Source organism: Pristiophorus japonicus, chromosome 16 (genome assembly GCF_044704955.1).
Source record: "Pristiophorus japonicus isolate sPriJap1 chromosome 16, sPriJap1.hap1, whole genome shotgun sequence".
NCBI lineage: Eukaryota > Metazoa > Chordata > Chondrichthyes > Pristiophoridae > Pristiophorus > Pristiophorus japonicus.
In genome coordinates, this window is record NC_091992.1 from 108,954,916 (window position 1) to 109,027,004 (window position 72,089).

The window sequence follows — 72,089 nt, forward strand, 5'->3', positions numbered from 1 at the left end:
GTGATCAGCATGTGGGATTAACCCAGATATATTAGTGGAAACAAAATTCCTGGAATTATTTAACAATTGGACTCTATAATGTGGGGGGGGGGGAGGGTACATTAGGATCTCCATTATATTATATATTATATTACAGTAGGGTCTCTCTAGAGGGGTGATTTAAGGGTTAAATGGCCTTCTATAATAAGTAGAAATAGAAGAAATTATAAAGTTTTTAATATAGATGAGGGAGAAAGGATTTAGAGGGATTATGTTGGTGAGGGTTTCGAGGAAGAAGGGTGGGAGGAGCCTGGGAGAACACACCTTCAATAAGGGAGGTGCTGGAGCTGCTTGAACCAATCTCAGCCTCCCACCGGGACACAAGTTGCTGCGGGTTATAAAAGTTCCTGTGAATGTGCAGCAGCATTGTGCAAAGTGCAGCAGCAGTGGTTTTGAAGAGGACGGATCCGAGGTGACAGGCCCAGTTGTATTGTGGCCTGAGCCTTCACTCCAATCCCCAGCACCCTTGTGTCTTTCGCCTTGTGTTGTGTCTGTGTGTGCGTGCCTGGAGGATGGAGGCGTCGTTGGCCTGTAAACGTGCCCTGGTGACGGGCGCTGGCAAAGGTAAGGAGCCCTTTGGCTGCGATGCTGCTCAGTTTGGGGGGAGTTCAGCAGCTGATCAGGAATCCGAGTCAAGTTCAAACTATTCAGGGCTCTGCATCAGGTCCAGCGTTGTTACCGTAACGCTTCTAACGACACGACATTTCTCTCACTATAGACAGGGACTGGACGAGCTCCCTCACCTAATACCTCACCTGTGTCCCAGTACTGCAGCACTTCTTCATACACTGTTCCTGAGGCCAGTGGATTCTGTCTCAGTAATGCATTACCAAAAATAAACATTGGTTAAACTTGGGACTTTGGATTCACACAGTTCAAAATCGAGTTTCTAATACCAATGTACATGTCATTATAGCCCAAGGAATTATACTAGTGGGAGATGTACGTCTCTGATCGCAAGTTAGTTATTATAGGTCATTTGACCCTTAAATCATCCATCTGGAGAGATCCTACTGTGCCCCTCCCCCACTACAGAGTCCAATTGTTAAATAATTCCAAGATTTTTGCCTCCACTATTCAATCTGGAAGTTACTTCTTTGTGCTGATTACTCTGAAGGATTTCTCTCAGCCCTAAAACCACTGTGTACTGTTTTGTATCTGTTTGCCCTAGTTTCATGCCTGCAGTTTAGTTCAAAGTATTTTTTAAAAAATCCATACTACTGTTTAATCTTGTACACTGCAAGAACATCACCTCTCCGATGTCTCTTCTAGGGTGAAAATCAAGTTTCTCCCTTTTCCCCCTCCATTCTGGTGGGAAAGGATTTGTGTCTAATTTCACCAATCTTGTTTGAGGGAGCAGGGGAGAAAAGAGAGAGATTGAGTCTCTGGCTATGTACTGTATAAGGATGTGTCAATCTGTCTTGTTATGGGGGCATTTATTAAATTTCTACTATCCAGTGGAATGCTTGCAGAGTTAGTTGGGAGCATATTGGTCAATCAGGGACCAATGTCCTTCAGTATAGACTAATTTCTGGGGATGTGATAAAAAGCACCAGATGAAACCAGTGATGGTTTGTCTGTAGATGTGCTAGGTGACTCTTTTCCTTCTGTTGCTGAAATTGGGTTGAACTGGAAAAATTCAGGTTTTTGAAAAAAAAGTACATCTGATCTGTGGTCGCCTAATGGTTCCTGGGGGTTCAGTGAACAAAATATTTATTTATCATTTCAGGCATTGGTAGGGACACTGCTAAGGCCCTACTGGAATGTGGTGCAGAAGTTATTGCACTAACCAGGACGCAGTCTGACTTGGACAGCCTTGTTCAGGAGGTATGTAGAAATCAACAGTACAGAGCTCGCACTGTCCTTCCAATGTGAACAGTTCTTCAGTCCTGATGAACAAAATTAATTCTTTACGTTAGTTTATAAAATGTCTCACGTTTTCAGTACTCTGAGCAGCATTGAAGTTAACCGAAAGCAAAACACTGCGGACGCTGGAAATCTGAAATAAAAACACAAAATGCTGAAAATATTCAGCATGTCTGGCAGCATCTGTGGAGAGATTATTGAAGTTATTGTGTCTGTAAGCACTCTAGTAATGACTCCACGAGATAAGGTATTGTACTTGAACTGTTGTGACCTTAGTCCATTTATTGCAGCTCCTGAGTGAGGGTACAGTATGGTGAGCCCTCTTTTATACTTGGTTACCTGTAATGTACAGGTGACCTCTAGGTCTCCACCAGTTGCACCCTCTGGTGGTACAGGCATAGTGTATACAGTGTGACGATACATCCAGTGGTCTTATGTAACTGTACATTGAGTGTACAGGGTATATACTTATATATATATATATATGTATACACAACAGAAGTAAATCAAGCAGTTTTGCACTTGTCTATTAAAATATATTTTAGCCACCTCCGAGATGTTTTTCAGGAACACATGGCCATAACAAGCTTGCCTATACTCCGAATGAGGACTATTGTGGGGATTTTTTTGTCTTCTAGTGCCCCAAAATGTTGACCGTCTGTGTGGACATCAGTAACTGGGAAGCCACAGAAAATGCACTGAAAGATATAGGTCCTATCGACCTTTTGGTGAACAGTGCTGCCGTGGCCATTTTGGAGCCATTCCTAGATGTCACGCCGGAAGCATTTGATAAGTATGTAAAGCTGACCCACCATTAAATTGCTTGGTGACCTGTATAGAGGCGAGACCATTATCCAGCTTTTCCTTGCAGTTAAATAAGAAGCTGGTGTTTATTTTAAAATCATCTTTGGAATAAATTTTCAAATTTTCCACAATGGTGGCTCGCTAAACGTTTCAGAGAAATGATCTATTTTGACTTGTATTTCCATAGCTACGTTTTCTTGAATTAAAACCTGATGTTTTACAGCTGTGGGAGCAGTCTATCTGAGACATGTTCTTGTCGGTGGTGAGTTTGAACCTAATCAAGGAAACAAAAGCTGGGAAAGCAACATGCTCTTTTTAATGAGCAAAGCTGCAAATTATCTACGGTTGCTTGGGTTTTAATTGTAAAATAAATGCTCTTAGGCATATTTCTAAAACGATGATCTGCAGAATTTTGAACTTTACCAACTGGTGGCAGAATATCCACAATTTCTCTAACTTTTAATTTGTGTATCTAGGAAGATAGAGGAGGGTTACTTCGGGTAAGGGGGGAAAGTAGGGTTTGGGGCCAAGTGAGCCACTGAAGGCTGTGAGAACAGGGCTGGAGTGTATAAGCAGCTATTGATGCAACAAGCCTGACTAGCGGAGATGGGAGGAACGTGGGTAAAGAGGCATTTTTTGCTTGAGCATTCTGCGCTTTTTAATTTCTGTGTTGGAGTGGGAAGGCAGGAGGACTAGTGAAGGCAACAGCAGAAAAGGGGGGGTGGGGATCAGAACTGCATCACCCCAAAATAGGGGAGTTCCAAGAGATGGAGTGGATGGAGCAATTAACATGGCGGCCAGAAATAGGAATGGGTGTCCTTCGCATTACTACCCCACTCGACAGCTAGATGGTGTAGGTGTGGTGGTGGGTCAGCTGGAAGGAACCAACTCTGGCCAGGCGTTCAATAAAAGGGCCAACAAGACTTCGGAGATTCTTCCAGAGGTGGCAGGAGTGTGTGGGCAAAGGTGGGTCCAGAGACTGCAATGGTGGCTTGCAGCCTGAAAAGGTCATTGGTTTGTTAGAGTGCCTACTACCTAGCACTGGCTGGGTGCCCAATTTGAATCCTGCTTCTTGCTAACTAAATGTGGGAATACTGATCCAGCTCTGGGGACAACTGAATTGGGGAATCTGCAGTGCTAAATAGCCTGTAGGAGGAGAATAAAATGATCGGTCAATTCACTTTTTAATAATATTGAAATATTCTATTATATTTATCCTTTTTTGTATCTGATTTTCAGACTGTTTGATGTCAATGTGAAAGCTCTGTTGCATGTATCACAGGTAAGAACATTGCTGTATCCTGGCTGGATTCATGTTTTGTTACCTAGTTCTACTGACAAGAGAATTTTATAATTTTCATAGGGTTAACATTTAAAGAACATGATCTTGGGCTGGGGACAGAGAGAGAGGGGCACTGGTTTGTGATAGATTGGGGCTGATGCAAGAGATTTAGAGGGACTATGACGTACTGTTGCAGAAGATGTGCTTTGCGTATGAATAGGACCTGCATATAACACTTCCATTGACATTTCCAATGTGCACAACTTACACACTGGATAAGCAGAGTTTTGAATGTTGGTTGAGCCCAAATTACCGCTGAAGCTGTCAACTTGTGCTGTACCACTACAGCCAATGGGTAACCTGTACCACTGCTATCGTGCAAACCATACAGTGTTGCTTATGGAAAGTCAGGGCCAAGCAAAATCTCCCTCTGTGCATTAGTGATCGGATAGATGTGGGAATCTGCAACTTGTGAAGCTGAATCTAGTGGTAGCGTGCAGCTGCAGGTTAACGCACCCAGAATGGTGACGTCCAAATAAGGAATGTATGGCATACATAGAAAATGTAATCGGTTACTAAAGAAAACTTCCTGGTAATTGCAACAAATTGGGGCTGATTTTCGAGGTGCCCTAGTGGTGGAGAACCTCGGTACACACTGGGGAATTGCAAACATGATCGGCCATGATCGAATGGACAATAAAAATCTGTGCTGAGTACCTGCAATTTCCTGATTAAGGGTTCCCCCTCTCCCCACATCGGTGAAAGGTCCTCAATCACCCCTTTTAAGTAGTGAATGCTGAGTTATTTTATTTTAACACCACCATTTCATTCTCGTCCTCACAAGAAGTTATTGTTACAAGATGCTAAGGACTTGAGATGGATTTCTTATCACCGGCACAGGCACTAACCGGTGTGTGGTATCAAGGATGAATGGCCATTCCTCATGTGTGAACCTGGATAGTGAGTGTCAGGAGGACATTTCTCTGCAGGGCCTGATCCTGTCCGCGTCTGATGCACTTTCCAGCAGGAGTTCCCAGATCCCAGCCCGGAGTGAGCGGCCAAACTAATTTCTTGTCCCCTTCACCGAGGTCACGTCTCTCCAGCTGACATCCACCAAGACCACCTTGACTGTATGAGCCAGTGCTGCATCAAATGCTGCATGTTCTAGTAGGGTATTGTGGACTTTTTTCACCAGTAACTTATTTGCAAGCTGAATTCATCAATCCGAATTGGAGCTCGATTCAGATATGAGAAGTGAACCTTCTCTGACCAGGCTGTCGATCTGCTCCAAGACCCCTCCGTGCTGTTTGAGGTCCAGTGCCTTGCGGCGTACAGGCTGGCTGGGAAGAGGGAGGGCCTTGTTTTGCCTGGTTCCTCTGCTAATAACTCACAACTAAAATCAGGAGGCTCGCTATGTGAGAATTGCAAGTACAATGCCACAGTGCAGCATATTTGTGTAGTGCTTCTGCACCCCACGACTCTTCATACTGATGTTGGTATTTCTACAGCACTTTTGCAGATCACTACTTGTAACAGTCAACAACTACTTCAAAGAAGTAACCGAGGTAATCCCTAATATGAAAATGGATCTACCTGTACAATGGATGAGATGGCATTTTGATACTGGCTTGTTAGTAATTCAGTGTTTCGTTTAGATAATTGCAAAGAGGATGAAATGTCGTGGAAAAGGTGGTTCTATCGTGAATCTTTCCAGCCAGGCGTCCCGATGTGCTCTGAAAGACCATGCTGTGTACTGTGAGTTTCATTCCTCAGCCTTTCATTGCATGCAAAACTGATGTCCAAACCCAGGTTCACGATATTGTGTTATTTTGGAATTGGTAGCATGATGAGTGAGACCAACTGAGTACCTCAATCTATACTCGCCCTGTGTGCAAATCACATTTCCAGGATTTTGATCTTTTTTTTAAGTGGGAATGCCTCATGGTAGGCACAGATGATGCCATTATTAGCATAGAAACATGAAGCGCCCTGGGGTATTTGTACAATATAAATACACATTGTACAAACCTGTGGGGGAGGGCATTCTAAAAACATTTGATACTAAAGTGAATAAAATAAACAATACAGTCATTGTTGTGGTGCTGTGCTGCCTTGAGAGTTTGTCTTTAGGTGCGGAATAGTCTGCAATAGATTAAGCCTTCAATGAGGAAAGGGAAGACCAATGGAAAGAAAAACATTGGCAATGAGATCCAAACCCTGGTTCAGAAATACACGATAAACCTGCAGTGGAAATAGTGCTTTAAATTTAGTTGTGTTTAAAATTAACTCTAATCTTAATTCGGCTTCACTGTACAGTAGTACATGGTTTAAAAATAATGGTGAGGTTTATGCTCTCCTCTAATATTGTTTAACCCCAGGAATTCATTATTGTACCAGAATGGCACCTCCATTACCTTAAAAAAACAACCCTTGTAGAATCTGTGGACATGTTATGTTATGTGGTTCGATCGGATTTTAAAAATTACTTCATCATTTATTTGATGGCTCATTCAGTATTAGCGCTTAATCGTGTGTCTTGTGGCTGTTGAAGACCAGGGAGTTCTCCGAGTGTCTTGGCAAATATTCTTCCCTGAACTATATACCAATGACTATATTGTAAAGTCCTGTCCCCTCAGTACAGATTCACATGAGGCATGTAGTGAAGTCAAGGTCACTCTGGACCTGCACCTTTATTTCACGGCTCTGGAATGCTGCACTTGCCTGAGACCTGTCCTTACATACCTGTCTCTTGCAAGTGCACCCCTGGTGGTAAGGTATGCTGGTGGTTACAGGTCATATCTTATTACAGTCATGTTAGGATACAGTTATATATAATAATGTAAGATACATGACATCACCCTCCCCCAAGGTCTTATTGTCTTTATAGGTTCAGTCTCTCAGGTGGTCTACGCTCTCGCGTTGAGCGTCTGAGTTGTGGTTCAGTTGTTTGCGTTGGTGTCTTTTTTTTTGGGTGTAGTTGCTGGTATCTCACCTGGGCTGTCTGTTTCGATTGGTGTGATTGTTGTTGACTCGCCTGGGCTGTCTGTTGGGGTTGCCCTTTCCTCAGGTTGTTCCCTCTGTCTGTCCACCAGGTGTGGTGCGAGTTCCACATTGTAGTCTGCCTCTGGTTCCGCAGTGTTGTTGGTAAATCTGCTTTTGACTTGGTCTACATGCCTCCGGCAGGTTTTGCCATTGTCCATTTGTACTACCAGTAGCCTGTTTCCTTCCTTGCCCGTTACTGTCCCTGCAAGCCATTTGGGACCCCTGCCATAGTTTAGTACAAACACTTTGTCCCCTATCTCATTCCATCTCCCCCTCGAATTTCTGTCATGGTACTCAGTCAGCTTACGGCGCTTTGCCTCAACGATTTCGTGCATGTCTGGGAGGATTAATGAGAGCCTTGTTTTTAAAGTCCTTTTCATCAACAGTTGCAGTCAATGAGTGCAGACGAGATCTGTATGCCAGCAGCAGTCGCGACAGGCGACCCTGCAGCGTGGGACCTTGGATTTTAAGCATGCCTTGTTTAATGATTTGCACTGCTCTCTCCGCCTGGCCATTGGAGGCCGGCTTGAACGGGGCCGTCTTGACGTGATTTATGCCGTGGTCAATTATAAAATCTTGGAATTCTGCGCTGGTGAAGCACGGACCATTGTCACTGACCAATATGTCAGGGATTCCATGCGTTGCAAACATGGTTGCGAGGCTCTCCACAGTGGTGGAGGTTGTGATCGAGTTTAAAATGGTGCATTCGATCCACTTTGAAAATGCATCTACAACTACGAGGAACATTTTGCCCATGAATGGGCCCGCATAATCTACATGCACCCGCGACCACGGTTTGGTAGGCCAGGGCCAGGGGCTCATGGGAGCCTCCCTGGGGGCATTGCTGAGTTGGGCACAAATGGTGCACCTTCGGACGCAGAGCTCCAAATCCGCGTCAATACCAGGCCACCAGACGTAGGATCTGGCTATGGCCTTCATGAGAACGATCCCCGGGTGCTTACGGTGGAGCTCCCGGACAAATGACTCTCTGCCTCGCAGAGGCATGACTACTCGGCTGCCCCACATCAGGCAGTCTGCTTGTATTGATAGCGCCTGTGAAAGGGTTTTAATTCCTCAGGGCAGGCATCACGATCCTCTGCCCAGTCACCGGTTAGGACACATCTTTTTACTAAGGATAACGTGGGGTCGCTGGCTGTCCAGGCTCTGATTTGGCGAGCCGTCATGGGCGAACCTGTGGACTTGAAGGCATTCATTGCCATGACTATCTCACAGTCCTGTTCGTCAGACTCTTCCGTGGTCGCCAGGGGTAGCCTGCTGAGCGCGTTGGCACAGTTGTCTGTGCCTGGTCTGTGCCTTATGGTATAGTCGTAGGACGCCAGCATGAGTGCCCACCGTTGAATTCGCGCCGAGGCGTTGGCGTTTATTGCCTTGCTCTCGGATAGGAGGGACGTGAGGGACTTGTGGTCAGTTTCTAACGCAAACTTGTCCCCGAAAAGGTATTGGTGCATCTTTTTGACACCGTACACGCACGCGAGCGCCTCCTTCTCTACCATTCCATACCCGCGCTCCACCCGCGAAAGTGACCTGGAGGCATAAGCTATGGGTTGTAATTTGCCCGCACTATTGACATGTTGCAAAACGCACCCGACCCCGTACGCTGACGCATCGCATGTGAGAACTAGCTTTTTACCTGGATCAAAGAAAGTCAAAATACTGTTGGAACACAGAAGGCTGCGTGCCTTATTGAAGGCGCATTCCTGGGCGTCTCCCCAAAACCAATCGCACCCCTTCCTGAGTAGCACGTGGAGAGACTCCAGCGGCGTGCTTAAGTTCTGCATAAAGTTCCCAAAGTAATTGAGTAGCCCGAGAAAGGCGTGCAGTTCTGAGAGATTCCGGGGCCTGGGTGCCAGGCGAATGGCTTCTGTTTTGGACTCTGTTGGGCAGATTCCATCAGCGGCAATCCTTCTGCCCAAAAATTCAACCTCGGGTGCGAGAAACAAGCACTTGGATTTCTTGACTCGTAGGCCTACCCGATCCAACCGCCTTAGTACTTCCTCCAAATTACGGAGATGGGAGTCGGTGTCCCTGCCCGTGATAAGTATGTCGTCTTGAAATACAACTGTTCCCGGGATGGACTTGAGCAGACTCTCCATGTTGCGCTAGAATATGGCAGCTGCCGAACTGATGCCGAATGGGCATCGATTGTACATGAAAAGGCCTCGATGTGTGTTGATGATGGTGAGTAGCTTGGATTCCTCGGTCAATTCTTGCGTCATATACGCAGATGTGAGGTCTAGTTTTGAGAAAAGTTTACCTCCAGCCAATGTGGCAAATAAGTCCTCCGTTCTGGGCAGCGGGTATTGGTCCTGTAGGGAGACTCTGTTTATGGTAGATTTGTAGTCCCCACAGATTCATACGGATCCATCAGGCTTCATGACTGGGACGATGGGACTTGCCGAGTCACTAAATTCCACAGGTGATATAATGCCTTCCCGCAGAAGCCTGTCTAGTTCGTGTTCAATCTTCTCCCTCATCACATAGGGTACAGCTCTGGCCTTGTGATGGACCGGTCTAGCATCCTGTGTGATGTAGATTTTGACTTTGGCCCCTTTGAAAGTGCCCACAGTTCGAGCAGTCAGTCGAGGAGGCGGGAGCTCGGAGCAGCGCCAGTCCGGGGTCGGCGAGAGGCCTATAAAGGCCAGCGGGAGTCGAGCAGTTCGAGCAGTCAGTCGAGGAGGCGGGAGCTCGGAGCAGCGCGAGTCCGGGGTCGGCGAGAGGCGTACCGGTGCAGCTACAGGGAGAAGGCAAAGAAACAAAGGTGACGTCACAGCCTAGGGGGTAAGTGATTGGCTGGTGATTGGTGAGTAGTTTTTCTTTTTCTTCTTATATTAGTCAGTAACTTTTAACATTGTTGTTGCCAATTTAAGTGTATCTAAGGGTTAAGTCATGGCAGGAGAGCTCGGTCGGGTGTTATGCTCCTCCTATACCATGTGGGAACTTAGGGACACTTCCGGTGTCCCTGACGACTACGTGTGTGGGAAGTGTATCCGCCTCCAGCTCCTGACGGACCGCGTTGCGGAGTTGGAGCTGAGGGTGGATTCACTCTGGAGCATCCACGATGCTGAGAATGACGTGAGTATCACGTGTAGTGAGTTGGTCTTACCGCAGGGAAAGGGTCCACAGCCAGCTAGGGAATGGAAGACCAGCAGGAAGAGTAGTGCAAGGAAGGTAGTGCAGGGGTCCCCTGTGGTCATCCCCCTGCAAAACAGATACACTGTTTTGAGTACTGTTGAGGGGGATGACTCATCAGGGGAGGGCAGCAGCAGCCAAGTTCATGGCACCGTGGCTGGCTCTGCTGCACAGGAGGGCAAGAAAAAGAGTGGGACAGCAATAGTGATAGGGGATTCAATGGTGAGGGGAATAGATAGGCGTTTCTGCGGCCGCGACCGAGACTCCAGGATGGTATGTTGCCTCCCTGGTGCAAGGGTCAAGGATGTCTCGGAGCGGGTGCAGGACATTCTAAAAAGGGAGGGAGAACAGCCAGTTGTCATGGTGCACATTGGTACCAACGACATAGGTAAAAAAAGGGATGAGGTCCTACGAAACGAATTTAAGGAGCTAGGAGCTAAATTAAAAAGTAGGACCTCAAAAGTAGTAATCTCGGGATTGCTACCAGTGCCACGTGATAGTCAGAGTAGGAATCGCAGGATAGCGCAGATGAATACGTGGCTTGAACAGTGGTGCAGCAGGGAGGGATTCAAATTCCTGGGGCATTGGGATCGGTTCTGGGGGAGGTGGGACCAGTACAAACCGGACGGTCTGCACCTGGGCAGGACCGGAACCAATGTCCTAGGGGGAGTGTTTGCTAGTGCTGTTGGGGAGGATTTAAACTAATATGGCAGGGGGATGGGAACCAATGCAGGGAGACAGAGGGAAACAAAAAGGAGGCAAAAGCAAAAGACAGAAAGGAAATGAGGAAAAGTGGAGGGCGGAGAAACCCAAGGCAAAGAACAAAAAGGGCCAATGTACAGCAAAATTCTAAAAGGACAAAGGGTGTTAAAAAAACAAGCCTGAAGGCTTTGTGTCTTAATGCAAGGAGTATCCGCAATAAGGTGGATGAATTAATTGTGCAAATAGATGTTAATAAATATGATGTGATTGGGATTACGGAGACGTGGCTCCAGGATGATCAGGGCTGGGAACTCAACATCCAGGGGTATTCAACATTCAGGAAGGATAGAATAAAAGGAAAAGGAGGTGGGGTAGCATTGTTGGTTAAAGAGGAGATTAATGCAATAGTTAGGAAAGACATTAGCTTGGATGATGTGGAATCTATATGGGTAGAGCTGCAGAACACCAAAGGGCAAAAAACGTTAGTAGGAGTTGTGTACAGACCTCCAAACAGTAATAGGGATGTTGGGGAGGGCATCAAACAGGAAATTAGGGGTGCATGCAATAAAGGTGTAGCAGTTATAATGGGTGACTTTAATATGCACATAGATTGGGCTAGCCAAACTGGAAGCAATACGGTGGAGGAGGATTTCCTGGAGTGCATAAGGGATGGTTTTCTAGACCAATATGTTGAGGAACCAACTAGGGGGGAGGCCATCTTAGACTGGGTGTTGTGTAATGAGAGAGGATTAATTAGCAATCTCATTGTGCGAGGCCCCTTGGGGAAGAGTGACCATAATATGGTGGAATTCTGCATTAGGATGGAGAATGAAACAGTAAATTCAGAGACCATGATCCAGAACTTAAAGAAGGGTAACTTTGAAGGTATGAGGCGTGAATTGGCTAGGATAGATTGGCGAATGATACTTAGGGGGTTGACTGTGGATGGGCAATGGCAGACATTTAGAGACCGCATGGATGAATTACAACAATTGTACATTCCTGTCTGGCGTAAAAATAAAAAAGGGAAGGTGGCTCAACCGTGGCTATCTAGGGAAATCAGGGATAGTATTAAAGCCAAGGAAGTGGCATACAAATTGGCCAGAAATAGCAGTGAACCTGGGGACTGGGAGAAATTTAGAACTCAGCAGAGGAGGACAAAGGGTTTGATTAGGGCAGGGAAAATGGAGTACGAGAAGAAGCTTGCAGGGAACATTAAGGTGGATTGCAAAAGTTTCTATAGATATGTAAAGAGAAAAAGGTTAGTAAAGACAAACGTAGGTCCCCTGCAGTCAGAATCAGGGGAAGTCATAACGGGGAACAAAGAAATGGCAGACCAATTGAACAAGTACTTTGGTTCGGTATTCACTAAGGAGGATACAAACAACCTTCCGGATATAAAAGGGGTCAGAGGGTCTAGTAAGGAGGGGGAACTGAGGGAAATCTTTATTAGTCGGGAAATTGTGTTGGGGAAATTGATGGGATTGAAGGCCGATAAATCCCCAGGGCCTGATGGACTGCATCCCAGAGTACTTAAGGAGGTGGCCTTGGAAATAGCGGATGCATTGACAGTCATTTTCCAACATTCAATTGACTCAGGATCAGTTCCTATGGAGTGGAGGGTAGCCAATGTAACCCCACTTTTTAAAAAATGAGGGAGAGAGAAAACAGGGAATTATAGACCGGTCAGCCTGACCTCAGTAGTGGGTAAAATGATGGAATCAATTATTAAGGATGTCATAGCAGTGCATCTGGAAAATGGTGACATGATAGGTCCAAGTCAGCATGGATTTGTGAAAGGGAAATCATGCTTGACAAATCTTCTGGAATTTTTTGAGGATGTTTCCAGTAAAGTGGACAAAGGAGAACCAGTTGATGTGGTATATTTGGACTTTCAGAAGGCTTTCGACAAGGTCCCACACAAGAGATTAATGTGCAAAGTTAAAGCACATGGGATTGGGGGTAGTGTGCTGACGTGGATTGAGAACTGGTTGTAGGACAGGAAGCAAAGAGTAGGAGTAAACGGGTACTTTTCAGAATGGCAGGCAGTGACTAGTGGGGTGCCGCAAGGTTCTGTGCTGGGGCCCCAGCTGTTTACATTGTACATTAATGATTTAGACGAGGGGATTAAATGCAGTATCTCCAAATTTGCGGATGACACTAAGTTGGATGACAGTGTGAGCTGCGAGGAGGATGCTATTAGGCTGCAGAGTGACTTGGATAGGTTAGGTGAGTGGGCAAATGCATGGCAGATGAAGTATAATGTGGATAAATGTGAGGTTATCCACTTTGGTGGTAAAAACAGAGAGACAGACTATTATCTGAATGGTGACAGATTAGGAAAAGGGAAGGTGCAACGAGACCTGGGTGTCATGGTACATCAGTCATTGAAGGTTAGCATGCAGGTACAGCAGGCGGTTAAGAAAGCAAATGGTATGTTGGCCTTCATAGCGAGGGGATTTGAATACAGGGGCAGGGAGGTGTTGCTACAGTTGTACAGGGCCTTGGTGAGGCCACACCTGGAGTATTGTGTACAGTTTTGGTCTCCTAACTTGAGGAAGGACATTCTTGCTATTGAAGGAGTGCAGCGAAGATTCACCAGACTGATTCCCGGGATGGCGGGACTGACCTATCAAGAAAGACTGGATCAACTGGGCTTGTATTCACTGGAGTTCAGAAGAATGAGAGGGGACCTCATAGAAACGTTTAAAATTCTGACGGGTTTAGACAGGTTAGATGCAGGAAGAATGTTCCCAATGTTGGGGAAGTCCAGAACCAGGGGTCACAGTCTGAGGATAAGGGGTAAGCCATTTAGGACCGAGATGAGGAGAAACTTCTTCACCCAGAGAGTGGTGGACCTGTGGAATTCTCTACCAAAGAAAGTAGTTGAGGCCAATTCACTAAATATATTCAAAAGGGAGTTAGATGAAGTCCTTACTACTCGGGGGATCAAGGGTTATGGTGAGAAAGCAGGAAGGGGGTACTGAAGTTTCATGTTCAGCCATGAACTCATTGAATGGCGGTGCAGGCTAGAAGGGCTGAATGGTCTGCTCCTGCACCTATTTTCTATGTTTCTATGTTTCACACCTGGCTGAAAGAGATGTTCAAATTGCTTTATAACTGTTGAGCAGGAGGTCCGTTCCTCTAATGACATGGCATGGACATCATCCCATTTCCAGTTTAGTTTTGCCAGCCAGCTTCTCCTCAGCAGTGCTGGGGAGTCTCCGGGGACAATCCACAGGGGAAGTCGGTTCACTGTCCCTTTGTGTGTGACAGAGAGCATGGCGTTGCCGAGGACTGGTACGATTTCTTTGGTATAGGTCCTTAGTTTGGTGTCGACCATTGTGAGTTTTGGTCTGTCTCTTTTATGTGGCCACAGTTGTTCAAATTGTTGAGCGCCCATGAGAGATTGACTCGCTCCCGTATCCAGCTCCATGTTGACAGGTATCCCGTTGAGTAGGACCCTCATCATTATAGGAGGCGTCCTGTTGTCGGAGCAGCGGCCATTGATTGTGTTGACCTGCTGTACATCGGTGTCCCGGGTACTGTCCCCACCGTCTTCTGGTCCGCTTTCCGACCCATCCGATTCGTATACCAGCTGAGCTGCCGTTTATTTGCACATGCGGGCCAAATGCCCTGTATATTCACAGTTCCTGCAAACAGCCTGCTGAAATCGACATCCCCTTGACGAGTGCCCACCCCTACACCTCCAGCACAGACCGGTTCCATTGTTCAAAGTGTTCCCAACGAATGAGCCACGTCTGGCTGATCTCTCTTGAGCTTCTCTCAGTTTGTAGTTGATTGCTCGCATTGTGGCTTGATGAGGTGTGAACGGCCGTTCCTGTGGCCCTTGATGGCTTCTGGCGCCACTGCCTGCTGTCGAGAGCCTGTTCTCCCGGTTTTGTTTGTGTGTGGGGGTAGCAGCTTCTTTAGTGCTGTGAACTTCTTGTTCCGATATTTCGTTAGTTGTCGTACCTGCATTGTAAATCAACCTCGTTTCTTCTTCCCCTACCAAGAATATCTGTGCAATCAGTGCTGCTGCCTCTAAGGTCAGGTTCTTGGTCTCTATGAGCTTTCGGAATATGCCTGCGTGGCATATTCCTTCAATGAAAATGTCTCTCAGCATTTCTCTCCTCAGTTCATCGGAGAACTCACATAAACTAGCCAACCTCCGAAGTTCCGCCACGAAGTCGGGTATGCTCTGGCCCAAACAGCGTCTGTAGTTGTAGAACCTGTGTCTGGCTATGTGTCGGCTGTTCGCTGGCTTCAGGTGGTCTCTTACCAATGTGCTCAATTCTTCAAACGACTTGCTTGCTGATTTCTCAGGTGCCAGCAGATCCTTCATTAAAGCGTATGTTTTCGAGCCACAGCTGGTCAAGAGATGGGCTCTTCTCTTGTCTGCCTTATCGTCGCCTAACCAGTCTTTGGTTACAAAGCTTTGCTGGAGCCTTTCTATAAAGTCCTCCCAATTGTCTCCCGCATTGTACTTTTCATCTGATCCGTTGTTCGCCATTCTGTGGATTCTGTAATCCCGTAACTCGTCGCCACTGTAAAGTCCTGTCCCCTCAGTACAGATTCACACGAGGCATGTAGTGAAGTCAAGGTCACTCTGGACCTGCACCTTTATTTCACAGCTCTGGAATGCTGCACTTGCCTGAGACCTGTCCTTATATACCTGTCTCTTGCAACTGCACCCCTGATGGTAAGATATGCTGGTGATTACAGGTCATATATTATTACAGTCATGTATAGCATGTTAGAATACAGTTATATATAATAATGTAAGATACATGACATATATTACAAAGTAATTCACTATGTAAGGAGCTTTGGGACATCCTGAGATGTGATGAGGGGCTATATAAAGACTAGTAATTGCTATCAATTGTGACTGCACATTCTTTTGAGGGGGAAAAAAATAAAGTTTTCATATGCTTTATCGTGTTTTGGAAATATTGCATGTGAAGTACTTGATAACTTGGCAGATGGGCTCTTGATTTGTTATCTCGTCTGAATGGTAGCAGTATTCCCTTTGTGTTGCACTGCATTGTCCGTCTAGATATTGTGCTACAATCTTGGAATGGGATTTGATTACAGAACTTTCTTACAGAGGTGAGCGTGCTACCAACTGAAATGACACTTGACATGATGGATCATTTAATCATGGAGTATGTGACCGAGTTGTGAACTGGCAGCTGCTGTCCCAATAACTACCTAGTTGAAAACATCTTTACGATCAATAAATTTGGCTTGATTGATAAGCTTTAGTGGTGTGCCTGGTTAAAATTGTCTGTGCATGAAGTTTAATTAATTTTCATGAGGCAGATGTGGGAATCTTGACATAATTTCTGCCTTTTCCCTCACCGTGCCATAGCCGAAGTCCGTGCTGCAAAGGAAGTGTGGTCAGTCAGATAAAACCAGTAGGACTGCGTATTTAGCAACATTCAGAAATCTGGTAACATCCTGAACATGTACTTTTGATACCTGATCATCTATTTGGCAACTGTTGCTTCGTCAGTCCTGATATCCAACTTTTTTTATTTTTAATTCTTGGCTCCCCCCTGAAAGTGCTGACTTCTGCTGAAATACAGTTCTACACATAGTGGCAGCTTTCGGGCATGTCGCCCTAATGGTCATTCCTTGTGTGAACCTAGATGGGGACTTTGCTAGAGCCTCATGCTCCATGGTCAAATGGCCTCCCAGCATCCAGTCTAGATTGCAATCTGGCATAGGAACCTTGGCTGGTGTTGTGTTCTCCTTTTTCTTCAGTCAATTGTGGCACCCCAATTGCTGCCCCAGTCATGACTGTTGGTCCTTCTGGGAGGTGCCTTTATCCACTTGACCCATCAGAAGAGTAAGTAGCCTCTTTAAATGCACCATTTTTGTCTTTGCTGTTTTAAAGGTGCCTCAAAGGGAGCTGTGGACATGCTGACAAAAGTGATGGCCCTTGAGCTGGGACCACACAAGGTAAGCATTGAAATATACAAACAGCTGACTGACACCATTGGCTTCCATTCCTCCTAAAGGTACATTGATGTCCACCCAACTAGAATAGTGTAACCGCATCGACCTCCAGTGTGAGCTTTATTGGTCAGCTTGATTTGGAGCCTGTCTCTCCATAGTGTAGCAATTCAGATGTTTGTTTCGCATGATGGAGAGTAGGGAGGTGTCAGCATTCAACAGAAATCCCCCAGTATTGGGGAAAATATGACGGGGAAAAAATATGTCAGTAAATGCGGGCAGCAGAGAAGTTGGGCTCCACAGGCAGTGCTGGAATAACCTGCTTACTGCAAATCTGCTTACCTCCCTCCTGTCTCCACTGGTATTCAAGCAACATTTGTAGGACATTTCATCTAGATACAGGGAAAAGAACAAATATAAGGGATGTAAAGGCTGACTGATTTACAGCAGCTGCACATTTTGTTTTCTTCCAACTACCATGTATTTCTCTCTCTATCTCTCTCCACTTGTTAAACCACCACAGAATATAAATGGTCAGCTCAATCAATAGAGAGAAACTTTGGATACTTGCCACTGCTTTCTAACAGCAAGTGTTCAGTGTTGAGTTCCAGTCTACTGCATTCGACATAGTATGACTAATAATTTGTCAATGAGTAGTATTCTATTACAGTAGATTCACTACTATGTGGAATCGGCATGTTAAAATACCGCTCTTTAAATGGCTGCATGGGTGAGGTACCGCAATGCATGGAAAGTGTCAACAGGGTAGTGTATGACAACAGGTGTTTAAATATGAAAATAAAACAAATTGCTTAATTCATTAAAAAAAAATCTTCTTGAAGTTCAATGAAAAGACTTCCATAAAACAGCAATGTACGTATTTTTATTACTTAAGAACTGCACCCACAACAAAAATGCTACACTCTCACCCCCGGGAGTACTGTTCTTTGTTTTTAAGAAAGTAGAGAGCTGGGTTTTCAGATGCTATCTTGAAATTGGGAGAACTCCAGGAAGCCAGAGTTCTTTATTCTTGATTTAAGAAGATGACTAGAGAACCTGTTTTCCCTGTATGTTGATTAATTCCTCTTCCGGATCCATTTCTGGCTAATATTGAGATTGACTGGTACAAAGAAGAATATAGGTTGATCAAATGTTCAACCAAACACAATGCTTCACGTGCCTCTGACTATGGAAATGGCAGCTGTAGAATTTAACGTCCACGGTTGAATATTGTAGGTTATCAAGTTAGTCTGATATTCTATAATAACAATGCATTACATTAAATCTCAATTCTTGGAGTTTTAAATTGAAACCTCTTGCTGTTTAATTAGGGTAGAGCCCATGGTAGGGCAAATTCAAAATGTCAGCCAGAGGTGGCACTTCAGTAACCACGATGGGATTGGGAGCTGAGCAATATGAGTGAACTGTTGGTGCTCCAAGACTGCTCAATGCTTTCTGTTAAGATGATGCTATTCAACCATGACCGTTGCTTTTGGATATGTAAGTCAGTATTCCATTTCTCCACTAGAGGGTGCTCAACAGCATTTCCTCGAATTAGGAAAGGGCATTCTTGATTTTTATTTTTTGGAATTGATTTTTTAAAATAAATGTTGTGGAGAATTACCTGTGTATAATTATTCAGATTCAATTGATTTTTTACAACTGGCTGAATTGATTGAAGAGGATGTGTAGAATAATGTGACTGAATCTTACAGATGTGGCTTGAAACTTCTCTTGCTTTGCCCCGGGACAGTCCAGCTCCTCTACCTGCACTGACTTTCAGTGCAGACAGGTTTCTGGAGTTCAAAGATTGACGATCCAGAATTATTTTGACTTTGCCTTTTGAAGCAGCTTCTAAGTTACAGGAGAACCATCCCAGTAACTTGGATTTTTTGTTGTTGTTTTATGGTGACTGACATATGAGGAAAGACTGGATCGACTCGGCTTATATTCACTGGGATTTAGAAGAATGAGAGGGGATCTCATAGAAACATATAAAATTCTGATGGGATCGGACAGGTTAGAGACAGGAAGAATGTTCCCGATGTTGGGGAAGTCCAGAACCAGGGGTCACAGTCTAACGATAAGGGGTAAGCCATTTAAGACCGAGATGAGGAGAAACTTCTTCACTCAGAGAGTTGTGAACCTGTGGAATTTTCTACCACAGAAAGTTGTTGAGGCCAGTTCGTTAGATATATTCAAAAGGGAGTTAGATGTGGCCCTTACGGCTAAAGAGATCAAAGAGTATGGAGAGAAAGCAGGAATGGGGTACTGAAGTTGTATGATCAGCCATGATCATATGGAATGGTGGTGCAGGCTCAAAGGGCCAAATGGCCTACTCTTGCACCTACTTTCTATGTTTCTATGTTTTGCTTTGGCACAGATCCGAGTGAATGCTGTGAACCCCACCGTGGTGATGACTGCAATGGGTCGGATTGGGTGGAGTGACCCAGGAAAAGCTGCAGGAATGTTGTCACGCATCCCACTGGGCAGGTTTGCAGGTGAGTGATAAGTACAGATTTGTTTGTGATTTCTCTCAATACTGGGAAAGCCCACTTTTTTTATTAATTGGCTGTGTTCACTGACCTGATGTTGTCTTGTCCATAACTGTCATAGAGAATAGCATCAGGATCTAATCTAGTGTTTAAAATATATATATTTTTATGCCCTTTTAGGTATTTATTACTGATTTTTGTGTTAGCATCTGCCCCACCTTATTTCTTCATTCGATATGAAAACCAGCAGGGCTGTATTTATATAAATAAAAACACAACACTGACTTGTGTATCTAGTACAAGGGATTGAAATTGGAATTTGTTTGCTGAAGTGAGAGCAAGCGACACAGAAGCCTAATGGCAGTTAAACCGATTTTAATCACCAATAAACACTACAGAAAACTGGCAGGGGGCATTTTAAATTGCCCCTCCCATCTGCACCAAAATAAAAAATAATCATTCAATTGTAAGAGCACCATTGCTTTTGGAGGGGTCCCTTCACCAGATCTCCTCATATCATAGGCAGTCCCTCGGAGTCGAGGATGACTTGCTTCCACACTAGAAATGAGTTCTCGGGTGATTGAAGAGTTCAGTGCAGGACCTACGGTCTCTTGTCACAGGTGGGGCAGAGGGTGGTTGAAGGAACAGGTGGATGGGGGGCCTGGGTTGCCACGAGCTCCTTCCGCTGTCGACGCTTGGCTTCAGCTTGCTCTTAGCGAGGAGACTCGAGGTGTTCAGTACCTCCCCGGATGCTTTTCCGCCACATTGGGTGGTCTTGGGTCAGGGATTCCCAGGTGTCGGTGGGGATGTTAGATTTTTTCAAGAAGGCTTTGAGGGTGTCCTTGAAGCATTTCCTCTGTCCACCTAGGGCTCACTTGCCGTGTTGGAGCTCCGAGTAGAGTGCTTGTTTTGGGAGTCTCGTGTCAGGCATGCGGACGATGTGGCCCGTCCAGCGGAGCTGATCGAGCGTGGTCAGTGCTTCGATGCTGGGGAGATTGGCTTGATCGAGAACACTGGATTTGCAGGATCTTGCGAAGGCCGCATTGGTGGTACTTCTCCAGTGTTTTGAGGTGCTGCTGTACATAGTCCATGTCTCTGAGCCATATAGGAGGGCGGGTATCACCACTGCTCTGTAGACCATGAGCTTGATGCTGGGTTTTAGATCCTGGTCTTCAAACACTTTCTTCCTCAGACTGCACTGGCACTCTGAAGGTTGGACCTCGTCGTCGCTGTCTGCCCTTGTTGACAGGAGGCTTCAGAGGTATGGAAAATGGTCCACGCTGTCCAAGGCCTCGTCGTGGATTTTGATAACCGGGGGGGGGGGGGGGGGGGGGGCAGTGCTATGCAGCGGGGACAGGTTGGTAGAGGACCTTTGTCTTACGGTTCTTTAGTGTAAGGCCCACGCCTCGGTGAAGGTGTTGACTATGACTTGGAGTTCGGCCTGCGAGTGTGCGCAGACGCAGGTGTCGTCTGCGTACTGTAGTTCGATGGCGGAGGATGGGACGACCTTGGGTCTGGCCTGGAGGCGGCGGAGGTTGAACAGATTTCCGTTTGTCCTGTAATTTATCTCCACTCCAGCGGGGAGCTTGCTGACAGTGAGATGGAGCATTGCAGCAAGAAAGATCGAGAAGAGTGTTGGTGTGATGACATAGCCTTGCTTGACCCCGGTTCAAACCTGGAATTGGTCTGTGGTGGATCCGTAGGTCAGGATCCTGGCTTGCATGTCATCGTGGAGCAGCCAAATCTGAGGAGGAGGCTCTATAATCCCTCACAGCTGACCGTGTCGAAGGCCTTTATGAGGTCGAAGAAGGCCATGTGCTGTTCTCTGCATTTCTCTTGAATCTGCCGTGCGGTGAAGATCATGTCTATTGTGCCCCTTAGTGGGCGGAATCCACATCGCGACTCTGGGAGGAGTGCTTCAGCCACAGAAAGATGGCGATTCAGGAGGATTCTTGCGATGACTTTCCCGGTGGTCAACAGCAGAGAGAGTTCTCTGTAGTTACTGCAGTCAGACTTGTCACCTTTTTTGAAGATGGTCATGATTACAGCGTCTCTGAGATCTCCTGGCACAATCTCCTCCTTCCAGATAAGGCAGATGAGGTCATGGATCCACGCCAGTAGTGCTTCTCCGCCATATTTTAGTGCTTCGGCGGGGATTCCATCTGCTCCTGATTACTTGTTGTTCTTCAGTTGTCGAATAGCCTTATCCACCTTGTGCTGGGCTGGGGTTGTGCTAAGATGGTGGCAGGTGGCATGCTGTGGGATGGAGTCGAGGACACTCATGTCGAAGGCAGAGTCTCGGTTGAGGAGATCCTTCCAGTGAGCACTGACTGCCTCTCTGTCCTTGATGAGCACCTCTCCGTTCTTGGCCAGTAGTGGGCTAGGGCCTTCGGTGCTTGGGCCGTAACACGTCTTGATTATGCTGAAGAATCCTCGCACGTCGTGGTTGTCGGCTAGCTGCTGGATTTCTTGAGCTTTCTCCACCCACCATCTGTTCTTTAGGTCGCGGGTTTTCTGTTGGACCTCGGCCTTCAGACGCCTGTAGAGCTGCTTTCTTGCCCTTGAGTTGTGTTGCTTCTTCAAGTCCAAGAATGCCTTGCGCTTGCGGCGTATTCGTTCCTGGATCTCCTGGTCATTCTCGTCGGACCAGTCTTGGTGTTTCCTGGTCGAGTGACCGAGCGTCTCTTCGCAGGTGCTGATTATGGAGGCCTTGAGTGCAGACCAGACGCTGTGGAACTCTGCATCTCTGGGTCACTGGGAGTTGTCAGGTTGGTAGCGAGGCATTGGCTGAATAGGGCTTTCTTAACAGGATCTTTGAGTGCACCAGCATTGATTTTCCTGCGACATTGTTTATGTTACCGTCACTGTTTTGGGGCAATGTTGATGGTGACGACAGGGCAAATTAAGCAATGGTCCGTCCAGCAGTCGTCAGCTCCTGTCATGGCGTGAGTGATGTGCAAGTCCTTGCAGTCTCTCGCTCAGACGATGACGTAGTCTAGCAGATGCCGGTGCTTGTAGCAAGGGTGTTGCCATGAAGCTTTATATTTGTCCTTCTGACGGAACAGGGTATTGATTATGACGAGGCCGTGTTCTAAGCATTTTATCAGGAGGAGGGTGCCATTGGAGTTGGCTTTTCCTACCCCCTCTCTGCTGATCACACCTCCCCAGAGGTCAGTGTCCTTTTTTCCAACACTGGCGTTGAAGTCGCCAAGGAAGATCAGCTTGTCGCTCATTGGGACTCAGGACAGGGATTGTTCGAGGCTGGAGTAAAATTCCTCTTGGTCTCGCCTGTAGCTTCCAGTGTTGGGGTGTATGCGCTGAAGACCGTCGCGCACCGGTTCCGGGCTAGGATGAGCCGAAGAGTCATGGGGCATTCGTTTATCCTGCAAGGGGAGTCTCTGCGATGGCCCACTAGCTCAATTTTACAGCAAAACCAACTCCATGGAGGCGGCATTCTGCTTCTGGTTTGCCTTTCCAGAAGAAGGTGTAGCCACCACCTTGTTCTTTGAACTGGCCTTCCCCTGCCCGCCGCGTCTCGCTTAGGGCGGCGATGTCAATGTCGAAGCGCCTGAGTTCCTGGGCAATGATAGTGGTGCGGCGTTCCGGTCTGTTGCTGTTAGGGTTGTCCATGAGGGTCCTGATGTTCCAGGTCCCGAACTTCATCTTAAAGTATGGAAGTTGCCTATGCGTGAATTCTTTTAACGTGGGGTGGCCGTTGCACACCAGCTATCACACGGGCTTGACCGAGCAAGGTCTTGGTCCAGTGGCAAGTGGGTCCAAGACGACTGGAGACCAAGCTCTGCTGTATGGGCCTAGTTCACACACATACACATACTCCTACAGTCCTCCTGCTGATCCCGCTGAGAACCAGGAGTAGTGGGCAAGAGAATAAAAATCACAATCTTATAATGCGTAAAACTAAAAGGGCTACCCCATTACTGAATGAAGTTTTAGTTTTTGTGTATTATGTATTGTATAGAATTTGTTTTTGCAGGAGAATGTTTGTAAAGTTTCAGCACTAGAGCTAGTTCCTAAACAAACTCCAGCTTGTCTGGGGGCAGTATCAGGTGGGTACCTGGGCCTTTGCCCTTTTGTGCTCTGCCACTCTAGTGTACAATTGCATAAGTTGAATTGCTTTCCCCGCTGAACATGTGCCAGATCTCAGCCCAGCACCTGCTCCTCCTGCCCCATCTTCAATGTTCTGGGGACATCTGTCACCATTTTGTATTTTGCCATTCCACAACACCACTGCTGACCAGATTCATTTAGATACTAACTACAATTGTTCTGGATTATTGGGTACATAGTTATTTGTTTTTGTCTTTTGTTTTGTAGAGGTAGAGGATGTGGTGAATACGATAATCTTCCTCCTCAGTGACAAAAGTGCGATGCTAACTGGAGTGACTCTTCCCGTGGATGGAGGATTCCTTGCTTCATGAGCTAGTTTATTGGTAAACAGGGGCTCATAAATGGGAATCCTGTTCAGGCCATTAAAATAAAATAGTTTTGATGTTGTCCTAGATGAGTAAAACACACAGACTGCATATATTCTAGCCAGCATCTGCTGCTTCACTGTTCTTGGGAAGTTTGTCAATGTGGCTGGGGTTGTTGAATTTCCTAATGATTTTGTTCCTATCGTGTGGCATGTGTTGAAGTGGAAAGTCCCAGCCTCTTGTCTTCTTGTAAAACACTTTGAGCCGTCTGGTGGTCATGAAAGGCACTATATAAATGCAAGCCTTTCTTTCTCTTTCTTTCTTCCTGCAGCAGGACAGACATAGACCTAATTCTAATCGTGGGCCCCATTCCCTATTCTGCTAAAAGAGAGTGTTAATAATGGCTTGTCCTGTAAAAGTTGTTTTATTAAAAATCTTAGTTTAGACTATCTCACCAGGAAAGTTTCACTTTATTAGCCACTGTGTTACATAACATAGAAATTAGGTGCAGGAGCAGGCAATTCGGCCCTTCGAGCTTGCACCGCCATTCAATAGGATCATGGCTGATCATTCAACCTCAGTACCCCTCTCCTGCTTTCTCTCCATACGCCTTGATCCCTTTGGCCGTAAGGGCCATATCTAACTCCCTTTTGAATGTATCTAATGAACTGGCCTCAACAACTTTCTGTGGTAGAGAATTCCACAGGTGAACCACTCCCTGAGTGAAGAAGTTTCTCCTCATCTCGGTCCTAAATGGCTTACTCCTTATTCTCAGACTGTGACCCCTGGTTCTGGAACTCCCCAGCAACGGGAACATTCTTCCTGCCTCTAACCTGTCCAAACATTTAAAGATCACATGGATGAACTTCAACAATTGTACATCCCTGTCTGGAGTAAAAAAATAAAACGGGGAAGGTGGCTCAACCGTGGCTAACAAGGGAAATTAAGGATAGTGTTCAATCCAAGGAAGAGGCATATAAATTGGCCAGAAAAAGCAGCAAACCTGAGGACTGGAAGAAACTTAGAATTCAGCAGAGGAGGACAAAGGGTTTAATTAGAAGGGGAAAAATAGAGTATGAGAGGAAGTTTGCTGGGAACATAAAAACTGACTGCAAAAGCTTCTATAGATATGTGAAGAGAAAAAGATTAGTGAAGACAAACATAGGTCCCTTGCAGTCAGATTCAAGTGAATTTATAATGGGGAACAAAGAAATGGCAGACCAGTTGAACAAATACTTGGGTTCTGTCTTCACGAAGGAAGACTCAAATAACCTTCTGGAAGTACAAGGGGACCGAGGGTTTAGTGAGAAGGAGGAACTGAAGGATATCCTTATTCGGCGGGAAATTGTGTTCGCGAAATTGATGGGATTGAAGGCCGATAAATCCCTGGGGCCTGATCGTCTGCATCCCAGAGTAATTAAGGAAGTGGCCCTAGAAATAGTGGATGCATTGGTGATCATTTTCCAACAGTCTATCGACTCTGGATCAGTTCCTATGGACTGGACAGTAGTTAATGTAACACCACTTTTTAAAAAAGGAGGGTGACAGAAAACGGATAAATATAGACCAGTTAGCCTGACATCAGTAGTGGGGAAAATATTGGAATCAATTATTAAAGATGAAATAATAGCGCATTTGGAAAGCAGGAAGCAGGGACAGGATCGGTCCAAGTCAGATTTATGAAAGGGAAAACATGCTTGGCAAATCTTTGGGAATTTTTTCAGGATATAACTAGTAGAGTGGACAAGGGAGAATCAGTGGATGTGGTGTATTTGGACTTTCAAAAGTCTTTTGACAAGGTTCCACACAAGAGATTGGTGTGCAAAATTAAAGCACATGGTATTGGGGGTAATGTACTGGCGTGGATAGAGAACTGGTTGGCAGACAGGAAGCAGAGAGTCGGGATAAACGGGTCCTTTTCAGAATGGCAGGCAGTGGCTAGTGCAGTGCCGCAGGGCTCAGTGCTGGGACCCCAGCTATTTACAATATACATTAATGATTTGGATGAAGGAATTGGGTGTAATATCTCCAAATTTGCAGATGACACTAAACTGGGTGGCGGTGTGAGCTGTGAGGAGGATGCTAAGAGGCTGCAGAGTGACTTGGACAGGTTAGGTGAATGGGCAAATGCATGGCAAATGCAGTATAATGTGGATAACTTTGGGGGCAAAAACACGAAGGCAGAATATTATCTGAATGGCGGCAGATTAGGAAAAGAGGAGGTGCAACAAGACCTGGGTGTCATGGTACATCAGTCAGTGAAAGTTGGCATGCAGGTACAGCAGGTGGTGAAGAAGGCAAATGAAATGTTGGCCTTCATAGCTAGGGGATTTGAGTATAGGAGCAGGGAGGTCTTACTGCAGTTGTACAGAGCCTTGATGAGGCCTCACCTGGAATATTGTGTTCAGTTTTGGTCTCCTAATCTGAGGAAGGACGTTCTTGCTATTGAGGGAGTGCAGCGAAGGTTCACCAGACTGATTCCCGGGATGGCAGGACTGACATATGAGGAGAGACTGGATCGACTGGGCCTGTATTCACTGGAGTTTAGAAGGATGAGAGGGGAAACATATAAAATTCTAACGGAACTGGATAGGTTAGATGAAGGAAGAATGTTCCCGATGTTGGGGAAGTCCAGAACCAGGGGACCCAGTCTAAGGATAAGGGGTAGGCCATTTAGGACTGAGATGAGGAGAAACTTCTTCACTCAGAGAGTTGTAAACGTGTGGAATTCCCTACCGCAGTGAGTTGTTGCTATCAGTTCATTGGATATATTTAAGAGGGAGTTCGATATGGCCCTTACGGCTAAAGGGATCAAGGGGTATGGAGAGAAAGCAGGAAAGAGGTACTGAGGTGGATGATCAGCCATGATCTTATTGAATGGTGGTGCAGGCTCGAAGGGCCGAATGGCCTACTCCTGCACCTATTTTCTATGTTTCTATCCCGCCAGAATTTTATATGTTTCTATGAGATCCCCTCTCATTCTTCTAAACTCCAGTGGATACAAGCCCAGTTGATCCAGTCTCTCCTTATATGTCAGTCCTGCCATCCCGGGAATCAGTCTGGTGAACCTGCGCTGTACTGCCTCAATAGCACGAACATCCTTCCTCAGATTAGGAGACCAAAACTGAACCCAATATTCGCAGTGTGGCCTCACCAAGGCTCTGTACAACTGCAGTAAGACCTCCCTGCTCCTCTACTCAAATCCTCTAGCTATGAAGGCCAACATGCCATTTGCCTTCTTCACCGCCTGCTGTACCTGCATGCCAACCTTCAATGACTGATGTACCATGACACCCAGGTCTCGTTGCATCTCCCCTTTTCCTAATCTGTCACCATTCAGATAATATTCTGTCTTCCTGTTTTTGCCACCAAAGTGGATAACCTCACATTTATCCACATTATACTGCATCTGTCATGCATTTGCCCACTCACCTAACCTGTCCAAGTCACCCCGCAACTAATATGTCCTTACTATACAGTATAAATGCACACGAGGCCCATACTTGAGAAAAGATCACTCTGTGACCAGTTACTTTTATTACCAAGACCTCAAAAGACAGACGGTGGATGGAGCTTCCCCTTTTATACCGGAAAGTCCAGTTTAGGAGTGTCTCCCACAAGTTCGCCCTCTGTGGTCAGTGTTCTCAAGGTATACAACTTAGGTCAGCTTATACATGGGTTACAATGACAATTGAATACATGACATCACCTCCCCCCAAAGTCTTATTGGGATCACAGGTTAAGTCTCTCTGGTGGTTTACGTTCCCTTGTAGAGCGCCTGAGTTGGGGCTCCGGTTGTTGGGCGCTGGCCTGAGTGTCTGCTGTTTGCGGTGCCTCAGGCCTGTCCGGACTGCCCACAGTGACTGGGCTCTCCTCCACTTGGTTCCGGTGTTCGCTCACCTGTGGTGGAGTAAACTCTACGTTGTGTTCTTCCTCTGCTTCGTCTATGGGGTTGCTGAACCTCCTTTTAGTTTGATCCACGTGTTTGCGGCAGATTTGTCCATTGATAAGTTTAACTACCAAAACCCTATTCCCCGCTTTGGCAATCACAGTGCCTGCAAGCCATTTGGGCCCTGCAGCGTAATTAAGGACAAAAACAGGGTCATTGACATCAACACATCGCGCCCTCGCATTCCTATCATGGTAGTCACATTGTGACTGACGCCTGCTCTCAACAATTTCTTTCATTGTGGGGTGTATAAGGGATAACCTGGTTTTGAGCGTCCTTTTCATTAGCAGATCTGCGGGTGGAACCCCTGTGAGCGAGTGTGGTCGGGATCTATTGGCCAACAGGAGGCATGATAAGCGGCTTTGTAGGGAACCCCCTTGGATTCTGAGCATCCCCTGTTTGATTATCTGCACTGCTCGTTCCGCCTGGCCGTTTGAGGCCGGCTTGAACGGTGCCGTTCTGACATGGTTGATTCCATTGCCTGCCATGAAATCCTGGAATTCAGTGCTTGTGAAGCACGGGCCATTGTCGCTGACCAAGACGTCCGGTAGATCATGGGTGGCGAACATTGCCCGTAGACTTTCTACCGTGGCAGAGGATGCGCTTGAATTTAAAATGGCACACTCAATCCATTTGGAGTAGGCGTCTACTACAACCAAAAACATTTTTCCCATGAAAGGACCTGCGTAGTCCACATGGATGCGTGACCATGGCTTGGCGAACCAGGACCAGGGGCTAAGGGGGGCTTCCCTGGGTGCGTTGCCCAGCTGAGCACACATGTTGCACCTGCGAACACAAAGTTCCAGGTCTGCATCTATCCCTGGCCACCAAAAGTGTGACCTGGCAATTGCATTCATCATGACAATGCCCGGGTGCTCATTGTGAAGTTCTCTGATAAACACCTCTCTGCCCTTCTGGGGCATAACTACTTGGTTTCCCCACAGTAAGTAATCGGCCTGAATCGAGAGTTCATCCTTGCGCCTATGAAATGGTTTAAACTCCTCAGGGCATGCCCTGTACGTGGCTGCCCAGTCCCCATTCAGGACACATTTCTTAACTAAAGACAGTAGCGGGTCTTTATTTGTCCAGACTTTAATCTGATGGGCTGTCACAGGTGAGCCTTTGCTTTCAAAAGCTTCAACAGCCATGACCATCTCAGCATCATGCTCAGCTGCCCCCTCAGTGGTGGCTAGTGGTAGCCTGCTGAGTGCATCGGCACAGTTTTCAGTGCCCGGTCTGTGCCGAATTGTGTAGTCATAGGTGGCCCACCTCTGTATGCGGGCCGATGCATTCGCATTTATGGCTTTGTTGTCGGCCAAAAGGGACGTTAGGGGTTTGTGATATGTCTCCAGCTCAAATTTCCTGCCAAACAGGTACTGGTGCATTTTTTTTTACTGCATATACACATGCCAGCGCTTCCTTTTCTACCATCCCGTAGCCCCTTTCTGCCCGCGACAGACTCCTGGAGGCATAAGCTACCGGCTGTAACTGACCATTGACATTCACATGCTGCAACACACACCCAACCACATAGGATGACGCATCACACGTTAAAACTAGTTTCTTACACAGGTCATGTAACGTTAACAGTTTGTTGGAGCATAACAAATTGCATGCTCTATCAAAGGCCCTTTCCTGGCTGTCCCCCCAGATCCAATCGCGACCTTTGCATAGGAGCGCGTGTAGCAGCTCTAACAGCGTGCTCAATTTGAGAAGAAAGTTCCCAAAATAGTTCAGGAGCCCCAGGAATGAACACACCTCCGTCGTGTTAAGGGGTCTTGGTGCTCTCTGGATCGCTTCCGTTTTGGACGCAGTAGTTCTGATCTCGTCTGCTGCTACCCTCCTCCCCAGGAATTCTATCTCTGGAGCCAAGAAGACGCACTTGGCCTTTTTCAGTCGCAGCCCTACCCGGCCCAGTCTGCGTAGCACCTCCTCCAGGTTGTGGAGGTGTTCTTCAGTATCGCGACCCATGATGAGGATGTTGTCTTGAAAAACCACCGTCCTTGGAAACGACTTGAGGAGGCTTTCCATATTCCGCTGAAAGATCGCGGCAGCTGAACGAATCCCGAACGGACATCTGTTATACTCAAACAACTCCTTGTATGTCATGATGGTGGTCAACTTCATCGACTCACTCGCTAGCTCCTGGGTCATGTAAGTTGAGGTCAGGTCCAATTTTGAAATAAGTTTTGCCACCGGATAGCATCGCAAAGAGGTCCCATTGTTGGAAATAAAAGATCCATTACCAGTCAATTGTCTCTGACTTTCTCTGTAACTGTCCTTAAGTGCACCATTAACAGGTGTTGATGGCCCCATTGCTGGCTGCATTGTCCATTGCGATGGCATGAATCACCGTTCAGCTAGCCATTGTTTCTGTTGAATTCCCCCTTTGGGTTCGACTGCATGCTGGGGCATGTCCGATTGCCCTTGTCTGCCTAAAGAACTGTGTGCGTTAACAATGTTGACTCCCTGGTCGTTTGCCGCATTTGAGCCAAGATTTTTGCCATAAATCATTCTGGTCTCTTCCTCCCCTGAGATAATTGTCTGGGCTATCATAGCCGCCGCTTCCAAAGTCAAGTCTTTGGTCTCAATCAGTTTCCTGAAAACCCCAGCATGCCCGATGCCCTCAATAAAAAACTCTCGCAGCATCTCCGCTCTGCATGCATCTGGGAACTTACATAGGCTCGCCAGTCGCCGGAGATCTGCCACGAAGTCTGGAACGCTTTGCCCTTCTTGCCGCCGGTGCGTGTAAAACCGGTGTCTTGCCATGTGCATGCTGCTCACCGGTTCCCTGATCAACTTACTGAGCTCTTCGAACATCTTGTCCGCCGGCTTCTCTGGCGCTAGAAAGTCCTTCATCAGGGAGTACGTTCTGTATCCACAAACCGTCAGGAGATGAGCCCTGCGTTTGGCGGCCGAATCCTGTCCCAACCATTCCTTTGCTGTAGTCTCTCAATAAAGTCGTCCCAATCATCACCAACACAGTACCTCTCTTCTGTGCTGCAAGTGGCCATGCTCACGTGGTTTAAATCCCATTCTCGTCGCCAATAATATGTCCTTATTATACAGTATAAATGCACACGAGGCCCATACTTGAGAAAAGATCACTCTGTGACCAGTTACCTTTATTACCAAGACCTCAAGAGACAGACGGTGGGTGGAGCTTCCCCTTTTATACCGGAAAGTCCTGGTTAGGCGTGTCTCCCACAAGTTCACCCCCTGTGGTCAGTGTTCTCAAGGTATACAGCTTATACATGGGTTACAATGACAGTTGAATACATGACATCAACCTCTTAGCATCCTCCTCACAGCTCACACCGCCACCCAGCTTAGTGTCATCTGCAAACTTGGAGATATTACATTCAATTCCTTCATCTAAATCATTGATGTATATTGTAAATAGCTGGGGTCCCAGCACTGAACCATGCGGCACACCACTAGTCACTGCCTGCCATTCTGACAAGGACCCGTTTATTCTGACTCTCTGCTTCCTGTCTGCCAACCAGTTTTCTATCCACGTCAATACATTACCCCCAATACCATGTGCTTTAATTTTGCACACCAATCTCTTGTGTGGGACCTTGTCAAAAGCAGAGTCGGAACCCTTAATCAGTCTTGCTTTTGTCTTAAATGCAATCAAAAATTTATTCTGAATTGAGTGTTCAGCCAGGATGGCAGGTACTGCAGAGGGAACAATTGCCACCGATTTAGGGAGAGTGGGAATTCCCTCCCTTCCCTGGAAGTGTACTTGCAGAGGTCAAGTGAGAGGAGGCTGAGCGGCGACACTTCTGCAAGTAACGATCACACACACAGTACCAGAGGGTGCTCCGTGCTGACAGACCCATACTGCAGCAAGTCTTCTAGGGAAAGAATTTTAAAACTGCAGCTCCTCAGTAGCCCTTTCCTTATCTTGAGGCATTAACTCTTCTATTAAACAGCACAACCATTTTTCTTTTGACATCTATTGATTAAATAGGAAATAGAACATTTTCTCTCGCACACTGGATTCGACAAGTAGTCATCTTTTTACACAGCAGGATTATGTACCACCCAGGACATTGAATAAATTTAAGACAGAAATAGTCAGTTTCTTAAACGATAAGGGGCTATGGGGAGTGGGCAGGGAAGTGGAGCTGAGTCCATGATCGGACCAATCATGATCTTATTGAATGGTGGAGCAGGCTCGAGGGGCCGTATGGTCTACTCCTGTTCCTATTATGTTCTTATGTTCTATGTAAGACCATTGCCTCCAATGTCGCTAGCCTTTGTTTAACTAAAATATTCCACAAACAAAAATAAATCACCTGCAAAATCTAGTTTGAAAATCACAGCTTTGTGCAGCGTTTTTAAAACCTGCAGTAGCAACTTGTACACCATTTGATTTGTAAGGTTCCTAAAATGTGTCAAACTATAAACTAGTAAATGACTTCTGCATAAGTATGACTTGCACACTGAATTTACAGCAAGCAGAACAAACAGATGCCAGTTAATCTTTCCAGTTTTATAAAAGTTCAAATGCCAAGACTGGAGCATTTTTGCATTTAAAAGCTATGGCAGCCGAAGGCAATGTGCGGTTCAACTTGGTATCCGCTGTAGATGCTCTAACTGCTTTATTCCAGCAGGAGTGGGCTTTTCTGCATTTTAAGCAGAGCTGTTGGTTTCAGTGACTTTACTTGGGAAGTCACCAGGTGGCAGTGTAAACTTTGGAGAGCTTCATTGGAAGTTTGAAATGGACCTGTTTTCCCAAAACCAAACTGAAAAACATTTTTAAATGTAGAATGACAAGACAATGGAGCTAGTTGGTTTGCGATTAATGCTGCTGTGCAGCCTCCTGTATAATTATATCAAATAGTGCCGACCGGAAAGAATTTAAAAAGGAAATGATGGCACATGCAGGAGCCAGAGTCTGAGGTTTTGCTCATGCAGATCATTTTGATGATCCATTATTCCATTAATGACTAAATGAGACTTCCCAGCATTAGTCAAATGCTGAGAGTTCAGTGCTGACATCCGATTGCATGAACTATATCCAACCCAGGCTCAGTTGTCGTCTCAGTATAAATAAAGATAAACCAGGACATGAGCTACTGTCAACCTACACACTTGTATGTCTTCACCAATAAGGACAGCAGCTTGCCAAGATTTTTTTCAGATTTGTTAATGGCTGTGACTTAGATTTACTCTTGAGATAAAGATCAACATTCCATGAGGCTTTCTGTTGTTTTACATGTGCAGTAGCTTTTAGTGCATCAGAATTGCTCCTTCCACATGCAGGGATGGGCATATCAAAGTTTTGTTGGAAGAAAAAACTGATCCTGTGGCAGAAAAAAAATTATATTTTGCAAAGTTATCATAATGTTTGATTCGGCTAGATATTCTAAGCAAATATGTGTTCTTCAGGAAATTCTCTTGGCTTGCAAACTATGTCATGTACTATTCACTAGGTCACCTTTTACATTAGGAACACATTAAATGGGTCAGACCTCCAGGGAAGAGGTTCCTATTTGCAGCTGACCTATGCAGATTGTCGGGTACAAATTTATCAAATAGCTGGATACAGGGGCAATTACTTCAATCCACGAGGGCTTTCAATCACAAATCACATTTATATGGGACTGTTAATATAGAAAACTTCCCAAGGTTGCTTTTTGGCAGTGGGGAAAGAGAAGGAATGGAGGCAGAGTCTTCAAGGAGCGTTGGAGGAAGGTAACTGAAAGCTTGGTCAAACAGGTACCTTTTTTGAAGAAGGTTTAAAAGTGGAGAGCTGGAGACATTTTGGGAGAGAGTTTGGGAGTAGAGCTGAAGCAGGTGAACACTCTCCTGACACTGGTGTGACAAAGGGATGGGGTGGGAGGGGGACGGGGCGGGGAGGCAGGGATGTGCACAATTGAAGGACTGAAGGATACTGGAGGAGGTTGCAAAGATAGGAAAAAGCCATGGAGGGATTTGAAGATTTAACTTCAGTGTGTTGGACAGGCATGACAGGTGAGTGTTAACTTGAGACTGGATACAGTTGGCTAAATTTTGAACAAACTGAGTTTATTAAAGTGGGTGGTGGCAAGGATCACCGGAGATTGAGACTAGAGGTAGTAAGTGTGGATAAAGGTTTCAGTGGCAGAGAGGCAGTATTGTGGAGGTGGAAGTAAGTGAACTTGGTAATGGATGGGGTGTGGAGTTTGAAGCTCGGGTGTGGATGGGGTGTGGAGTTTGAAGATCGGGTGTGGGTCAAACAGGCTACAAAGGTTTCACATGTTTGAAGTTAGTTGAAACAATTGGCTGAGGAGAGGGATGAAGTCAGTAGCAAGGTCGTGGAGTTCATGGTGTGGGCTGAAAATGGAGGCGCCAGTCTTGTGTTCAGATTGCAGGCAGCCTGGCAGCACAGAGGTGCTCCAGGGAAGTGGACGAGAGGTAGTGTGGGTTGCTAGTTCCCTTCACGTGCAAGCTGCAATACCAGTGAGGTGGAACATCGAGGGAGGCTGACAAGTGTCGATCCTTCAGGCACTCCAGAGGTGACTGAGCTGTAAGAGAAGCCATCACTGGAGATGCATTGGCTGCATTTCAACACTTGGGGGTGGAACCATCTGAAGGCACAGACCCATGGAGCTGGACAGTGGCTGAGAGGTGATGGAGGAGAATGGTGAGATTGACTGCATCAAAGGCAAGGAAGCATAATGTACCACCGTCAGCCACACAGCATGCCATTTGTGACTTTGGACAGATCAGTCTTGGTGCTGAGAATGGTGCAAGCCTCGTCAAATGATTCAAACAGCAAGTTTTGAGAGATTGATACTGTGCTGGTGGGTGCCAACACACTAAGACCTTGGAGAGGAAAGGGATGTTAAAGAAGGTGCTGGCAGTCGGAGGGATGCATCAGTTAAAAGGTATTTTGCTTGAAGAGAAGGGTGTGATGGTGGCTTTGATGGGGAGAAAGATCGTGCCTGGGGGATAAAAGAAGCGAGTCATTAAGACTGACTAGAAGAGGCGGGATAAGTTGTTTAATGGATTAGTCCGGAAAGTGGATCAAGGAAGCTTCAAGAGATCTGGGAGCAGATGGGAACAAAACTGCAACATGAAAGGGTGCCTGACCTCGAGTGAGTGGGAAGGGAAAAGCGTATCGGCAGAGGCAGCAGCACAGTTGGCCTCCAACTTAGATGAAGCTATCCGTTAACTCTCTTTCCATTTTGGTATTGGGAGAAATGGGGAAAGGAATTTGAGGAGACGGTTTATGATTACCTGAATTAAATAACTCTTTCAAAATCTTCAAAAAGGTTAAGGCAGAGTCAGCATGGATTTATGAAGGGGAAGTCATGTTTGACAAATTTGCTGGAGTTCTTTGAGGATGTAACAAACAGGGTGGATAAAGGGGAACCAGTGGATGTGGTGTATTTGGACTTCCAGAAGGTATTTGACAAGGTGCCACATAAAAGGCTACTGCACAAGATAAAAGTTCACAGGGTTGGGGGTAATATATTAGCATGGATAGAGGATTGGCTAACTAACAGAGAACAGAGAGTCGGGATAAATGGTTCATTCTCTGGTTGGCAACCAGTAACTAGTGGGGTGCCGCAGGGATCAGTGCTGGGACCCCAACTATTTACAATCTACATTAACGACTTGGAAGAAGGGACTGATTGTAACGTAGCCAAGTTTGCTGATGATACAAAGATGGGAGGAAAAGCAATTTGTGAGGAGGACACAAAAAATCTACAAAAGGACATAGACAGGCTAAGTGAGTGGGCAAACATTTGGCAGATGGAGTATAATGTTTGAAATTGTGAGGTCATGTACTTTGACAGAAAGAAGTCAAAGAGACAGTTATTATTTAAATGGAGAAAGATTTCAAAGTGCTGCAGTACAACGGGACCTGGGGTACTTGTGCATGAAACACAAAAGGATAGTGTGCAGGTACAGCAAGTGATCAGGAAGGCCAATGGTATCTTGGCCTTTATTCCAAAGGGGATGGAGTATAAAAGCGGGGAACTCTTGCTACAGCTATACAAGGTATTGGTGAGACCACACCTGGAATACTGCGTGCAGTTTTGGTTTCCATATTTACGAAAGGATATACTTGCTTTGGAGGCAGTTCAGAGAAGGTTCACTAGGTTGATTCCAGGGATGAGGGGGTTGACTTATGAGGAAAGGTTGAGTAGGTTGGGCCTCTACTCATTGGAATTCAGAAGAATGAGAGGTGATCTTATCGAAACGTATAAGATTATGAGGGGGCTTGACAGGGTTGATGCAGAGAGGATGTTTCCACTGATGGGGGAGACAAGTACGAGAGGGCATGATCTTAGAATAAGGGACCACCCATTTAAAACAGAGATGAGGAATTTCTTCTCTCACAGGATTGTAAATCTATAAGCATGGGCTCCGCCTCCATATGTCTGCTGATAATTGGCTCTGCTTCTTGCCCAGCAGAAAGCCTTCCGGAAGAATGACCGTGGGTAGGATCGCAGTGCGAATGCGGCAGTGGGTGTAGCACAGCTATTATAGGGCTGCTACCGTCTTGTTTGCTACAGGTGGGCCAAGTTAAAATCGGCATAAATATCTTGAAGTACCCGTAAACTCATGCTGGTCGTTATAGTGATTTAGAGCGTTCATTGATCAACGAACAGAATCATGGGAGTAGAAATTTGTATGTGTTGCACCTGTTCGACGGTGCAACGCAATGTAGCAGTGGGAGAGTCTGCACCCAATTTGCGCAGCTATTGGTCCCATTAATAAATTCATAAGGCCTATTTTTGAAGCCCCTAATTAACGTATTCGTGGGGTATAACCGCTGTTGGAAGGACCCCTTCCTGTGGCGCAGACAATGTGACCAACCCTCTCACAGGATTTGCCTAAGGGCTCCCGCCGGTGAGCCAGGTGGCCTATAATTGAAGTCTCCCCTCAAGCGAGCTGTCTGTGGAGGTGCGGCAAACACAGCTCATCCCAAATATGTTGATGACCAATTTCCGTCGATCCTCTGGCTTCCCAGTTTGGGTGCATGCTTCTCGTGCAGTACCTAGGGCTCAATTTTCCCCGGTCATTTGCGTGTTTTTCTTTTGCCATGCACCATTTTTTTTGGCGTATTTATTTTTTTCAAAGTTTCCCCCTGCGATCTGCGCCAGCGTAACTGACTTAGTTACGGTTTTTCTAGGCCAGTTTTTTTTTTTACGTTATATCTGGGCCGGTTTTTTTCAATTGTTCGCAGATTGCCCAACATTTTTTTCTCTTAGTTTGGCCTATCCGGCCACTCCCGAAAAATCTTCTGGTGAGTTAAGAAAACCAACGCACATTCACAAAGACACCATTGTTTTTAAATCAAAGATTTTGGAGGGAGTCAAGAATACTCAGAATCGAGAATAAAGTTCAACTTTTTTTTAACCTGTCAACATAGAAGTGTAAATTTGTTGGATTTCAGAAGTTCTCTTTTTTACACATTCACATGCCACCAGCGAATATCTTGAAGCAGGGCTGGAGGGACGGAGCTTTGGCCGGCAGAATCAGCCCCGTGCCCGGACACAGTGGCTCGGGGCTCTGCTACAAAACAAGCTGTGGGGGGGGGAGGCGAGGAGAGAGAAAGAGCAAGGTGCCAATCGGAAGGCTTGAAGCCCGGGAAGCGAGGTGCCTTCTGCACTGAAGACTGCAATGAGTGGGGAGTGGGGGGGGGGGGGGGGGTGGAGAGAGAGAATTCACAAGACTCCAATTAGCAAAGTGGGGGAGAGGAGAGAGGATAAGTCACAAGACCTTTGGGTGTGGTCCATCCATACAGACCTGGACAGAGAACTGTGAACCTGTGCTGCCTGCTTTCCTGCCGTTTTGAGCTTCTTTCAAAGGTTAAATTTAAGTGTGGGGACAATACTGACAATGCCATACCTTGTGCGAGCCTTCTGCATCATGGTGCTACGTAGGAGACAATTGATTCGACTTCATCGCATCAGGAACATCAGAGCCCGTAGGGCGCCTCCTGACCTTAACCATCTCGGGTATATCGAGACAGGCGTTCGTACCTCCACCTGAGTGATGCAGACTGTGTCAGAAGGCTGCATTTCTGCAAAGAAGTTGTAACAGATCTGTGAGTTGGTGAAAACAGACCTGCAACCTAGAAGCTTTGTCAGTTGAAGCTGCACTTTCATTCTATGGCTCCGGATCATTTCAAGTTACAACTGGGGATGTGTGCGCCATCTCAACATGCAACATGTCTCCATTCGCCAGGTCACGGCTGCACTGTATGCACATAGGAATGATGCCATAAAGTTTCCCATGACTGCCCAAGCAATCCATGACAGGGCTGTGGGCTTCTCGAGGATTGCTGCTTTGATTGTACTCACATCGCCTTGCGAGCACCTTTGAAGGATTCCGAGGAACAGAAAAGGCTTCCACTCCAATAATGTGCAGCTCGTGTGTGACGACATGCATCATATGTCAGTCGATGCAAGATACCCTGGCAGCACCCATGATGCGTTCATCCTACGCGACAGCGTTATATCTGCCATGTTTCAGCAGCAGCAGTCAGAAGGGCACAGCTGGCCATCTGGCTCATGACGCCCCTACGCGTAACCCGGACGGAAGCTGACCGTCAATACAACATGTCGCACATTGCGCCGTGCAGCATCATTGGGAGGACCATTGGCATATTGAAACAGCGTTTCCGATGCCTGGACCATTCCGGAGGCTACTTGCTGTACTCCCCTGAGACTGTCAGTCAGTTCACTGTTGTGTGCTGCATACTGCATAACTTAGCCATCATGAGGCAGCAGCAGCTGGTAGTGGAAGACCCATCTGCAGTGAGAGTGGCTGATAATAATGATGTGGAAGATGCAGGTGACGAGCAGGAGGAGGAGGACGAGGATGAGGAAGCCATGCAAGTGCCTGAGGCCGGAGCACGAGGGCGGAAGAGGGCGGGCCATCGTGCCCCCTTAATGATTGCTCGAGCCTTGCGCCAGCAGCTCATCCGTGAACGCATTACTGATGCCTGAGGGCTCAGCGACAACTATTCCACATGGACCATGTTTACTGTTTGGAGCTGTTCCGTAATGTTGTGTTGTGTTAATGGAACATGATTCAGTTTTAATGTAAAATATATTTTGTTCAATTTAATAAAATTATTCTTGTATCAAACTTTACTTTAATATCACTCTTTAAGATCACTTAAAAACTTTAAGATCACTTATAAACTTGTAAATTTACATAACTTACAAAAAACTTTTAATTTGCGAACAGTTACAACAGTAACAATAATAATAACAACAACAGCAGCAGCAGCAAAGCAGCAGCAGCAAAGAAAGGCTGCACCCATGTCTCATCCCTCTTATTCTAAGACCGCCCGCTGCGCTTGGTCTTGAACACACCACCACCCCTGCCCGCAGGCAGTGGCACAGTATTTCTGGGGTTGGTACCAGGCTTATTCTTTCTAACATCTCAGGTAGTGCGCACTTCTTGAGGGGGAAGGGGTCGTCAGCTTCAGGCAGCAAGTTGGAGGGCCCGGCTTGGGGCTCTTCAGAGGCTGGTGTGGGGATTGGAGTGGGAGTGACAGTTGATTCTGTCAATGGGCACGGTGTCTGAGCGTGTTCCCTTATTGCAGCAGCTAACTCCAACATGCCATCCCTCATGTGCCCCGACAGTGTCTCAACCACCTGCAACATTCCTTCCCTCATGGCCACTATTCCCTCACTGATGGTCCCAGATATCGTTCCCATTTCTCGTGTCATTGCCATTACTTCTCCCGACAGCCCCGCCACCTCATCACTCACCCCATTGATGGCGTCCAGGAGTGATCGGGTAAGGTCAATGCTCTCCGCACTCATGACATCATCTGAACCACATCTGTTAGGTCCTGCACCTCAGGAGTGCACGGTCGAGCTCTCTTTCCTCTCCTTCCCACGGGTGTGGCTCATACCCCAACACTGGGTCCCACAGCCTGGGACGGTGGGGCCCCGGGTGTGCCTCGCTGCACCACACCACTGGGACCCGCAACCTTGGAAGGTGTGAAACCATGGAATGTCCCACCAACACTCAAACCTCTAGTCATGGAAGGGGCTGTCACCTCCATGAGCGGCACCTCCTCCAAAATCAGTACAACAGTGGGAGCTTCATCCAGCTCCATCCCCTCCCTCTCCCCGCACCCCCGCCCCCCCCCCCCCCCCCTCCCCATGTTCTCGGTCTGGAGGGTTGGATTGGAAGATATTTTCTTCAAGCTCATCCTTGTCTGAATCTTCTTCTGCATTGTCAGGGCTGGCCTCAAGTTCTGAAAAATATAACAGAACAGTCAAATGGGTAGCAACAGAAGACGGGGCAGGGTGGGTGAAATGAGTAGGCTGAAGGATCATGATGAATTTGCAGGATTTACCCTTTCCAAGTGTGGGCACAAGTGACCCATGGCAGGACCCATCAAAGCAGGGACCCTCCCTTCCAAGAGTGTCAGTGGCTGCAGATTGGCTGGGCCTCCTCCTGTTTGAGTTCTTTCTCTTTTATTATGTGCCACCTTCCACAAAGATGAAAATGCAACTTTTTGGAGAGGATGTCTTTCTGCTGGGTGGGACATATACAGTTGGTCACATTTACAGTTGCAATTCCATCTTCCTGCAGTCCGCAGCTTTCTTCTTCATTATCAACCACACAGCCGATTTTAGTGTGATCTGTAAATTTCTTAATCATATCCCCAACATTCAAGTCCAAGTCATTGATATATACCACAAAAAGCAAGGGACCCAGCACTGAGCCCTGCAGAACCTCACTGGATACAGCCTCCCAGTCACAAAAACACCCATCAACGATTAGCCTTTGCTTCCTGTCTCTGAGCCAATTTTGGATCCAGCTTGCCACTTTGCCCTGGATCCCATGGGCTTTTACTTTCGTGACCAGTCTGCCATGTGGGACCTTATCAAAAGCTTTCCGAAAGTCCATATACACTAAATCATACGCACTGACCCCATCAACCTCCTGGTTACCTCCTCAAAAAATTCAATCAAATTAGTCAGACACAACCTTCGCTTAATAAATCCATGCTGACTGTCCTTGATTGATCCGTGTCTTTCCAAATTAAGATTTATCCTGTCCCTCAGGATTTTTCCAATAATTTTCCCACCGCTGAGGTTAGGCTGACTGGCCTGTAATTACTCAGTCTATCCCTTTCTCCCTTTTTAAACAAAGGTACAACATTGGCAGTCCTCCAGTCCTCTGGCACCACACCTGTAGCCAGAAAGGATGGGAAAATAATGTTCAGAGCTATTTCCTCTTTTGCTTTTCTTAACAGCCTGGAATACATTTCATCTGAGCCAGGCGATTTATCCACGTTCAAAGCAGCTAAACCCCTTAATACTTCCTCGCTCACTATGTTTATCTCGTCTAATATTTCACACTCCTCCACCCTCATTGTAAAGTCTGCATCGCCCCTCTCTTTTATGAAAACAGATGCAAAGTATTCATTAAGAATCATACCCACATCTTCTGCCTCCACACACAGATTTTCTTTATGGTCTCTAATAGGTCTCACTCTTTCTCTAGTTATCCTCTTGCTCTTAATGTATTTATAAAACATGTTTGGTTTGTGTTGTCCCTGATTTTACTTGCCAACATTCTTTCATGCTCTCTCTTTGCTTTCCTGATATCTTTTTTAATTGCACCTCTGCACTTCTTACACTCCTCTAAAGTTTCTGCAGTATTGAGTTGTCGGTATCTGTCATAAGCATCCTTTTTTTCCTTTATCTTACCCTGAATGTCCTTTGACATCCAGGAGGTTCTACATTTGTTAGCCCCACCCTTTTTCTTTAAGAGAACATACTTGCTCTGTACCCTCAGGATCTCCTCCTTGATTGCCTCCCACTGCTCTGACACCGATTTACCATGAAGTAGCCGTTTCCAGTCTACTTTGGTCAAATCCCATCTTAGCTCAGCAAAATTGGCTTTACACCAATTGAGCACTTGTTTTCCTGGTCCACCTTTGTCCTTTTCCATAACTACTCTAATTCTTACTGAATTATGATCACAAGCACCAAAATGCTCTCCCACTGATACCCCTTCCACCTGCCCCTCTTCATTCCCCAAAACCAAGGGGTAGTCATTTTGATTAACAGCCTGGTGGGCGGAATCCCAGATATCACACACTTAAAGCGAGGAACAGATAAGTATGTCTCTCCCTCCTCTCTGAAATAACTGGTGAGCTGTGCAATAAAAGGCAGCAACAGGAAGTCTGGACTAGCTAGCTTTGAAGAGCTTAGTTAGAAATGTGTACTTGTGTTTATGGTATTAGTAAGCTGTGCCTTTATTTTTCCATAACTGAAGCACAGGAAATTGTCATCTCACTATGAAAATTATACTGTTCATTAATATTTTATGCAAAATAAATGTTTAGTTTGAAATTGTCAATTTGCAGTAGAGTGTGCACCTTCCATACAGCAAAAACATGAGGGCATGTTTGATATCTGAGTCGCTGGTCCATGGATCCTTGGTCACGCTATTACTGGGCTGTAAAAGATGCAGTCTAGAGCATTGGGGATGCCAGGTCTGCTGACGTGACTGAGCAATGATGGTGAACCCAAGAGACTAGTGCAAAAACCTGAAAATTGTTACATATTTGAGATGAAATTACTAAACATTTAGAAACATAGAAACATAGAAAATAGGTGCAGGAGTAGGCCATTCAGCCATTTGAGTCTGTACCACCATTCAATAAGATCATGGCTGATCATTCACCTCAGTATCCCTTTCCTGCTTTCTCTCCATACCCCTTGATCCCTTTAGCCGTAAGGGCCATATCTAACTCTCTCTTGAATACATCTAATGAGCTGGCATCAATAACTCTCTGCGGTAAGGAATTCCACAGGCTAACAATTCTCTGAGTGAAGAAGTTTTTCCTCATCTCAGTCCTAAATAGCTTACTCCTTATCCTTAGACTATGCCCCCTGGTTCTGGATATCCCATCATCGGGAACATTCTTCCTGCATCTAACCTATCCAGTCCATGAACTAATCAAAGATGGTCAGCAGTGATTGGTAAAGGTCAGATATACTTGCCTTAGTAAACCACAGCATTTAATAAGGTGTCACAAAGCATACTAGTTACATGAAGGCAAACAGTATTCAAGGGAATGTACCCACTGGGATAGAAGGATAGTTAGGGACAAAAAAAGAAGTTCCAGATTGGTAGGACTTGGATAGTGATGTGCGTCATAGTCTTTTGTTTTCACTTTATATAAATGATTTGATCATTGCCACGAGGGGGAATTATAATTGAAGCCAAATTAGCTGGGATGGCAAACTGACAAAGAAGCCAAGGCAGTCTGATTAGTAGAGTGGGAGAATAGGTGGCTAATATTGTTTAATGCAGAGAAATATGAAATATATTTTTCAGAAAATTAACAGTGCAAGATAGACTAATGACAAGATACGAAAAATGGAGGATCAGAGCAATTTAGAGATACAGACACAAATATCTGCAGAGTACTGGGTCAAATGGCCAATGATAGTCATTTTATAGAAAAAAAATTAAAATGTCAGTGATAGGACATGAGGAAGGCCATAGTTGGAGTGTTCTGTGCATGCCTGTATAAGAAAGATTAGATCTATGGAAAAGATACAGAGACGATTCACTAGAATATGAAGATGGGAAGGTTATAAGATATAACGAAAGGCTTGAAAATTTGAGGATATTTTACTAGAACAGTGAAGATTACAGAGGATCTGATAGAGGCTTTCAAAATTCTGAAAGATTGGCCTAGTAAGTAGTTAAATAGTTTTCACTGGTTTGCAAATAGGTAACATGATAATTATCACTAGAAGAATGATAGTTGAAAAAAGATTCACAGCAAATTATCAACACTTGGGGCTAGAAATTCCACATTTAAGAATAGCACCGTTTTTTGGCGCTATTTGTGAATAACGGCCGTTTTTTAATGCTGAAATAACGCCAAAAAAAAAGGCCTAAGTTTCGGCAAAAGTTTTTAAAAATGTTGGCGTAGCATTAAAATACCACCGTTTTTAAGGATGGAGATTAATTTTTTTGCGTTAAAAATAACACCCGTTCTGTGCATGCCCAACACTCGAAGCATATACTTGAGGCTCTTTAAAAGTTAAATTCCATCTGCATGTGCACAGCTCTGGGTAATGTTATGGTGAATGCAGCTCAGTTCAAAGACTTGTTTTTCTATCAATGTACTATAAACAGGGTGTAAAAATCAAATATTTGTGCTTGTTAAAGTGTTCTAAATGCAAGTTTATGGACGCACTTTTTGTACTGCAAAAATGGCTGCTATGCTCCACCCTGTGTCTTTGATCGGCTCCCTTGGAGGATAAGCCACACCATGAAGTTTCACTGGAATGTGTAACTGGAACCACCAATCCCAAGGTTTCACTGACTTTGCAGATTGTAACTCGATCCACTTTGCCTTCCTGAAGCGACAGAGGACAGAGCTCCCCAGAAGACAGCAAGGGTCAGCCAAAGTGCCTTACCCCAGTCCAAGTGCATGCCTCCCCCAGCCAAAGTGTCTTACCCCAGCGCAAGTGCATCCTCCCACCTCCCACACACCCCACCATAGATGGGGCATTGTGTACGGATTGTTAACAGGTTTATTGGGTATGAAGTGAATAATGACAGTGTCGTGACTTCTGGATATCATCCACTCCAACGATGTCCCTTGTAGAGGGTTGGAAGAACATGATCCGTCTTTTCTGAGTTCCCTCTCTCTCCTCCCGCCCCCAGCCTTTCTCTACCTTCCCCCCAGCCTCTCTCTGTCTCCCTCACCCCCCCCCCACCCAATCTTTCTCCCAATCTCCCTCCCCCAGTCTCCCCGTCAGCCCCCCGCCACCCATGGGCCCTCTCGACCCCCCCCACTCTCAGCCGCCCGCCGAGATCAGGTCGGCAGTCTCGGGCCTCAGGTCCTGCTTCTTGGCACCATGTGGAGGAAATGATTCAGGGCCGGGGAGGGGGAAGGGAGGGGCGGAGCTTGAAAGATGCCACATGGAGGGGGCGGGGCTTGACAGACGACGCATGTCTGTCAAAAAAAGTGCAGTACAAATAGTTACATCGAGAGTTTATACACTGCTGTGGTTTGTAACCAAAATGGCATCCATTAAATAGGGTTATGGCTTAAGGTGGTTTAGGAAGTTGGAGCAGCAAAGTGTGAAACCATTGAACAGTACATGTTTGAACAATCTTGGTGAATGCAGTCGCACTGCTGTGGAGAGGCAACAAGAGGAGGCACTCAGAACACCTGATGGTGAGCCAAGAGCTTATTGACTTACAGCATAAAGAAGGGCAACCAAGTGTAAGCTAGGGAACTGCAGAAAAGGAGATTTAAAAAATTCCCATTGACCTGATTATGACTGGCAGATATTTCGGCCACCACCGAACTGTTCACGTCTCGTCTCCGCTGCTCACCAGGCTCGGCATGGAGGCACACGGGGTCAGCGTGCCGGCCAGCAGGATTGTTCCCTCAGCCAGACACATGAGCTCGGCCCTTGGCTCCCATCTCCCCCTGGGCAGGTACCTCTCCTCCCTGGTCTCAGTGCACGGGTACTTGGGTAAGTCTTGCCTTCCTCTTCCAATGATTTTGAGTAGATTTTATTTTAAAAAGGCGAATATGTGTTACATGTGGGGCCCATCTTAGAATTGTTTGAAATGTGTGTTTAAAAAAAAAGATTTTTCAAAACCATGAGAGTTTGTTCAGTACATTTCTGCAGAAGCTCTGTTTCCCAAGATGGCATCGTTATCGCCGATTTCGATGGGACTCGACCAGGTACGGCAAGCTTTTTCAAATCGGTATTTATCACTACCCTGAAAAATTTCTTTATTGGGGAAACTCTCAAAAACAGCGTTATTGTTGGTTTTGATGCCGAGTGACGTCACAAAAATGGTTCTAAAAAAAATTGGCCTTTATTTTTGAAGGAGGGCGTTACACCACTGGCAAAACTAGCAAAATGGCCCTAAATTTATTTAGCTCCAAAAAAAAAACTTTTAGCTCCAAAAAAATAGATCGTTACGGTGGTGAATTTCTAGTCCTTGATGCTTTACCACAAATAGCTATTAAGACTGACACTACATCATCTTTAAAATGGAATTGAGTAAGTATGTGAAAAGGAAGAATGTGAAAGGATGCATTGGAATAGATAGCTCCCGTTGAAGAGCTCAGCATGACCGGCTAAATAGTCTCCTGCTGTAATTTTTAAATGATTTCATCAGAAAGATACAAGACTTATTTGTACCCACTTTTACATATTAGTGCATACTGGTGCCGTATTCTGTAGATATTGTTCAGGTTAGGTTTCCAAACTGCAAAGAACATGATCGACCTATCAGAGGAAAACACTGCTTGTGGTTAATTATACTTGAAAGAAGACTCCAATCTTTTAAAATACTGGCAGTCAAATTTTCTGTATGCCACTAGGTAGCGATCAAACTTAAGGTGGTTAGGTTCTTAAGAGCTTCTCAAATGCCTTTTTTTCCCCCAGACTGGGATGTACTAGCATCAAGAATACCAAGGATAATTTTTCTTTTGCCTGAATAGATTCTCCAACCATTAAATCATGAGCAAAGTACATATTATTTGTTGAGAAATTGTATGCCTGAAACTGGATTAAGTATTAAAGGTTATGTCTCATCAGAAAAACTTCACTCTGGACATGTTCTGAGTTCTCCATACTCCTGGAGTAAAAGATCTATTCTGTGGTTCTGTTGTTATTTTCAGTGCGACAGTCCAGATAGCCTATCATACATCAACTTGGATCAAGTTAGTTCACACCAGTTTGGCAAAGCTGATCCCATCCACACATTTTCAATGCACAAAACATTTAGGCCCAACATTCCATGTCGTGAGTTGTGCGAGCATATCGGAGTTTCACTCGCCAATGCACTGCACAACTGAATCTATCAAAATTTCACATGTCTGCTCACTGAATCCTTTATTTGAAGGTGGGGGAGGAGGAGTTCAGTCAGTGATGACAAAAGTAGACTGTTAATCAAAAGAGAATTGATCAATGTGCTTTGATGCCTCTTACAGCAGTTACTGCGGAGTTCACTGGGTGACAGTCACCCTGAGAACATCTACCTGCAAACCAGCTAGGCCCATCGTCCCAGGAATGTCCATGTTTATTCCTTTTTTGGAAATGGTGAATTTGTACAGGACATGGAAGGCAACACCTATGCTGGATCCATGGGCTAGAACATAGAACATACTGTTAACCCTCTTTACTTCTCTTCCATGCCAAGATGGTCCTATCAATGATCTCGCTGGCATGCTGCTGTATGCACAACTCTCAGTGGAGCATTATCCACTTGGGGGGGGGGGGGGGGGGGGAGTGGAAAGAGGAAGAAAGACTTGCATTTATATAGCATCTTTCACGACCACTGGACATCTCAAAGCACTTTACAGCCAATTAAGTACTTTTGGAGTGGTCACTGTTGTAATATGGGAAACGCAGCAGCCAACTTGCACACAGCAAACTCCCACAAACAGCAATATGATAATGACCAGATAATGTTTTTGTGTTATTTTAATTGAGAGATAAATATTGGCCAGGACACCGGCTCTTCTTCTAAATAATGCCTTGGGACCTTTTGCGTCCACGAGAGCAGATGGGGCCTCGGTTTAACGTCTCATCCGATAGTACTCCGTCAGGACCACTGGAGTATCGACCTAGATTTTTTTTTTAATATGTGCTGGAGTGGGACTTGAACCCACAACCTTTGGCTCAGAGGTGACTGTGCTACCCACTGAGCCACAGTTGACACGATTGACATGATTTTCTTCCTTGGAGAACTCATGGAGAGCTGAATTCCAAAGAATGAATGTATCATGATAATTTCCAACGAATCTCATGTTGCCTTGCAGGATCATTTGCATGTCGTCACATATGATCTGCAGTGAGTGGAAGCAGTCTCTCTTGAAGTTGAATGTAGGAGCTTGCAAAGCAATGTGGGGGCCATCTATTGCAGGCTGAACCTTCGGAAAACAAATTAGATTGGATAGCCCTTTCTCGCTGCTGTCTTGCTGTGATGCCAAAGGTAATCAATTCCTCAGCTCTCTTGATAAGTCATCTGAATACTTGTCTGTACTACATCCTAGCTGATAGAGATTCTCCAGCAATGCCTGCAATGACCCAGTGGTATCAAAGTTGTGTGCAATCATCACCGTCATAGCTTCAGACTGAGCAGTGCAGCAGATGAGCGTAGTTGCAGGTCCCTATGCAGTAGGATCTCTTTACCTTCCCCTTACCTGAAATTACAGCTATCTCCATTATACCAACATTATGGGGAAGTTCACTCAAGATGCAGCTGAACAATAAACTCAATGCAGATTTAAGAGGTGTTCTTGAATATTTCAATGACTGTTCCAAATTCCTCAAATCAGTGCAAGTAAATAAACAAAAAGACTCAGTTTATTGGAAGTTACTCAATAATTAGGCATTCCAAATATATTTTATAGTCTTTCTTCCAAAATCAGGAGAGAAACGTTACCCGATAAAACTAATGAAAGGTAGTAGAAAAAGATTAATTAAATATGATTCTTAACTTGAATGAAGGGGGAAAAAAAGCTTTCAACAAAGCTACTTCAATATATTCAATGACCGTGTTTGTGTGCACATGCGTGTTTTCAGCATTTCAATATTGTTCCCTTCAATTCTAAGTCCATATATTTTATGTATATAGTAAATGGAGCAGTTCCACCAGAGGCCTGCAGTACACCAGAGAAATTTTGCTCTCTGCCCTTCAATGACTCTCCATTCATGTGGTCACATTCACCTTCATTCTATGTCATTATCTTTGCCATCTAATGTGGTACCTTATCAAATCCTTTTTTAAAGCCGTAGAAGCCACATCCACTGCATTTTGTTTATCCTTTTTTATTCTAAAGAAAGCTTTTTTATTGCCCATGGCTTTACTAATTTTCTCTCATGGTCCCTTTATAATCCTTTTTTGTAGATTTCCTATACATTATTTATTTGTCCCAGAATTCATTTTCTCACACTAAATGCTTTCAGTTTCAAAGTTCCCCTATTCAACTGTGGAATCCAAAGTTTTGACACATTGCTCCTTGGAACGTACTTGATTTGTACTCCACTCATTTAAATATTTCCTACTGCTGATCAACAATTCTGTTTGCCAATTTTCCTTCCATTTAATCTGGGCAGTCCCTTCTTGCTATAATTTGCTTTTCTCAGTCAGTATCCTTGTCCTTGATTTTTCTTTTTCCATGTTAATCTGACCTTTTATTATGCTTATATTGACATCACTGTTTCCCAAATGTTCCCTGACTTTTAGGCCACCACCTTGTAAAAGACCTTAAGTCAGACAGCACTTTGAATACTGTGTCCAGTTTCGGTCTCCTCACATGGTGGGTGATATTGAGGCTTTGGAGTGCAGAGGAGGGCTACTAGACTAATTTCCAATTTAAAGCAACTTATTTATCAAGATAGACTAGAGAAGCATAGATTTAGAGGTGACCTGATTGTGGTTTATGTTAATGAAGGGAATAGATTGTGTTCCACTTGTTTTAGCTTGTTTCAATTAAACAGGTTATGGGTCACAAATTTAAGTTGTATAAGATTAGATGTCAGGAGGTGGTTCTTTTCCCAGAGAATAGTGGGCCTGAAACAGGCTGCTGCCTCATAGGGGACGCAGTCTCGCTGAATTCCTTCAAGAGTGCTGGACTTGTTTCTGGCTGGGGCGAAGATCACCTCTTGCAGAAGGTGGGTACTGCAGGGAATTCCGGGCCAGAGTGATCTCCTGGACTACTTTTGATTGCCGAGATGGGTCGGAGAGGAATTTCCCAGATTTTTGCCTCTCCTACGAGATCACATGGTTTTAGGTGGGGTAGTGTGCATATATTCTAATACAGAAGATATCGCAATTGAGAGACAGGCTCGATGGACCAGAGGGTCTTTACCTGCCCGCCGTTGTTCGTACTGGTTTCACTTTATTAGATAGAACCAGGTCAAGTATTTGCTGGAATTACTGAGAAAAGTCTTAAACACACTCCAAGAGAAATTCTCCAATTCAGCACAAACATCCTAATCTACTTTTGGATCATTTAAATCTTCCACAATAATAATTCTATTGTTAGTACTTGCTTATTTTGTCTACAAATTTTATCCTCAATTTCCTTTCCACTGCTTAGCAGTCGACAAAATGCTCCCCAGTTTTGTGGTTGATATGTTGCTATTCCTCAACTGAATCCAAAAAGGTAGTGTGTTTGGACCACTTCCCCATTTAAATCCTTATGCTCTCGTGCTAGGAAAGTCTCTAATTAATACAGGTATTGCAATTCCTCCTTTCCCTATCCCTTTTGATAGTTTTATACCACCAAATATTTAACTGCCAGTTCTAGCCCCGCTAGAGTCATTGAAAATGTTCTATTTTCAATAAAACTAGCTCTCCAATTTAAAAAAAATATTTAGTGCATATTATTTTAGTTTGAATTCCCTTGGTTTGACAATTTTTTTTTCTCCTTTCCACAATTTGATTTCCATACTTGTACTTTCGGCCTCTTTATTCCCTGCACATCCAAAGCTTCCGAGCCATCTTGCTTCTCTCCTCCCTTGGGTAATTTTACAGAACCATGTATAGAATTTAACCTAACAAATCCAAACACATCAAGACAATTTATTTACCATCAAAGTGTCTGACATTTTTCTGTAAAAGGAAATTTATCCAAAATTTGGTGCAACTTTAATTGAAGGCATAAAAGGAGATTTACCAGCCCCGCCACCACACCGCTTTGGTTTTGTTCGCAGGATGCGGCATAATGTTGCATTTATTTCCCATTCCTACATGCCCAAGGTGGCTGGCCCCCTTCTTGAACCCTTGCAGTCCTTATGGTGACAGTGCTTCCATAATGGTGTTGTTAGGTAGACAATTCCACGATGAAGGAATGGCGATAGGCTTCCAAATGGAGAATGGTAGATGATTTGAGGGGATGGTGTTCCTGCAACATTGCTGCTCTTGTCCTTTTTGATGATAGAGGTTGCGGAGATGGGGAGGTCCTGCTGAGTTTGGCGGGTTGCTGCAGTGCATCCTGTGACTACTACCTACTACAGCCACTGAAAATTGAGTTGTTATTTTAAATTGGAGAAAACAGCAGGCATTTTAATTCAGGCTATACAGCAGAATCGCTCCCTTCGTGAATCATTTAGCAGCTTTAAGTACTGTTGCAACAACAGACCTGCAAGGTTCCCAGTACTTTAGAAAGATTTATCAACCAGCCACATCGCTCAACTCCATGCGAGCCTCAACTCATCTGCTGCTGAATCCCAAATCCATGCTTCCGTAACCTCTAGACTTGACTATTCTAATGCACCCCTGGTTGGCCTCCCAATTTCCATCCTCCATAAATGTGATCATCCAAAACTCTGCTGCCCATGCTCTAACTTGCACCAAGTCCTGTTCACCCATCAGCCCTGTGCTCACTGACCTACTCTGGCTCCCGGTTAAGCAGTGCCTTGATTTTAAAATTCTCTCTTATGCTCCCATTGGAAACCAGGCAAAACGCATGTTCTAGTGAAGGTTTCTGCATTGGTTCTGGGAAGAAGCCCCTTATAGCACATCTTGTATCAAAACACAAGTGAGCGACTACTATACGCATTTCATAAGAAAGGAAACAATAAACTTATGGTAATGAGGATACTACAATATTTAATGAAATTCATTTTTTAAAACATAATTTGGTTCAAGAAGTTGCACCTTGAGAATGTGCCAAGTTAGAAATCCTCTCAAAAACTTGTACGAATGCATTTAAGAAAATCACAAAAAACAAAAATAAACAGTGACATTTCCCGAAGAGTCAGCTCTCTCCCAGGGTTAAGGCTAGGATGTTGATTAGAATAAAATATTGGGACTCAAATCATGCAGGCCAGTACTATAAACGAATAAGACGCCAAGTTGGCAAAACTGTTTTTTGTTAGTCCCAGCTAGAACAAGTGAATGCTGCATCTCTAGTTGGACACTGCATCTGGCAATCTCTACAATTTACTCGTAATATTTAGAATGAAGGAGAAACCCTGATCTGTCAAAACACAAGTCTGCTAGTGTTGTAATAAAGTTAATGAACACAACACAGTTAAACACTGACTTTACATAACCAGCAGAAAGCCTTTTTACACAAGTCTTTCACATACACAAGCCTTCCCCCCGCCCCCCCGCCCTTTTAAATTTGCACTTTTGCCCATGCTGCACTCAGTGATCCCGTATTATCCAGAGCTGCTTACAGAAAAGGTCAAAAGTATCTCTACAATAATTAACACTGCAGTATCCCTCATTTTGATCTCCCGCAACAGGAACGTGGTCACAAAAAGGCCAAAAAAAATCAAAACCGTGCAAAAAAGGTCCATTCTCGACAAAAATCTTATAATTAACTTCCATGTACTTCTTTTAAGTTAGCGGGGCAAAATAATCTATTAAATGTATTTGTTTATTCAAAATAAAATGTTGCTACAATAACAATGCAAATGGACGCATGTCTAGACTTCAATAATTGTCAATATGAATTGATAGGCACTAAAAACTGCTGCTGGTCTAGACTAACCAATGATACCAGACAGCGAGAGTGGACTTTAAAAAAAAATTAGTATAGGGCACTAACAGCTACTGTGCAGTGAAACAGTCCTCTTGGTCCACATTTTGCAGTCAGTGAAATGGTAAAGAGGACTGACAGGAAAATAAAATAGTAGAATCTAGTGTTGCTTAAATAATCAGTTATGTAACAAAATAAAATTAAAGAATTAAGCTCACAAAGATGAAATGCCCATTAATACTGTTTCCACAATGGAAGTGTCATTTTGGTCACCACTGGAATTGAGTTGGATAAAAGCTACCAAAAAAGAGGGGATACTGCAGCTTAAAAAAAATTACAAGAGTCCACTCATGAAGACAGCCACATTGCCTCACATAAAATCCAACACAGCGCTAACAGAATAATTACTGACTTCAGGACTTGACTCTCAAGGCTAACTGTTCCAACTCAAGAGAGGCGACATGAAGAACACTCTCTTCTGCAGTCTCATTCCACACAGGGCCACGATTTGGATAAAATACCAGCAGATTGCGTTGTTATGAAGGTATGGTTCCTGCACGGTCTCTTCCTAGAAAACAGTGCACTTCTTTCTACGCTTTTTCACCGGTGGTGGGCACAGCACGGCTCGAATTGCTTCATCAAAGACCGTTTTCAAACCTCGCTGAGTAAGAGCAGAGCACTCCAGGTACTTCACAGCACCTGTGGGAAAAAATACAGCTTTGAAAATACAGATCGTATCAAATGCTCAAGTTCACCGTGTCACTGCTTTCATTGATGGAACTCTTCTCTTTGGCAGGTTTCCAAGTTGTCATTCTATGTCCAGTAATGAATGCTCACAATCTCAATCTACTACAGTTGCTTCAACTGTCGTTGCAGCAGATCAGTGCAAATGTTTTTGAGGTTTTGTTTCGTTTCCCATTTGCTTTTGCCATAACACACAGTTGGGAGGGCAACAGGATCTTGACAGAGCTCAGTGCCTCCATGGCCTAGATGTGCACGTCAATACAGTAAAGGATCTGCAGTGGACACTTCTCACTCCTCTCCAACCTGGCTCAGGCTCGCAAACTTACTCAGTAATATACCAAGTGATTACACAGGTTGATTTGTTTTGGTTTAGTTCAATCAATTTTATTTCAATTATATAATCTTCCCATGGGACACAATCCCAGTGATTAAGGGGAGGTCAGGGGGATTTTTTTAAAAAGCTAGGGTTCCCATTGCTGGCCATTATTTTGTGACTCCTACAGGAAGATGCACAAGCGTGGATATTAGGCGAGCCAAGACTTGGCTCCTCAGTCAAATAGCCTGCCATCACTTAAAAACATGAAGAATTATATAAAAGTGGAAGTATTGGAAGACTGACTTTCAGGAGGTTTTATTGCAAAAGTCCACAGGAGAGAAAATTGGAAAAAAATTAAGAACTCCCAATAGGTTTGACGATTTGAAGTCTTACAGGCTGATGTCAAACTGTATCTATTTTATTCAAACCCTTACATACATAGGCTGATGTTAGAGAGCTAAAAGGTGCTGCAAATGGCCATAGTTCTATTTGAGCTTCATTTTAGATGGGGGGAGGGGGAGCTTGATGAGGTGAATAGCCTACGGAAACAAGGAAACATAAAGTAGCTCAACACACAGGCAGACTTTCCCAGGGGATTGGAAGTGGAGGATTTCTTCACTTTCTCACGAGCTGACAATAAAAGTCAACAGTGCCCCCAGAGCAGAATGGAGGATGGACTGTAATTCTCCCAGCTGCTAAAACAAAGGCCCCTTTCAGTTTCTGCAAGGCCCTCCTCTAGCATCATGCAGAGCCTTTATTTTCACAACAGAAACCCGATACGAATAATTATAGGCATTCACAGATTCCGAAAGGACTCTATATCTCTCTCTCTCTCTCTCTATTTCCCCACCCACATTACTGTTTTGTTCAGTGAATTTATTACAAAAGATTATTCACTTCATTAGGTATGAAGAGTTAACTTTAGAACACAAGTTATTTTATGCAGTTATTTATTAAGTTTTAAGTCAAAATATTATTTCTGTAACAGTGAAATAAGACAACAACTTGTGTATATATATATATTATATATATAGCACCTTTAACGTAGTAAAACGTTCTAAGGCGCTTCACAGGAGTATTATGAGATAAAAGATTTGACACTGAGCCGCGCAAGTAGAAATTAGCACAGGTGACCAAGTTTGGTCAACGGGGTAGGTTTTAAGGAGCGTCATGGAGGAAAGAAAGGCGGAGAGGTTTAGGCAGGGAGTTCCAGAGTTTGGTGTCTAGGCAATAGAAGGCAAGGCCACCAATGGTTGAGCGATTATATTCAGGGATGCTCAAGAGGGCAGAATTAGAGGACGCAGACATCTTGGGGTGGGGGTTGTGGGACTGGAGGAGGTTACAGAGATAGGGAGGGGCGAGGCCAAGGAGGGTTTGAAAATAAGGCTGAGAATTTTAAAATCAAGGCATTGCTTAACTCCGGAAGCCAATGTAGGTCAGCAAGCACGGAGTGATGGGTGAGCGGGACTGGATACAAATTAGGACATGGACAGCCGAGTTTTGGATCGCCTCTAGTTTACGTAGGGTAGAATGTGGAAGGCCAGCCAGGAGTGCATTGGAATAGTCAAGTCTAGAGGTAACAAAGATATGGATGAGGGCTTCAACAGCGAATGAGCTGAGGCAATGCGCAATGTTACGGAGGTGGAAATAGGCGGTCTTAGTTATGCTGCGGCTATGTGGTCGAAATATGACACCAAGGTTGCGAACAGTCTGGTTCAGCCTCAGACAGAAGTTGGGGAGAAAGAAAGACTTGCATTTATATAGCACCTTTCACGACCACCAGATGTCTCAAAGCACTTTACAGCCAATGAGAGGAATGGAGTCAGTGGCTCGGGAGTGGAGTTTGTGGCAGGGACCGAAAACAATATTCAATTGGTGAAAATTTCTGCACATCCAGAACTGGATGTCGGACAAGCAGTCTGACAATTTAGAGACCGTGGAGGATCGAAAGAAGTTGTAGTGAGGTCGAGCTGAGTGTCATCAGCGTACATGTGGAAACGGACGTTGAGTTTTCGGATGATGTTGCCAAGGGGCAACATGTAAATGAGAAATAGGAAGGGAACAACACAGATGACTTGTCCATATACTGTCCCACAAAAAATTCCACTTGCCCATTACCCCAGGCCTTGCTAACCTGCCTTACTCTGTGGAAGGCTGTGTGTTCGGATATCTGAACTACACAGCTCTGCAGTAATTTGGAGCAGTATTGAGCTCGGTCAATACTGAGCACTGGTGGGGTAGACGAGTCACTGGAGACTGGAATTATTCTCACCTGCCAAGATCAGATCAGCCGTGATCTTATTGAATGGTGAAGCAGGCTCGAGGGGCTCCTATTTATGTTCTTACTCCAGGTAACCCTGCAAGCCATTGCCCCATAGGGGTAGCCCTGGCTGGACAAAAGGTGAGAAGCTTACCAATGGGGCGTATCCCTGCAGGAAGAAAATGCACTCCAAATTGGATAAATAGAAATCCTATTCGGTAATTTCTCAGTATTGGATTGTACAGTCACCTGAGAACTCACTTTGAGTGGATTGCCTATGATGTTTGGAAAGAAAAAGACTTGCATTTATATAGCACCTTTCATGACCACCGGACGTCCCAAAGCATTTTACAGCCAACTACATACTTTTTTTTGTTGAAGTGTAGCCACTGTTGTAATGTAGAAATGGCAGCTAATTTGCACGCAGCAAGCTCCCACAAACAGCAATGTGATGATGACCAGATGATCTGTTTCTGTTATGTTGATTGAGGGATAAATATTGGCCAGGACACCGGGGATAACTCTCCTGCTCTTCTTCGAAATAGTTCCATTGGATCTTATACATCCACCCAAGAGAGCAGACCCAAGAGGGCCTCATAGTTTGGTGGAGTTCTGCATGTGATACCCACCCCCACCCCAAATCAAAATACTGTCAACTACCATTTCTTCAGTGTTAATCAGCTTAACAATGTTTTCCTTTCAAAAGAAAATTGAAGTTTAGTGCTGAGCCATTCCTGCTCCTGCTGGGAAAGTAATCTAATGGTGGCAGATCAGCAAGTACTACATTACATTCCTCTTCATCACCAAGGTGTTCTGCTTAGAAACACTCCGTCTGCTCTTCGGATCGCTTATTGGAGTCTGGAATTTGTGTGCAAGTATTATTTCACAGACAGATTTACCCATTAATTACCACTGCACAGGTCTGGTCAGAAAAGTAAAAAGTACTGCAAAGTATGATTTAGAAAAAACCTTTAGCCCTTTGTCAATGAATGACATTTGCGAGACAAGGTTGCATGATGTAGCACAGTCCTTTCCAACAACATACAAAACTGCTTTTAAACACTATTTTACACAGTTGTAGTAAGGGGAAGAATATAATCTTTTTTATTCGCTACTTCCTTCACCAATTGTCTTCTCTCCCACTCCAGGAAGTGTTTGACTGTTCACGTGTGGTTTTTGCCGCCCTCAATACCTTGCTGAAGTAGGATTTTTTTTTTTTTTTTTACATGCTCCAAACACAGTCTCAACAGGCCATTTGAACAGGTGGTGTATAGTTTATAAGTCCAGCTGATAGCAAGAGACCCACATTTTTGCTGTTGTCTACACTCCAACATAAAAGGGCCATTAGCGGCTTGAAAATACAGATAATAGGGCTTCTTTGTGGATGGGGAAAGGAGGCTTCAGAGAATTATTTAAACTAATTGATAAGATGGGGGAATGGGCTAAAAAGCAGCAGATCGATATCAGTGTCAGTAGGCATGAGGCAAGACAATTTGGTTTAAAAAAACCCCACAGTAATTAGTCTCTGAAGGGCAGTAGGATCGGTACGTGGAAGAGCAGGAGGTTTGGAGGGTACCGGGCATTGAAAGCAGCATCTCGGCTTGATCAGGCTGTTAAAAAAAAAACTAAGATTTCCAGCTGCGGGTACAAGTAGTATAGAATACAAGAGCCAAGAGTTAATGATAAGCCCAGGAAAAACTTCTTTTGAGTGCTGAGAGGGGTTGGAATTCACTTCCAGGGTTGAGGCAGAAATAATTATCAACATTGAAGATAAGATTGGATAGGTGATGGATGAAGAAAAAGGGGATAAATTATACCAGCTCACGTGGAGGGTAAATGGGGCACGGACTGGTTTGGGCCAAATGACCTGTTTCATAAGAACATAAGAAATAGGAGCAGGTGTAGGCCATACGGCCCCTCGAGCCTGCTCCGCTATCTAATACAATCATGGCTGATCCGATCATGGCCTCAGGTCCACTTCCCTGCCCGCTCTCCATGACTCCTTATCGTTTACAAAACCATTTATTTCTGTCTTAAATTTATTCAATATCCCAGCTCTCTTGTTGCTATAACTTATGTAAATAATTTACAGTGAAATCATTACACAATAGGCTGTTTCAGTGGCTCCCACTGCAGCTGTACAGAGACCCAGTTTCTGGTTTTGATTACAGTCCTTGTTTAGAGGGAGCAGTGAATATTGTATCCGATTGGTTAAGCTGCAGGATAGTCGAGCAACAAAAGAGCTGCAGACTTGCATCTAAATACATTGCACAAAAACAAAAACCCCCATGCATCACCCAAGAAAATAGTAAATTACACAACAACTCAGTGGAATGTCCCTCATTTGTGTTGTGTGTACAGAAGCACTTCTGTAGTAAAAGGTTTCCTACATTACAACAGTGACTACACTTCAAAAAGTACATACCGGTAATTGGTTGTAAATTGCTTGCGAGACATCCGGTGGTCATGAAAGGCGCTGTACAAGTGCATGTCTTTCTTTCATAAGTTGTGCCTCAATAGTAAAATAAAAACGATTGCAAGATAATGAATGACTTCTATTAAAATGGTTCTCCATGCTCCATTGATGTGCGCTGAGCTTCTTGGTAACCGAGTACAGATGTGAAAGAAAATAGTTTTTTTTTTTAAAAAGTGACAAAAGGCAATAGTGAGTACTGCGGTATTGAATGTGAATTCTTGGTGCTGGATAATAAAGCTGACTTTACAGCTCTCTTCAACTGAGTTTAAGTAATACCAGGGAGAACATTTCTACGTTAGAAGGACAGTCACACCCCCAATGGGTTAATACACATTGTGGGGGAGGGGGAATTTTAGTCTAGATCGAACCACGGTGTAAGCGTTCTCATTGGCCTTAATGCTGACACTGAGTGCACAGAATTGGAAAGTCCCATTTCCAACATCCCTCAACTTGATCAGCACCTTTAAAAAATGTCATCCATTTTAGCAGAAAATCTAAAAAAAAAGCAACGTCTTGTTTAAATATTCAAGAAGCATAACATGGTTCAAAGTCAAAAACAAAAGTAATGTTGGATATCTGAAATAAAAATAGAAACTGCTGAAACTGCACAGCAAGCCAATGACCATCTGAACGAGAAAGTTAGATTAAATGTTAAGATGTGACTCTCACTCACACCTGAAACACCAACTAGATCCAAGCCTATCTTTCTCATTCAGATGCCAAGCGTTTCTATCATATTCTACTTTTATTTTCGATTCTAGTTCATTGGAATAAAAACAGAAAATGCTGGAAATACTCAGCAGGTGAGACAGCATCTGTGGAGAGAGAAACAGAGTTAACGTTTCAGGTCGATGACCTTTCGTCAGAACTGTTCATTGAATCTCATTTCACAATAACAAACGTCATCCAGTAACCATTTAATAAACTGTCCCGCTCCCAAAATTAGTAACTTTTATTTATATAGCTCCTTTAACGTAGTAAAAGATCCCAAGGCGCTTCACAACAGTGTTACAAGACAAAACAGATAAATTTGACACCGAGCCACAAAAGAAGAAATTAAGGCAGATGACCAAAATCTTGCTTAGAGGTAGGTTTTAAGGAGCGTCTTAAAAGGAGGAAAGAGAGGTAGAGAGGCAGGGAGGCTTAGGGAGGGAGTTCCAGATCTTAGGGCCCAAACAGCTGAAGGCACGGCCACCGATGGTTAAGCAGTTATAATGAGGGATGTTCAAGAGGCCAGAATTTGAAGAGCGCAGACATCTTGTGGGGTTGTAAGGCTGAAAAAGATTATAGAGATCTGGAGGGGCAAGGCCATGGAGTGATTTGTAATCAAGGATGAGAATTTTGAAATCGAGGCGTTATTTAACCGGGAGCCGATGTAGGTCAGAAAGCACAGGAATGATGGGTGATCATGACTTGGTGCGAGTTAGTACACGGGCTGCTGAGTTCTGGATAACCTCAAGTTTAAGTAGTGTAGAATGTGGGAGGCCGGCCAGGAGTGAGTGGGAGTAGTCAAGTCTAGAGGTAGCAAAGGCCATGAATGAGCACAAGAGCTGTGGCAGAGGCAGAGGTGGGCAATGTTACGGAGGTGGAAAAAGGCGGTTTTAGTTATGCCGCGGATATGTGGCTGGAAACTCATTTCAGGGTCAAATATGACACCTAGGTTGCGAACAGTCCGGTTCACCAGCAGATTGATGCTCGGGAGAGGGATGGTCAGTGGTTAGGGAACGAGATTTGCTATTCCTGAATTGATGCCACCCGCTTCATATGTCTAACAAGGATCTCTTGAAAAGGCGGTGACAGGTTGGCAGTATAAATAACAGACATTTTTTGTTTCTCCACTGCAGGATCATCTTTGCAGAGGCCACAAATATACTGCAGTAGTGGAGACTGTCGTCACCTTGTGAAGTTTACTGATTTTTGCCCTCCTCCCAAATCAAAATATACAATTTAAACTGAACCTATATTAACAGTGAAAAGGAAAGCCACATTCATAAGAGACATCCAGTAATAACCTTTAAGCAAACACATTCATCGCAATTCCCCCAGAAATCCTTTTTAATAATTGCTTGATCAACTTGTAGGAAAACAGGTTTCATTGCTGCTGGGAATATTGAGGTCAACATTGATTGTGTCACACAAAGACTAAATCAGACATTTCATTCAGTGCATTCAGATTTTGGTATCTTCCCAAGATTGTCAATATTAAGGCAAGCTTAGTTTCAGGTCTCAGAGGTTTCATGGTTCTTTAGCATCAATTCTCATTCAGTTCTGCAGCACTGCCTCAATGTTGATTGCTCAAGGCACAATAGGAAGGCTAGCCCTCATTGATATCAGAGTGACAGACCGATGCAATTCTTCCTATGACTAATTGCCAAGTCTGCATGTTGCAGCAATCTATATGCATCAATCCAATATCTACTCAAAAGATGATGGCCTGGGGCACTTGACTGTGGCCTGAATGGAGCAGTCATTTTGTGTTATGTTTTGTTGGCAAATTTTCATTTTAACGTGGCAACTGGATTCTCCCACCATGTGTGTTTAAAGTGGTAAAGTATTTCGTCCTACAATTCCTCCCAGACCTTGCCACCACTCACCTATCTCCCTGGCCATAGCCAACCCCTGCGGGTAGGTAATGGGAGCCAGCTTTTTATCTCTTAGCCTTTCAATGGTGTCCTTATCATCCCGCAAATCCAGCTTTGTTCCTACTAGGATTATTGGCGTGTTTGGACAATGATGCCGCACCTCTGGGTACCACTGCATGGAATACAAAAAATACCAATTTGGAGTTTAAGTATCATCAAATAAAGTTAATTACTGCCATACCATGACTGACCTTTCATACAATTAACTTATTTCCAATTATATTTTTTAATTAAATATGTGTTATTTCAATGCAAATATCAACAGTATGCTTTGGATTCACGTCCATTTGAGACTGAATTGAGATGTCATCTATTTCATTTAGGATCTTTAACAACCCAACTCATGGAATTAAGTTATCCCATTTATCTGGAAGCAAAAGCACTGAACTGGGGAGTTGTGGGGGGGGGGGGGTTTCAAACTCCAAGGCCGCTTCAAGGTTGGCGGATCTCCAAATGATTGGGGGCAAGGGTGGGGTAGGTGTGTCACATTCTCGCCTCGACCCCCCCACCACCTTCAAACAAAACTGAAAGTGGTGGAAATCAAACAAAAGCAACAAATACTGTAAACAGGTCAGTTGATATCTGTAAAGAAAAATTTGGACAAAATCCAGCTTTTCTCTTACAGATGATGACTAACCTGCTGTGTCTTTCCAACATTTTATTTTTAAAAACGCTAAATGTTTCTTCATCTTAACTGAGTGGATGAAACAGGATGCAAGCTCATGAAGTGTAGCACCTGCAAAAGACTTCATTGCTCCTGAAAACTATATTTAATGCCGCAGGTCAAGGTTGGCTGCTGATGTACCAATGCAGCAAACCATTGTGCCCACAATTCCCCACACATTAGTTCCAGATCGCAACTGGTACACAGCAAGGGTGCCAAAGATAAAGGCACTTTCCTTCTATCAAGGGGAAGAAATCTGCACACTCATGCGCCTGAGAGAAGGTTACCTGCACACCATTTTGGCCAAGAAATGGTGGATAGGGACTGAAAAGGACATAGCTAAATTATGAACAGTTTCTATACGCATAGGTATCATACAAAGAAATAAAAACACTAACGCTACATCACTAGCAATGAATCACTGCAAGTGAGTACCAGTGAAGCAGTTAAAAACATCTATTTAGTTCGCTTGCACGAGACCTTTGACCCCCATGAACTGGGAAACCTGGTTAGGACTGTACATTAGGCCCACACCTTTTCGATTGCTTAAGGTCCCATACTGACAAATATATTGCATGTACAAGCTGTAATTTGACCCAGCGCTTCAAAAAGAAAACATTACCTTTGCTCTGACATTTTCAAAGGATGCTGGACTCACGAGTGAAAAGCAGATCAAAAAAACATCCTATTAAAACAAATACAAAAGGTTAATTTAATCCATATAAATAAGGACTCATCTCCATTACCTGGTTTCCTGTGGAATTTGTCATAAATCAAATCGGCATGAAGACTAAGGTGGACATGACATTAGAAGGGATCAAAAAAGATATTACATTTAAGATAGAAAGGGTGGGGGGCGGGGAGAAAGATAATTGATAAACTAATCAAACTTAAAGATAAATCCCTTGGTCTGGATGGATTGCATCCACGTATACTAAATCCTTACTCAAAGATAGAATAGAAAAACATGAAAAACTGAAAATATAATAGGAGTAGTCAACACATATTCCAAAAGGGAAGGTCATACTTGACTTACTGAATTCTTTGAAGTAGTAACAGAAAGGGTAGATAAGGTAATGCAGTAATAAACTGTATAATAGACTCATGATGAAGTTCAGAACATGTGCAATCAGGGAACAAGTAGCAGAATGGATAGCAAGCTGGCTACAAAATGTGTAAAAGAAAGAGTAAGCGGTTAAAGGTAGTTACTCAGATTGACAAATGGTGGGAAGTGGGGTCCCACAAGGATCGGTGCTGTGACCACTGTTGGTCACCATTTACATAAATGATTTGGACTCAGAATTCAAAGTACAATTTCAAAATTTGCAGAGGACACCAATTTTTTTTTTGGGCGGGGGGGGGGGGGGGGCGGTGGCGGGGGAGGTGTAGTTAATACAGAGGATGACTGACAAAATACAGGAAGCCATTAATAAACTTGCAGAATGGGTATGTAATTGGCAACTGAACTTCAATAATGATAAGTGTGAGATAGTACATTTTGGTCGGAAGAATAAGGCCACATACACCTCGGAAAATAAGTGTCTAAATGGGGTAGAGGAACCGAGGAATCCGGGGGTACAGATACACAAATCAATAGTGGCACAGGTCAATAAGGTCATAAAAATAGTAAATAACACACTGGGGTTTATTTCTAGAGGGATAGAATTGAAAAGCAGAAGTTATGTACAGACCCTTGGTTAAGACCACAATTGGAGTACTGTGAACAGTTCTGATCTCCATGTTATAAAAAAAAAAGATAGAGGCACTGGAGAAGGTGCAACAAAGATTTACTAGAATGATACCAGAACGGAGAGGTTATATATCAGGAAAGATTGAACAAGCCGGGGCTCTTTCCTCTGTAAAAAAAAGAGAAGACTGAGGGGTGACCTGATAGAGGCCTTTACAATCATCAAAGGGTAGATGTAGAGAATGTCCCATCGCTCAGTGTAGTAGCCAGACAGACCTGTAATATTCACTCCCAACACCATATGTTTTATTTTCAGGAGCATTAAGGAATATTTTATAGTTCCTAATGGAATCAGGTCGGGTTAAAACCTGCTACGGTAACGACAGTAGACAGTACCACCTGTCACTGGTCAATACAGAGTGCCTCCAGAAAATGCCAATGGCTTTGGGCAGACGCGTGCATGGAGGAGGGAAGTTGGACTCTTGATGGAGGAGGGAGGTTGGACTCTTGATGGAGGAAATGCCAAACAGCCGATGAACTAATCCTTGCATGAGCTAACCTACAAGCCGTAACACAGCTGCAGTACAAAACAAGTCAATGGTTTTGATAGAGTAGATAGAGAATGTTTCCACTTGTGCAGAAGTAGAGTCCATCAATATAAGATATCACCAAGAAATCAAATTGGGAATGCAGAAGGAACTTCTTTACCAAGAGAGTGGTGAGAATGTCGAATTCGCTATCATGGAGTAGTTGAGGCAAACAGTATAGATGCATTTAAGGGGAGGCTAGATAAGCTGTGAGGGAGAACGGAATAAAGGGTTATGCTAAGAGAGTTAGAGGAGGAAAGACGGGAGGAGGCTCGAGTGGAGCATAGACAACAGCATGGACTGGTTGGGCCGAATGGCCTGTTTTTATGCCGTATATCCCTGTCCCACCCCTTTAAATAGACTGCTTAACATTCACTGTCGAGGCTCACACAAGTAACAACAACTTGGGTGAGAGATGGGAGGATTTGCGGTGCTTAAACTCGACTCCAGCAAAGAATCAAAACTCCAGGATTGGAAGGAAGAAAATTGATATAGGTTTTTAAAAAAGGCAACATACCGTCTGTGGGTAAGAGAGGGGTCGCAGTCGGTCATAATCTTCCTGACCTGCTGTGTCCCAGAGTCCCAGATTCACTGGTTTCCCATCTACCATAACATTAGCTGAATAATTGTCAAATCTGCAAAATTAAAGCATTAGAATTCAAAAGGCATCAAATATAAACAATTTAAGAACTATTGATAAAGAATGCTACACTCAATACATACACTGTTGGGATGTACTCTCCGGGGAATGCATTGGTGGTATAGCTGATGAGTAGGCATGTCTTACCTACAGCACTGTAAAGCAGCAAAGAAACTACCATTAGTGACAAAGTTGAAAGACAATAAAACATTAATCTAAAGAGGCTAAATTGGATGCACACAAACTCTTAATTCCACGTTAGTAACCTATAAAATCCATATTCTACATCAAATCATATCATTTTCAAATATAGTGCTCCAATATATACTTTACTGCTCCTAATTCAAAGTTGCAGCACTAAATTTCCATTTTACATTCAAGGCTTAATTTAAAGTAAAGTATTGTGATTATTTAAAAAAAAATTTAAGCACTGAATTATTAAGAGTAGTCAGGCCTCCAATTCGGTTGTCCATCATCCACCCCTCCAAATGCACACAAAGGATTTGGTGTTCTGATGCCTCTGTATATTTTACAAATTTCCAAAACCCTGTTAATTCTACATGAGCATTACATGATTCATCACTGTAAAAGTATTCCCACTTGTTATTTGCAATCTAAATATTAACAATTCATGGAGTATTTAAAGAAATCAGTATTCATTTTTTTTAAAATATCATTGTTCTGGAGATTTACAACTCCTACCAAATGAAGAGAAAAGACAGACTGTACCCAGAGCCTTACTGGCACAGTTTATGGAAATCCTGGAAGTTGCTTCGTGCAATACTGGAGGTTGAAATGGAGTCACCAGCACAGCACTAAGAGGGTTGCCCGGTTTCTATTACAGGTTCAGTTCTCACACACAGATACGCCATTTGCCTTGGTGCAAAAATATTTGGGCTTTTATGCAGCTCTTGTGGCTGTCCAGTTGCTCTCTTCACAATGCCGTGAATGCAGGCCTAAATCCCAGCCGGTGACTGACACACAACCCTTCTCTGACCAGCTGCGATTAGACACAAGCGCTCAGTGCAAAATATACCAAGGTATCAGAGCAACAAATCCTTTGGATATAGCTCCTGTTAAAATGAGGAATCACCAGTAAACAAACTACACTCTCAGCATTGTGTACATGTTGTGGGGGCACCCGAAATTCTTCCAAATAATTTTTTGAAGATATTAAAAAAAAAATCTTCATGTAGAGGTATCTACCAGATGTGATCCACATTAAATGAAAGAACTTGCATTTGAAGGTTGTGGGCTCACGTCCCACTCCAGGGACTTGAGCAAATAAATCTAGGCTGACACACCTAGTGCTGAGAGAGTGCTGCACTGTCGGAGGTGCCGTCTTTCAGATGAGACGTTAAACCAAAGTCCGGTCTGCTCTCTCAAGTGGATGTAAAAGATCCCATGGCATTATTCCGAAGAAGAGCAGAGGAGTCATCCCTGGTGTCCTGGCCAATATTTATCCCTCAATCAACATAACAAAAACAGATTATCTGGTCATTATCACACTACTGTTTGTGGGAGCTTGCTGTGCGCAAATTGGCTGCTGTGTTTCCCACACTGCAACAGTGACTACACTCCAAAAGTACTTCATTGGCTGTAAAGCACGTTGACATGTCCGGTGGTCGTGAAAGGCACTATATAAATGCAAGTCTTTCTTTCTTCATATAAATGCAAGTCTTTCTTTCTTCATATAAATCGCCCGTCATGACCTCAGGATATCCCAAAGCACTTCACAGCCAACAAAATACTTCTGAAGTATGTAATGTAGGAAAATTGGCAGTCAATTTGCATACAGCAAACCACAGATGACGAGATAATCTTTTTGTCGTGTTGGTTGAGGGACAAATATTGATCAGGACACCAGAAGAACCTCCCGCTCTTTCGAATAGTGTTATGGGATCGTTTATGCCCACTTGAGTAGGCAGATGGGGCCTTGGCTTAAAACCTCACCCGAAAGACAAATAAAATTCAAGTATTACATTAAAATAAGCACAGAAAGCACAACTTTAAACTGGGGACTGAAGTACCTGTGCACCACGATACAATTGTCCTCCTCCCTCTAATCCCGTTTCAGTTGAAAACACGCGGATCTTTACACCTCGTGTACAACACCACAGGGGATCAACTAGTATTGGTTTTCACTTCCTCTGGCTACTGTCTAAAATTAGGTGTTATCTCTTTAAAGCATCCAGTTTTAAAATGAACGTTTAAACACTCTGCTAAAACAGTAATTGATCACATACATACAGACACACAAATGCGCTTGGTACTAATTTTGTATGCACAATTACAACCTCCAGATAAGAAAAGGCTCGCAGACCTGTTACTACCGTTCTCTGACACGGACTATCTACTCCCAGGGTTTCAAAATTACAGTCCCTGGGTCACGTGCAGTCCCCACTTGAACCCTGGCATTCCAATGTTACCAAACATATTTTAGCCAACCGACTTTGCCTCCATATTGTTGGTAAACCCTCAGCATATTTGCTCCACCAGACATGATAGTGCCCTGTAACTATAGAGCACGGTTTAGAATTTTGTTACAACTGCATTTCTCCCATCACTTATCTTCTCCCCATTTTTTCATCCTCAGGACCAATTCTTGTGGAGAATGCAGGTAATTGGAGATCCCCCAAAGCTACATGGGCTCGTCACAAAAAGCATGAACCCAGACCTTAACCACTGTGGTGCTTGTTGAGCCCGTCATTAGAAGGTACACAATCCAATTCCAGGCCCTTTCCACTATTGCTCTCGGGCTGGTTACTAAAACTGCTTTAAATAGACCTTTTATGTTGGTGTCAGTGGGCATGGCGCTGGGTCCTGAAGTGTGGGTCTCACTCAGCCAGTGGCTTTTCCCAATGTAAAGCTGCTGAATTTACCAGGAAGACCTAAAGTCTACAAATCTGCTGTCCGTTTAAAATAATCAAATTAATCATAAAAACACAAGAACTGGCTCTTTAACTCCAAATTAAAAGACCAGTATAAAAGACACTTTTAAAGGTGCTTGGGTCGACGTTCTTAGCATTTCCTCCTTCCCTGTGGAAACCATTCATTACTGTTCAGAGTTTCTCATTCCCCTTCAAATTGGTGTCAGCAGAATGTTCCTAAATCCCAGGTTTTGTGCAGCCGACTGCAAACCAAAATGTAAAACTGGTGGAAGTTGCGAAAACCAGGTTGGGGCGAGGATCTAGGCTACCTGTCTTAGCGAGCCAAGGCAACTTGGAATTCAAAATGTGGCAGGCGGAGCAAGATCAGCGCTTTAGGAACCAGCAGCACCAACACACCACTGATGCCAATGCAAAAGGGCATATTATTGGCAAAATGGCAGACAGATGCCACTTTCTACATTAAAAAAAATACAATGACTGTAGCTGCCACTGTGGCTAAATGCACAGAGCCGTACAGACGAGGAAGATCCCACACTTGATTACTCGGCTATGCCAAGTTTCCTTCATTGTTCCTGGGCTAAGAAGAATATATATGATACATTAAGGCTGCTGTCTCCAACGGCTATCCAGCTAGAAATCATACATATACGTGGATGTTGGCAGGAAGACAGGATCGAGTTTCACTTCATGTCTGAATAGCCGAATAGCCTGCCATTAGCTGGCAGCAATAATGTCTATTTGGGTGAGGTACATTACCAGTGTAATTATACCCCAGTATAAGTCTGCACCTTCAGGACAGAAGCAAGTAAAATTCAAGGAACAGTAGATTCTTTTTTTTTTAAAAAAGAAAGCGTCCAGGAAAATACAGATGAATGTTTTTCCGAGGGAGAAGGGGAGAAAAGTGTTTTCTTCAAATCTGTTGCCTACATCACCATAACCTGTCAATAGATCATTAACAAAAGCAGAAACCACTCAGCAAATCAAGGCCAGATTATGCAGAGAGAAGTGACAAGTTAACATTTCAGGCATAATCCTTCATCAGAACTTTAATATCCCATCATATCCTGGATACTGAAACATTAGTTTGAGGAATTCAATTTCAGTGATTGAAACCTGGGAGCTGGCTACCTATTAGTTTATAGAATTTACAGCGATTTCCCAATCTGATTTCACTGGATTCTGAATCAGATATTGTCCATCTTAGAAATTAAAACTGTTGGGCGTTTTTGTTTATCATAAGAAATGGTCACTGACTGTAGCAGCGGAGCTGTGGAGTGTGGAATACTGACCTTACTCACTCTACAACCAGGTCAGGTAGGCTACATTATAGTTGAATGGCCAGTCAATGATCAGTCATCAAAATCGAACTATCCGACTGGAAAACATTCTATTTATATGTATGAGTGCATTGTTTTTGGTCAGTGCATTCACGTTCGTTGGGGCTACAGACAGCATCAACCATCGTTGCCAAGGGACAATACTCAAAACATGCAAGCCCTTTGCATTCAGTGAAAAGCACAGAATAAATGCAAGAGTTCCTCCGCAGTCTGCTGATACACCAGCCTTAAAAAGGATTCAACCCTCCCCTCCCTGTCATATTGCTGGTTCCCACACTCCTCATCCTTTAGATTCAGAGGGAGACTGTCAAATTAGTAGCAATTAGATTAATATCCAGTGGGAAGTGGAGTGAGACAGTCCAAACTCATGTCATTTAAGAATCAACAGCGGCAGAAGACTTCCATCTCATCCACTTGGGCTAGTTTCAGACATAGGTTACTGGAGGTTACAGGACAGTATTCCAATCCACTGCTCTGCACAGTACTTGTTTCTCAGATTGACTGAAAATTATCTACATTATCTGTTTATGTTGTAGATTCTGCAAAAATGACAATCTCCGTGTTCCAAATAACATCGGCAACATTGAGATGGTGCATGCATGTGATATGCTGATATCTGCATGTGATATACACCATCTGTTTGTGACTACCATTCTGGCTACTTTATTGCCAGAATAAAACGGTGGACCCAATGGCAAATAGCACTTATTTCTGCCATCTAACCGGCACCTTGCGACCAGAGGCAGGCATACACCCAGGTCCAAGGACTGATAGGTGGATAGTTAGCCCAGTTCTAAACACAAATTTCAGACAGCTGGTAGTGGAATAGCAAATCAGAAATTCCTCACAACCAAGGCCTATTATTTGTGGTTTCCATGAGAAAATGGGTAGCATCCTAGAATCTAATCCTCCACCCCATCCTCCCAAACACAAGTAAAAATCCCCTAAAGTACAAGTGGAGTGCGACTTACTCAGTCGCTATAAAACAATTGCCCCAAATCACCAAAACACGTTAAAAAATGTTATGTAGAATCCTGCTGACTAAATATAGAATGTGACATCAAGTCACCAGAGATAGTGGATCTGCTTATAAACCCTTGAACACAAAGCAAACCAGCAGTTTCATTTCCAGACAGAACGTACTTTCTGACAAAGGTAGGTCACATATTCATTAGAATGCGATAATGCTTAAGTTATTAAAGCTATATTCATCAAATACTTATGTAAACGGAGCTCAAAACAGACCCATTTTCAAAAAAAAAGACAGGGAGTGGCATTCAAGTTTTTCACGTTATTCATATAACATGGAATTGTTTACATCACAGCTCTATCCCATTTCTGTAGCACAAAATTTGGGGCAAGAGGGAAGAGGCGGCAGTGATTACAGAACAAAATTGTCGTTGTTGAAAGCACAGTCTTTATAAAGAAATGCTTGGTAAACCTTTTTGTTTGTCAAATACTCAAACGCAATAATGCAATTCATCAAATTCCTACTAAAACATCACTGACCAAAATGGTCCTCAGCAATATTCATATCCCCATTTACAAAGACAATATTTCTTTCATCAAATACTGTAAATTAATTCTGCAGTTCTACACAACGCATATTTAACATTAAAACATTTACCAAAGAACTGAGCTACAGCATTTTAAAATAACCTGCCCATCATATTGAGAGCATGTGGGGGTTTAATGCCAAAGTGCAAACCATCAAACACTTAATGTTGCTAAGTAACCAAAAGCCCTAATTCTTTGTCAGAAAGCTGCATCATCTGTTAGTTGAGATAGCACATTCCAAGCAGAGCCCAGTATCTCACACTTCTCTTAAGACACTCCTCATTGGTTAGCGATGATGTAATGATTAACAGGGAGGAAACATAAGCACACACAGAAAACTAAAATGCAATTCACCAGCTAGAGAGCTCAGCTGAATGCAGCAGTTGATAACAAAGCTTTGCTTAGACACCCGAACTGTAGTCTTGGCAGCTCACATACCATGAAGCCCATCATTATATTAAAAGAAAAATAGATGAAAAAGCACACTGAAGATTTCCCCTCCCGACAAATCAATTTTTTTTTAAAAAAAGCTAATATTTAAACAAAATCATAAATGAAAATGTCAAGATTTGAGAGTGACATATTTCTTCTTTTGTCTCCTGAAGGCACTGACTTTTCATGGGATATGGTTTTACAGGTACTGGCAGCCTCCAGTAGTTAACCCAAGTGACCATTCTTCACACACAAGCATAGACACTGTTGGCAAGGCAGTCAATGAGGTTAAATCTTAGGTGGTCCCTCGTATCGAGGATGACTTACTTCCACACCAAAACGGTTCACAGGTGTTTCAATGAAGGACCTGATATTCCAGGTTGCGAACTACATATTGAAGGGTGGAAGATGTGGATTTTTTAAATTAAAAAAAAAACGTGTGGTGGCCGTTGCACACCAGCCACCGCACGGGCTTGACAGAGCTACGTCTTGGTCCAGTGGCAAAGGTTAACCAAGTATCATTATGGAGTTGAATCTTTTCTCACCCAACTGCACACACACACTATTGGTTAAAGATCGGGAGTGCAAATACTGGCTGATTTCGCCCCCTCTCTAACTGCGAAAATGCAGGCCAACAGTGGTATCCTTATTGCCACCCCATCCAAGATCAGCTACCTCAGTATATAGACACCGAATTCATGTCTTCTTCCAGCATAAATTAATACCTTTAATATATTAAAACATGGAGATAATACCCCATTAGATACTCAGTTTATTTTATTTACCCCATTATGAGGATGCCAAAAATAATTATATATTATGCACTTCATGTGTGTCTGTCTTCCAATAAAACTTCCCCTTTCCTTCACACATTTGTTATAAAACAGCACATCTTCCAACTCACTACAGGCAACCCCACAGAGATCTCCTACAAATTAAGCCAATGTAGTTCAAGTGGACGTTAAAGATCGTTAGCACTATTAAAGAGCAGGAGTTTTCTTTGCGTTCTGGCTGACATTCCTCCTTCAACCAATATAAACTACAAACAGATTACCTGGTCATTCTTATTTGATGTTTGGGTCAAGAATGGCTGCAACATTGACCTAAACAAGTCATTGCACTTCAAAAAGTAATTCATTTTTCAAAGCACTTTCAGACACGGATATGATAATGCAAGTTTTATGATGGTAAAATGACGAAGCAGTGATCCCACGAAGATGTACTTAGTAGAAACACCTTACAAGCAACGTGAGGATGGGGAACAGTGCAGTTCCCCATCCTGCACAGCCCTGCCTCACAGACATGGCTGACTGATCAGCAAGTAACTGGACAGCACCAGAGATGTCCCCGTTCCACTCTCCTGGCTGAAGCAGGAAATGTGCTAACAGTGCAACTCTTAAAATAGGACAGATGGCTTTGCAAAGAATAAAACAAGCAAGCAATGGTTGGACAATGCAAAGTGAGGTTAACAAGTCATTCATGAAGGATGGCAATGTAATGAGAAGACTGCAAAAGATGGTTATGAAATAGCCTTGTTTTTCTTGTAGTCCAGAAACTGTGCTCCGGATCAGCTTTCAACACTACCTTGCAGCTCGGGGTAATGGCGGCATGTGCAAAATGGAAAATAAAATTGGCTGTGATATTACATA

General features: G+C 44.2%; 2 protein-coding genes across 3 annotated transcripts in view; one reads left to right on the top strand and one right to left on the bottom strand.

Moving 5' to 3' along the window:
* The first annotated feature begins 325 nt into the window (after window positions 1-325).
* Window positions 326-24,223, top strand: dcxr (dicarbonyl/L-xylulose reductase). Its single transcript, XM_070858206.1, has 8 exons — window positions 326-603; window positions 1,769-1,866; window positions 2,544-2,698; window positions 3,949-3,991; window positions 5,647-5,746; window positions 16,788-16,852; window positions 19,230-19,347; window positions 23,677-24,223. The coding sequence occupies exons 1-8, from the start codon at window positions 552-554 to the stop codon at window positions 23,778-23,780; spliced, it is 735 nt and encodes a 244-aa protein (XP_070714307.1). The 5' UTR covers window positions 326-551; the 3' UTR covers window positions 23,781-24,223.
* Window positions 24,224-51,310: 27,087 nt separating this feature from the next.
* The window catches only part of LOC139226711 (ras-related C3 botulinum toxin substrate 3), a 25,681-nt gene continuing 4,902 nt past the window's right edge, over window positions 51,311-72,089 (bottom strand). Inside the window, exons 2-7 of one of the 2 annotated variants that reach the window (XM_070857672.1) lie at window positions 64,307-64,378; window positions 64,101-64,218; window positions 61,932-61,994; window positions 60,598-60,757; window positions 55,682-55,802; window positions 51,311-52,906 (exon numbers count right to left, since the gene is read on the bottom strand). In XM_070857672.1, coding sequence (XP_070713773.1) covers window positions 52,846-52,906; window positions 55,682-55,802; window positions 60,598-60,757; window positions 61,932-61,994; window positions 64,101-64,218; window positions 64,307-64,378 — 595 coding nt within the window. In that variant the 3' untranslated portion in view covers window positions 51,311-52,845. The remainder of the gene's footprint in view (window positions 52,907-55,681; window positions 55,803-60,597; window positions 60,758-61,931; window positions 61,995-64,100; window positions 64,219-64,306; window positions 64,379-72,089) is intronic. The other variant, XM_070857673.1, reaches the window with a different exon arrangement.

Excerpts from the sequence above, each read along its gene's own strand:
- dcxr (XM_070858206.1), top strand. The coding sequence starts at position 552 with ATGGAGGCGTCGTTGGCCTGTAAACGTGCCCTGGTGACGGGCGCTGGC. Across the intron at positions 5,747-16,787 it reads GAAAGACCATGCTGTGTACT|GTGCCTCAAAGGGAGCTGTG; the intron begins GTGAGTTTCATT and ends GCTGTTTTAAAG. Across the intron at positions 19,348-23,676 it reads CCCACTGGGCAGGTTTGCAG|AGGTAGAGGATGTGGTGAAT; the intron begins GTGAGTGATAAG and ends TTTGTTTTGTAG.